General features: G+C 34.2%; 3 protein-coding genes and 1 non-coding gene across 4 annotated transcripts; all 4 read left to right on the forward strand.

The window, feature by feature from the left end:
* Positions 1-6116: 6116 nt before the first annotated feature.
* On the forward strand, positions 6117-6223 carry LOC141688553 (small nucleolar RNA R71). The gene has a single exon (XR_012561988.1). It is a non-coding gene; the product is annotated as a small nucleolar RNA R71 (small nucleolar RNA).
* Positions 6224-14413: 8190 nt separating this feature from the next.
* LOC141686727 (agamous-like MADS-box protein AGL19) lies at positions 14414-21198 on the forward strand. Its single transcript, XM_074491776.1, has 7 exons — positions 14414-15253; positions 18265-18349; positions 19972-20030; positions 20153-20252; positions 20401-20442; positions 20633-20671; positions 20794-21198. Exons 1-7 carry the CDS (start codon positions 15063-15065, stop codon positions 20911-20913), a joined length of 636 nt encoding a protein of 211 aa, XP_074347877.1. The 5' UTR covers positions 14414-15062; the 3' UTR covers positions 20914-21198.
* A 2756-nt stretch (positions 21199-23954) lies between these two features.
* On the forward strand, positions 23955-24890 carry LOC141686329 (uncharacterized). The gene is made up of 2 exons (XM_074491369.1): positions 23955-24564; positions 24637-24890. The coding sequence occupies exons 1-2, from the start codon at positions 23955-23957 to the stop codon at positions 24888-24890; spliced, it is 864 nt and encodes a 287-aa protein (XP_074347470.1).
* Positions 24891-35223: 10333 nt separating this feature from the next.
* LOC141686330 (secreted RxLR effector protein 161-like) lies at positions 35224-35526 on the forward strand. Its single transcript, XM_074491371.1, has one exon. It carries the CDS (start codon positions 35224-35226, stop codon positions 35524-35526), a length of 303 nt encoding a protein of 100 aa, XP_074347472.1.
* The last annotated feature ends 36563 nt before the right edge of the window (positions 35527-72089 follow it).

Genomic DNA, 72089 nt, shown 5'->3' on the forward strand with positions numbered 1-72089 from the left:
TTGGTTTACTTTGTCAATCATAACATCCAATTCAGATGCTCTCAATATTTGGAGATTTTCCAAGGAACCTGAAGACACCTGTCCACCCCAGCATCATTGATATTCATCACAATCCTTTTTTATAGGAAGTTGTTAATCTTTACCACCACTGATCTTACAAAATTGATGTTCTTGCCTAAAGCTTTCTTGCAACTCATATAGTTGTGTTGAAGAGACACTCTTAGTGCTGTAAGAAGGTCATTAAATTCCTGATCTTGATGAGGTCCTTCTGCAGCCCTTAGTAGTCTTTCTTTTCCAACAACAACTTGAGTAGTTGAGCTTTGACCCACCTGAACTGGCTTCTGAGATTATGTCTTAGCATCCCTAGATTGTGCAATCCTAGCCTCAATCTCCCCCTTAGTCTTGGAAACAGGCATGATCAGGGGAGTTGGAAGTTCTGGCCTAATTTGTTCAGGTAAGGCATGCAGTGAAATGTTGAGCTTTCCCATGATGGCTCCCAAAGCAATAAAATTCTGTATTTGAAGATGCCTATGAAAGTCCACTAGGGTTTAGATGTCAGTTTGTTGACTTTTGGCAAGAGAAGTCAAGGCTTGAACTTGTGCAGTGAGAGAAGCATTTGAGTCTTGCAGTGCTGAGACTTGAGTTTGAAGAGATTGGATTTGCAGATTTGTGGAGGTGGAGGCAGGCTGATAAGAGCTAGCAGATGCTGAGGTTCCAAAAGTTTCTTCTACAGCCTGTTTGATGCCTTTCATGAGCAATGCATAAGGCTTATATCTTGTCTGATGAAGCTGATCCAACTTGACTTTTGAGTCATTTGCATTTGTGATTTGTTGTTGGACCACTTCAAGAAGAGCAATGAAGGACTGTTTCAGACTTTTTACTTCCTTTTCCATAGTGGTCAAATCTAATCTTTTTATCTGATCAGCAAAGTTTTGAAACCTTGAGGTGATCTTGACCTGAGAAGGTATAATTTCATCCATCTTCTCATTTACCAGCTTTCTAATTCTGTCTTTATGACCAATCAATCTCAGTTCTAGAGCTTTTCCAAAGAGATGGAAAGCTTTGAGTTGAGGTTTTGAGACTTCATTGACTGCATCATAGACTTCACTAGGTGTTAGTACCTTAGACTTACTGCCCAGAATTGTCAAGTAGTCTTCCCTGAACTTAGCTAGAACAACCTCCATCTCTAGATTATAGTCCTTGTTTAGCCAAGCATCACAGTTGCCATTATGTTCAGCTTCATTAATAATTTTGCTATGTTGCTCTTGGACATCTTATTGATAGGAGAGCATGATTACTTGATAGTCCTGGTTAGACATGTCAGAGGTGAGCAATTGTTGAGATATTTGATCTAGGCCTCCAAGCTGATCTACCCTGAATTCTCCAAGACTTGTCTGAGATGCAGTTTCTTGGAACCAGTTAGAGACAAGGTGTGGTTGAGAACTTGATGGTTCAGAAACACCTGTGACTAAAGTCACAGTTTTACTCACAGATTGCTCTGTGGTTATGGCTAGTTGTTGTTCCACACTGGTTGTGGGAACCTCCAATTGAATTGGAGGGGATTTGACTGGGTTACTGCCATGTGCACCAGTCTCAAACCCTTGTGTGTCTTGCACCACACTATCACCAGAATGTGCTATTCTTGCCTCCCTTATGACAGAGTCACTGGCAATTGTACTCCTAGCATCAACTGCCAAAGCAATTTCTGCTAGGGTTTTGAGGGGAGTTGTTCCTTCATGAGGAACCTCCAATTGAATTGGAGAGGATTTAGATAGCTTCCCCTCAAGAGTACTACCCTCAAACCTAACAGTCTGTGAAGACTGATTTGCACATGAAGGTGCTTTTAGAGTTTCCATGGGGTCTTCAGTAAAAACTGATGAATCCCCCATATTTTTGATGGTGTCATCAAGGTCTATCCCAGCTAGTAGCCTCTCACCATCTAAGTGTAGTGTCTGGGTGGTGAGCAAGGTTTCTTGAACCAAGTCACTTGATTTTTCTTGCACTTGAGAGTTGGATTCAAGTGCAGTTGGAAGAGAAGAAATTTTAGATATGAGAGATTGTTGTTCAGTTGTGAGTGTTGGCAGTTCCCCCTGTATGGATGAGGGAGCTTCAAAAGATGTGCCCTCACAATGTGTGCCATCCTTGTTTCTCCTACCATACAGTTGAATTGCTTCAGGTGCAGGATGTGCAGACTCACTATTAGGTGCTTTTACAACTGCATCCTGTTGGGAGGATACAGAGGTGGCTTGAGTGGTCAGCTCAGTTTTCTTACTTCTTTTGGATCTCTTGACCAAAGGTGACTCAGCTTCAGCTTGATCCTCACCACTCTCAGCTATAATGGCTAAGGTTACCCCCGTTCTCTTCTTTTTACTCACCTCATCCTTTTGATAAGATGAGGTGGTTGGTTGCCTAGTTTCTAAAGGTTTTGAAAGAACAGGCTCAACATTGGTAGGTTCATGTGGGTGTGCCTGTGTTTGTGCTTCCACGGGCTCAGGAACCATTGTTGCACTAGGTTGATTTTCACTACTTCTCATGTCTGGCATAGAATAAGGGTAAATCTTAAATCTTTCAATCATGAAAGGTGTTAACTTAAGACTTACTGGAACCTTATTCTTAGTAAGAAGTGATCCAAATAGGATTTTAGATACTTACTTACAATTTCCAATTAGTGTACAGTTTACACCTTCTATCATATGTATGTCATTGACTTTATAATTTAAAGCTGACATAATAAATCTAGGCAGAAAAATCTCCTAACCTCTTGACCCCAATGGCATTGTTAGCATGGTACTCAGCTCTTCCAATATGTAGTGTCCTACATTGATCTGTTTGTTGTGAGCCTTAGAGTAGACCAGCTTCTGGACAACACTGGATATGTTGTCAAATCCTGACTTCCTGCAAGTGAAAGCCCTTATCACTGAGTCAAACAAGAAAGACCACTCTCTCCTCAAGTTCTTCTTATTCATGCTTACCAGGATGATCTTCTCAAAATAGTTGATAAAATCCATTAATTCATAGAGCTCATCCTGAGTTGGATTCCCCACCTACTTGTCAGTTGGAATGTTCAAGGCCAAGTTCATGTCAGCTTCAGTTATTTCCACCCGTTGTCCTTTGATTTGACAGTTGACAACCAAGCTTGAAGACCGATCTTCATGAATAATTTTCCTAGCCATAGCTGAGTTCCAGAAGTCACCCAATATATCCAGATACAGAAATGGGTTAGCTGTAAGAGCACCTACAAAGTAGGTTTCAGAAAGGAACTTGACAAAGCACTGAAAAGTTTCAGGTGCTTGGTTTACATCCAGAAATGCAAGAAAATTGGTCTCCTTGGGGATGAAGGGTACAAGATTGTTGGACGCCATTGATATGAGTATGAAGTTTAGTGGGTAAAAAAGATTTGTGAGAAAGGAGGAAAAACGAGACAGAAATCGATTTTGGATTGAAAGCTAGGTCACTTGGGATCTCGAAAGTTGTAAGTATGTATATGTATCGAGAAGTCTAAGTATTTATAGTAAAAGCAAATGTCTTGTCGAGAACTCAAAAATAGACGTTGGGAATTTATCTATCGAGAAGTCATTTTAAGAAACGAAAAATATATCGAGAAGTCATTTTTAAATTACTCTTATAGAGAACTAAAAAATGATTTATCGAGATGTCAAATAAATACCCAGTTTGTCCAAAAATGGTGAATTAATTTCAAATTTTATTTGAGTAAATTCAAAATAAAATTAGAATAAATTTGTCAAAAGTATTTTACCAGAATAATTTATCGAGTTAAATTATTTCAGTTCTGAGTTATTGAGAAGTCTAAAAATTATACTTGTAGAGAACTCTGTGAATTAACACTACTAGAGAACTCTACAAGGACTTATCGATAAGTCATATTTAAGTCTATCGAGAAGTCACTCGAGAAGTCAGTAAATTGACTTATCGAGAACTCACTCGAAAAGTCTTAAAATGACTTGTCGAGAAGTCAATTAGACTTATCGAGAACTCAGTTATCTATATACCTTTGATCAACTCAATTCTTCCTTGTGTTAATTTTACATATTAAAAATGTAAATTAATCAACTAAGCAGTTTACTTAGAATTTGAAAAATTCCAAGCTAAAATTTTTGTTTTGAAAAATAAATATGCAGAGATGTCTGAAATATTTATAATTCATATTTCAGTTAATTTTCAATTAAATCAAATTAATTTTGATTTACTGGAAATTAATCTGCTGCAACACATTAACTGAGTTCTTGCCTTAGGATGAAGAATTTAGCATTCCAATTTCACCTAAAAATCTAGTGAAAGTTGCTTCATCCAAAGGTTTAGTAAAAATGTCAGCTAATTATTTTTCTGTTGGAACAAAAACAATCTCAATGGTACCATTTGTAGCATGTTCTCTAATAAAATGGTACCTTACATCAATGTGCTTTGTTCTAGAATGATTAACTGGATTAGCCACTATAGATATAGCACTAGTATTGTCACACATGATAGGAATTTTGTGTAACACTAGGCCATAATCCATTAACTGATTTCTAATCCAAAGCACTTGAGAACAATAACTTCCTGCAGCTATGTATTCAGCCTCTACTGTAGAAGTTGATACAGATTGTTATTTCTTGCTATACCAGGATACAAATCTTTGTCCAAGAAATTGACAGCTTCCACTAGTACTCTTTCTGTCAACCCTGCATCCAGCAAAATCTGCATCTGTGTAGCCAACATCTTCAAAACCAGTTCCCTTAGGATACCATAATCCCAAGTTTGGAGTCCCCATCAAATATCTGAAAATCCCCTTCACAACCATCAAATGTGATTCCTTTGGATTGGCTTGAAATCTTGCATATAGACATGTTGCAAACATGATGTCTGGTCTACTTGTAGTTAAGTAAAGCAATGATCCAATCATTTCTCTATAGCTTGAAATATCTACACTCTTGCCTTTTCTGTCTTCATCTAACTTTGTTGCTGTAGATATAGGTGTAGAAGCAGGTGAACAATCAACCATGCCAAACTTTTTCAATAAATCTTTAACATACTTAGTTTGGATGATGAAGATTCCATCACTTCTTTGACTAACTTGTAGGCAAAGAAAGTAACTTAACTCCCCCATCATATTCATTTCATATTCACTCTGCATAAGCTTATAAAATATTTGACAAAGCTTTTCATTAGTAGAACCAAAGATGATATCATCCACATAGATTTGAACAGGATCATATTTTCCCCATATTTCTTGTAGAATAGAGTCTTGTCAATGGTACCTCTAGTAAAACCATACTTAGTAGGAAATCTGACAATGTATCATATCAAGCTCTAGGTGCCTGTTTCAGTCCATATAGAGCCTTGAGTAACTTGTACACAATTGGAAGTTCTGGATCTTCAAAGCCAAGTGGCTGTTGCACATAAACTTCTTCTTCTTCTAGCTCACCATTTAGGAAGGCATTTTTGACATCCATTTGATACACTTTAAAATTTGAATATGCAGCAAATGCTAGAAAAATCCTTATTGATTCAAGTCTTGCAGCTGGAGCAAAAGTTTCATCATAATCAATTCCTTCTTCTTGTGAGTAGCCTTTTGCAACCAACCTTGCTTTGTTTCTGGTGACTATACTATTTTCATCCATCTTGTTCCTGAACACCCACTTTGTTCCAATAATACTTCTATTCTTTGATGTAGGAACTAACTCCCAAACTTTGTTTCTTTCAAACTGATTCAGCTCTTCCTGCATGGCAGATATCCAATCAGGATCCAGTAGAGCTTCATCAATTTTCTTAGGCTCTACTTGAGACAGAAAACATGCATGTAGACACTCATTAGCAGTTGCACTTCTAGTCCTCACACAAGCAGTAGGATCTCCAATAATTACTTCTCTAGTGTGATTTATATTCCACTTTCTTGTATGAGTTTGTTGACTTGTGCCTTCATCATTTTCTTTATTATTGGTATGACTGCTAGATCCTTCTTCTCTTTCTCCCCCCTGAGTTTGTGCTATCAAATTAAGGTGTTTGGGATGAGCTACCACTCCCATGAGTGTGCTCCACCAGATGTTGCATCAAGCATAGGTCTAGAGTGTGCACCTAGACCATTGTAGAAACAGTTTATAATCATCCAATCAAGCATGTCGTGGTGTGGGCACTTCCTTAACATCTCCTTGTATCGATCCAAAGCCTCACACAAAGATTTACCAGTTTGTTGAGCAAACTGAGTAAGAGCATTCCTGATTGCAGCAGTCTTCGCCATAGGAAAGAATTTAGTGAGAAAATTTTTAGCAAGATCCTCCCAATTGGTGATAGACCCTGGTGGTAGAGAATATAACCAACACTTCGCTTTGTCCTTCAGACAAAATGGGAATAGTCGCAGCTTGATAGCATCTTCAGACACATCGTTGAACTTAAGTGTCACAGATCTTGAGGAAATCCCTGATGTGCATGTTTGGGTCTTCAGTAGGATTACCCCCAAACTGAATGAGAGCTGTATCATCTGGATCGTGCTCGACTTGATCTCAAAAGTGTTAGCCTTGATGGCTGGCCTGATGATGCTTGACTGAATGTCATTGATCTTAGGCTTAGAAAAGTCCATTAAAGCCTTGGGGGACAAATTTTTCATAACAAATTATTCGATGAGTCCTTTTTGCGTATCGTTTCAAGAGAATTTGCTATTTTTTCGATATCACTATATTGCCCTACTTTGATGTTCTGTGTCTACTTTTTATTATTTTCCACTATCAGCAAAAACAACTTCTTCGCCGTCAAATTTGTTACTAATTGTAAATCATGATTTTATTCATTATCAAGATGATGTTTCTTTGTTAAAATGAAATTTCGGTTTGAAAATATAAAACACGCACATGATAAAGTTTGTGAAAATGATTTGAAAAAACTATTTGAGTGGACTGACAAAATTTTTTATGAAATTTATTGAACAAGATAAATTACAATTTATTTTAAAATAAAATATTATCAAAATTAAAATTTAATGTGTACACATTTACACTTAAACTTGATAAAATAATTTAATATATAAAAATATAACCAAAAGAACTTTTTATTAAAAAAATAATTATAATCCCACTAGAGCGCATGAGTACATTTATAAAGTTAGCATATCAAAATCGGTTAATTATCCACGTATCAAATCATTTAGAATTTATATATATATATATATATATATATATATTGCTATTGCACTAGAAATATCCTTATAATGAAAACTAGAAATTTAAATAAAAAAAATCTAAATCACGTCGAAATATAGCACATATGTTATGCAAATTAATCGTTGGGAGATGGAGAAAAATACAATGAAGTCGGATTTAAAAAAAAATCGTTTGACGGGAAAAATTAAATTAAGATCGGAGGGGAAAAACTGAGATTCTGTGTGGGAGGGTGTAGTTTAATTTTGTGTGTTGCCTATAGAGGCATTAGATTAGATTGATCTAAGGGTGTATATTAGTTTCTAGTTTTCATTTTAAGCTTTATTTTCATTTGAACAAAGGCCTATATATATATTAAATATAGGCCGAACTGTAGCATCTATGTATAAAGAAGTTAGTATATTAAGATGGACTAATTATCCATGTCTCAAATCAATTTTTCTTATATAAATATTAAAATAACTAAATAATTAAAATATGAGCCACTTATGAAAACATTTATAAATATACTTGTAATAAATGGGTCTTATAGTTTATTGGATATAAAGGTAACTTCCTCGAACTCTTCCAATAAATCTTATGAGTGTTTTTTGATGTCGAGCCCCACCAATATTTGCACATCAACTTAACAATCCAACTAATAAAATTTCTCAAGATAATACTTATTTAAATCCAAACTCCATTAAAATCCGATAAAACTTTACAACTTCTCAAAAATCCGATAATTACAATTCTTGAAATAAAATATAACTAAATTACAACCACACCAACAAACTCTAAAGAAAATCTAAGAAAATACAAAACTCCTCAAAGTCTTAGAACTCGCACTCTTCTCCTTAAACAACCCACCTAAAAGAGAAAATACCTGCCGGAGGAAAACAAAGAGAACAAAGGACCAGCAGTGAGCGAAAGGCTCATATACGAATATAAAACAAAGCATAACTAAACAAATATTTTAAAGACGGCGAGGCTAAAGTACAACCGAATGTCTGAATGAAGATCAATAGAAATAATGAATGAGACAATTAGAAAATGGATACTCAACTCAAAAATCAAGGCAATTGTCTTTAAAAAATTAATCTTACCACTTACGCAATATATAATCACAATAATAATAAAATTGAAAGAATATTGATAAAATAGAATCATTTCCTTACACATACTCCTACACATATTCTCACACTTACAAAATAATATACAAAATAGCTTACATACGAACATGGGAGGCAATCTTACACTTACAGGATATCCTACATTTTCGGTAATCCAGAAATATGTACTCATTAAAACTTACAAGGGTTTGCACAGCACAAAACAAATGTTACCCAATATCTTATAGGGGCTTGCACGGCAATAAGCACGTGCTACCCAAAAGGCCAAATCATACACATACTATCCATGGCTATACGTGTCCTACAACTTCGGCGACACGCCCATACAATTTAAGTACACCGCATAGGAGGTGTCAAGCACAAGATTATTCACTCGCGACAGATGTCTTACAAACTCCCAAGTCATACAAATAACATAAATAAATCAAAATAAATACTCAAAGATCACACACTCAAATATCTTACATCTCCAAAATCATATATAAATTTATCAAAATAACCTCAAAACACTATAACCCAACATCACGAAATAAAATAACATAACAAACCACTAATTATTGATAAGCTCAAATCTGATCAGTTTCAAATAATGTCAAATTACTACATAAAGATGAATTCAACTAAAAAAAGTACGAAACACGAAAGTCGTAGAAAATTACGAGACCTTTCGAGAATGGTAAGGCTCGTCAAAAATGAACAAGTAACGAATTCGGAAAATAAATAAATGTGGACTGCAGAACAGAATCAGCCCCTGATTATAATAGTATTTTGATGTTTAAGACATCAAAATCACAGAATTTAGAAGCAGAATATAAAAGTAAATTATAAAAATCGAAAAGAGCTTTCCAGAATGGTATTGCTCATAATATTTGAACAAATATTCAATTTACTATGAATTTAAGAAGTTAGAACGTACAAGCACAATTTGACCCACCAGATTTCATAAATTGCAGATTTTAGGATACTTACAAGTAAAATTTCACAAAATGTAAAGAACGAAAGATGAAGATAATCAAATAAGCTTTTCAATGAGTTTATAATCACAACAATCCAATAAACATAGAATTAAATACAAATTTCACAAAATGTAAAGAACGAAAGATGAAGATAATCAAATAAGCTTTTCAATGAGTTTATAATCACAACAATCCAATAAACATAGAATTAAATACAAATTTCACAAGAATTCAGATTACTAGAATATAAGCACAAGAATCCGGTGAAGTATAACAAGATTTTGAATATAACGAAAATATATCTGTACCTCGATATCTTAGTTATCATGGATACTAACAAAGATTTCAGAATCCCAAATCATAAGAACCCCAATTCCAAAAATGTAAAATTCATAATCTCCAAAAAAATCTTGATGTTCATCTCCATCTCCATCTATTTTCTCTTTCTCTCTTTTATCTCTCTCTCTCTCTCCTCTCTTCCCTAATGAAATTAACGTAAACCCTTATTTTTTTCAGTAAACCCTAACTCTTCTCTTCCTTCTTTTTTTATCGAAACCCACACTTTTTTTATAAAAGGCTTACTATTTTTTTAACTAACACTTTTAAAACAATATTTTGAATATAAGAATAAAAATAAACTTACACAGACTAATTTAATTACAGAACATTGACATTAATAAATAATTAAATTAAATAATCCAACTAAAAATAATTATAAAATATCGGGATGTTACATCAACTGCTCTATTTCTTTGCACATCTCAGCCGATAGCAAAAATATGGTCATCGCATAATTGGGTAAAGCTTGTGCAACTGTTTTAATTAACACATCATTCCCCGCTTTTGAAATAAGGGTCGTGCCTGAGGGTGTTCCCAATGTTTGATGGAACATGGCCCTAACATTTTATGGGGAACATTTTCTGAAATATAAGTGTATATACTTTCTAATAAATAAAATTAATTTTTTATTTTTGGAAAAAAATTGTGCAAATAGAAAAACTAATAATTGTTACAGTATAATAAAAGTATAATAAAGTATTACCTTAAGCAAAATTCAAATCTACCGTACTAATCTCAAAATTTAAATAAATCAAAAACGCGTTATAAACAAAATAATAAGCAAAGTATGTTAAGTTTTTTATTAGCCTTATAAATTATTAGTCTTAATAATCTCATTAAAGTTAATTAAATACAATGATACAGATACTGGTACTTTTTTTTGAAACTTTTGCAGTATTGTATGATTTTTTATTTTTACTTTTTTTTATTATAGATAACTTGCAGCCGCTACCCTTCGGGTGCGCACTGGGTAAACCCTATGGGCTCACGCAATAGTCTGCAAATCACGTGAACCAAGGTAAACCACATTTAGGCGACAGACTCTCGCTCAGGAGTCATAAGCATAAATTCTCCTTCTGTGGGATTCGAACATATGAAGCTAAAGGTCCTGGCTCAGTATTGTATGATTTTATTATTATGTGATTAACTTACTTGAAATTATATGTATAATTTTAATATTCACATATCAAGCAGAAGAATTTAATTTAAAATTTAAAATAATATATATATATATATATATTTTACATTTAAATTAGTTTAGGTGATTGTTTTTGTTTAATTCAAAAAGTTATTATAATACATAAAGTTATAGTTAAATTTATATAAAAATTTACATATAAGTTAGTTTTATATGATTGTTTTCAGCTTATAATTATTATATAAATTGCTATTTTATTATGAGTTAAACATGATTTATTAAAATTCATACGTATATTTATATATTTTTAATTTTAATTTTATCTTCTAATAATATTCAAATATATATTAAGTCTTTAAGTTCTTAAAATCATTTTATTTTTAATTATATTTATTATTAGGGACACTTTTTTATTTTACACAGGGCACATCAATTTTCAGGCATTGAAATAAACCTACATTCCCACCTTTGGATTCGTTGTCTTATACGTTGTATTCCTACCCAAAGTACTCGGAAGGTCCAAGTAGGTATTGTCCTCTCATACTTCATTAATCCCCAGCACGGAACACACAATATATCCGTATTAGGACTAAAAAAACACCGATAATTTACTGAGATTAACTTGTTTCCCAGTCTTCCTGAAAGTACCGAAGAACCTCCATTACACTTCTTGCCCCCTCTTCATTAGCTTTGCAATACTGACAAGAATCATCAGCAAATAGCATGTGTGACACCAATTATATCTTTTATTTTTCTAAATCATACTTATTATTTTAATTAAGATATGCATGATTTTCTTTTATGAGCCAATTAAAAGAAAGGAAGTAAGAAATAAAAGTGAGATGAAAATAAATTGAGAGGTTTGAAGGTTTAATTGAAATATGAGAGTTCTAGGATTTACGTTTGAGCGGCCGAGAGAAAAGAGGAAGGGGGAGAGTTTTCCTGAATTCGTTATTTGTTTTATGTTTTTGTGTTTTGATTTATGTTTTATGTTTATTTTATATATTTTAATAAGCTAAAAGGTGTGTTCCGGGAGAAGAAAAAATTAACAAGGGGGGAATTTTTCTATATGGGAACAAAAAATTTGGCAAGGCGGGGATAATAAGGAAGAAGCAACGTGATTTTTTTTGAAAAAATAGGGTTTAGATATAACTTCATGTTTTGACTGATGTACAGGTAGTAGAAATACATCGCTTTTTATTGGACTGATGTACAAATGTCTTTTAACATCGGTGATTTTTCTAACTGATATCTAAAGTGAGATTTCTAGTGATGAAGATATGAATAGCTATATACCTAAATTGGGTTGTTCATGAACCGAGCCGAGCCGAGTTTTGGTATAAATGAACCGAGCTTTCACTTTTTTCTGACGAACCGAGTCGAGCCGGGCTTGCTTATCGAACAAAAAAATATGTCTGAGGTCGAGCTTGTTAACAAATTAAAAAACCAACTATGCTTACCTAAGCTAACCGATTCAAGCCCAAACTAAACAATTCAAGAACAACCCAATAATCCAAAACTCTAACATGAACTTATTACTACTTCGTCTCTCTTTTATCCAACAATTATTCTAACTTCTCTCATCTTTGCTAATCTGATTCCTAAATCCCTAAATTTTCAATTTTCATCACTCACCGGCCAATCTTTATAGCCTGATTCCTGAACACACAAACACAATTAGACATATAATAAATAAAATTGTATCGGTAAATTGCAGCAAGAGTCGAAGAGGATTAAGTATGAAGTTGATGGTGAGAGTTCGGCTCATATACGGATGGTAGCTGTGGGATGGAGTACACGGATGTGATGGAGGCTTTTGGATATATGGATTTGATTGAAGATGAGAATGATAGGTGAAATTGTCATCGATTTTTCAGAAATGGGTGTGGATGAATTTGTACATATGTTCTTTTAGTTGGCTAAAGATAAATAAAGAGCGCATCATTCTTTGTATATCTATTTATCCATCTAATCTAAGTGTTGAAAAATTATCATTTTTTCAAGTTTATTTATGAAGGAGCTCGAGACGAACTAGTTCGAGCCGAATTCGAGCTGAGCTCGAGCTGAACTTGAGCCGAATATATTAAAACTCGGCTCGAGCTTATTTTGCTTAACGAACACATTTATGTGTTCGAGGTCGAGCTCGATATTACGAACGAGCTGAGTCAAACGAGCCATTATTGAGGCGAGATTGATCTTATTCGCGAACAGTTCGGTTCGTGAACAGTTCTGAGATCCAAAAATGTTCATTATTTCAAAATAGCAAAAATTTTATTATGAAAGAAAGCTAATACAAATCATACGTGAATGTGCATAATAGTCATATACCTTTCCTATAAATCTACAGATTATATATGTTTTCAATTCAATATACATTGATTTATTTTTAAAAGATAGAAATTTTTTGCTTTCGGCTTTTAATATTGTTAGGTAAATGGGTCTTTCGATCAAAAAATATATAAACCTTATATTTTCGACCTCAAATTTGATTCATGAAATTTAGTTAATATACCTTACCAACTCAGAAAGATTGAATATGAAAATTTTAGATTACAATTTTTGTAAGAAAAGTATCTTTGTCAAAAAATAATTCACCCTGAGAGTTTTTTTTAAAAACTCCTTACTAAATTATAAATTCACTAAGAACTATAATTCTCCATTTCTATATAAAATTACTTCAAAAGATAATGTAATAATAATTTACGTATACAATAACATAAACAATCAAAAAAACCGAGTCAATTATATGTATGGAGTACATATGCATCTAAATATCTCCAAAATATTCACCGCATTCTATATTTTAATATGATTGAACATGAATTAATTAATGTAAAAAAAAGGTAAAATGGAAATATGATCAAATATTATAGTAGTGTTTACTTATTTATTTAAATACTGAAATGTGCTTTCCTTTCCAGTTTATACTATTCAAATTATTTTCACTTTCAACAAACTACATTCTATTATATCAAGTTATTTGAATGTTCGAATTCATCCTTTAACATAATTCAAGTGAAAAGGGAAAAAATCACAATTATCGTCAATAAACTAATCCTAGAAAGAGAAATAAAGGTCTGTGGTCCCAGAAACTCACAAGCGAAAGTAACATAAAAGATTAAAAAAAAAGAAAGAAATTTTATATAAATATAATTCATAGTGACCTACAGACTACAGGACTTGCACTGCCCATCACTCCGGCCCCCGGGCCACCAGGCATCACCGACGCCCCACGCAAGGATAAGCCACGTGCCACGGTCTCCAACGTGATGAGTCGACAACTTCCTATTGGTTGGTCTTTTTCATCGTCGTACGGATGAAATGTAGGCGACTGATTATTAATATCTTCGTACGTGAAATCCTTTCAATATCAGCCCACTTACCCACTGCCTACTGGCCTTTCAAAATCTGAGACCTGCTGCTGCATTATCTCTATTATTATTGTATTACTACTGTATATAATCTTCTTCTTTGTACATAAAACTTGATCAAAAAAGATCCGATTAATGTTAGGTAATCATAAAACACCATTCCTATTCCACTACTAGTACTATAATATTCTTATATTCCTTTTTATTTCTTATTTTGGGACCCTTTGTTACCTAAAGTGGAAAAGATATAATGACCCTAATACACATCAAAGCATCATACATGTATATGGATATCATATAAGTGTGAATGTTGAGCATATTCCTATATTTATTATTATTTGTTATAGACCAACAAAACTTGCATCCAGAACTCGTCCAAATGAAGTGAAATATACATAAAACTATGCTGCAACATATATGGCAAAAGCATGATGCTATATATAATATGTATACAACAGTAAATTCAATGTACTTATAGTAGCCGTCCCTTTAATAGTAGCTGTCCATGATTTGCAACTTGTCAAAAAAGGAAAGAGGCTGCTGATGCTGTTCTCTAATACAAATTTCATTTTCTTTCAACCCAACTTAACCTAAAGAGAAACAAGAAAGATATATATCTTCACAAAGTCACTTCCATTATAAATATATTTATATGGATTCCTGTAGCTAGGGTTTTGATGCTACTATCATCCCTACTTATATCTATTAATTTCTTGCTTTGATTTCAGATCTACGATCTGCAACTAGCTAGATCAGGAAATCTTTTTGTCTGATTTAGTTTCCCCTTTTAGATCAAGTCAACTTGCATATCCTAGTTCCATTCTATAATTGGAAATGTTCTTGTCTATATGACACCATATATGTGTGGAAATTAGTTTGTCTGCAAATCTAGCTATACTCAAGATAGAAATATCTTTGTTTGGTATTTTCTTATCATTTTGGGGGTTTTCTTGAATTGGGCTTGCTTTTGTATAAGAAGTAGTAATTAGAATATTATGAGAATGGTGAGAGGAAAAACACAGATGAAGAGAATTGAAAACACAACAAGTAGACAAGTGACATTTTCAAAGCGCAGAAGTGGACTCTTGAAGAAGGCCCATGAGTTATCAGTCCTTTGTGATGCACAAGTTGCTCTTATCGTCTTCTCTTCCACCGGAAAGCTTTATGAGTTCTCGAGCTCATCCAGGTACAACTCCCTCCCCATGTGTGTATGATTGTGTGTAATTAGCTAATAGTACCCTTTTCAGATGTTTGATCTGTCCTTTTCATTTTCATAATCTTAATTACAAGTTAATATAATAAGTGACTAAAGGAATTTAAATACTTATATAGTTATATTGTCATAGAATCATTGATTATGTTTCGATGTAATTCACATAACATTCAAGATCAAGTGATCTAGTTAGTGCATCTGCACCGGCTGCAGCATATCATGACTGATTTGTTTCAGTGCTATTTATAATAGCTTGGTTTCATTTTTCTGTAGCTACTTACCGAAAGTAATCTTCCGTATAGGAATCAAATCTTACTCATAGATATGGTTTTGAATCTAGTACAATGTATCAGTTAGTTTCTGTTGTCCTTCCTTCATTGTAAAGCACTCACATGATTCATCAAACAAATATGTTACAAATTTCACAAATTAAATATAGATTCTGAATATTCTGAGTCGAATGTAACAAAGGGAGTATTTCAATTCAGCTTTTGTGCATGTAAAGAAGAGCTATTTTAATTAGCTAGGTAAATATAACCATATCCATCCATCTTTTTTTTTCAGTCGGCCGTAGCAGACTTCCATACTTGATATATATTTTTTCAAGATGATATTCCACGAATTAATTAAAAGGAAAGTAGGCAAAAGTAATTGACTATTATTTCGGAGATTATAATTCCATTGAACAAAAATGGTCCTAGTGAGGAAAATGAGAGTTTAAAATGGCGATGGGAAGAGTTTAATTTCTGTTGTGGAAAGATGTAATTGATACTGCAGGTGTTATGAGAATCTAAAAGATGATTTTATAATAGTATAAAAATTGAGAGCTAATTGCTCAATATATTTGTGATTTTTTGTAAGTACCTACTGGAATTACAAACTATTTACTACCATTTTATACATGTAGCTAGCAGTACTTTCTCATTTCTAAGCACGCTTTCTTAAGACAAACACACACCTTACAATTTATGGATATGATATGCCCATTTTTGTGATGAGTCCTCAAATTACGATATTACAGCTCACTTAATTATGAATTTAGTTGTGATGATAAATATGAGCTCATCTAAGAATCACATGAAACTTCGTAAATAAGCTCTATACACAAAGGGGCACTCCTTAAAAATGATTAACGGTCTCGAGGCTTGTCATCGCCCTCAACAGGGAGCCCTCCGCAGGACGCTATACTCTTTTATTATCAATTTGAAGCTCAATTGTTACGTGAAAATGTGAAGGCTAAACTCCCTTGTGGTCGCCTTGCATATAATGCTAAATTTCCTTCTAAGGGGGTGTATCGCTATCATGCTTTTAATATATATGACGACAAAGGCTCATAGCATAATCTCTTTTAAGTTTGGGTCGCAATATGAGGGCATTCAAGGGGCCGCAACAAGTGCAAAGGTTCTCAGGGATAGCAAAGGTGCCCTCATGCCTACTCGCGAGAAGATTTCACCTCGTTTCGTGACAGTTATATGAAGCCAAACAGCCACAAATTATGGCTACTCAACCATAAATAGAGAACACATGCCTCTTTCTCTAAATATTAAGTGTTGTTCGTACACCTATAAATAAAGTATATAGGCCTCGTTATTTAATTTGAGAAACAGTTTGTTTTGCATAAAATATGCGTATTTCCGAGTAATCAATCAACAAAATCAGTCACACACACGCCTCTTTCTCCCGTCTATTCGCGCGAAGATTTCATCATATTCTTAGCGAAATATTCGTATTTTTCTCCGTGACATCTAAGTAAGCTCCAAAAATATTATTTTAATATATTAAATAGATACACACAAATATTTAAGTCTTTCAACTTAATCAAAAATATATAAATTATGCTGCTTTTAGCTAACTAAATTAGTATATGTCTTTTGTAAGCTAATAGTATACTCTTGTTCTTCTTTGTTCTTTCTGCAAAGCTTAATTACTCTTAGTTTTTTCCAAGCCCTTAAAAGGTGACTTATTATAACACCATTTTCATCCACCATTTCTTTTCCTTCCTGTGATTAACTTGAAATTATATATCTATAAGAAGCCCCATGTGTCGTTTTTGTTATTCAATTTTCTTCTTATGTGGAGATTTTTGGTTGTTTTTGTCTAGATGCATCTTCAACTTACGAAATAATGTGTACTTCGATGTTAAAAACTGATTACTTAAATTTTGTAATCATTTAACTCAAATCGAGTCAAAAAGTTTATCAGTTCAAGGAACCAACTACTATTAAAACCCTAAAACATTATTAATTTAGTAAGTTGCTATTATTTATGAAAGTTATGTAACCTTGACCAAAAAGTGATAATAACAAAATATCAATAATACTAGACTTTTTCTTAAAACTAGAAACAATACTAGACTGATTTCAAACACATATGAGAAGTTCTTTTTATTCAGGTTTCGCTGAATGATCATGTATATAATTGTGCTAACATTCATCTGATTATTTTCTCGAAAATTGATTATGACATTTGTAGGGAGACTTTAGACAAAAAAACAAAAAACTTAATGTAAGTATGAATTCCTAATTTTAATACATAGAGAAAAAGTTGATCATGAGTTGCATGAATACGGTGATATGCAGTCAGAAAATTTTAGTTGTGTGAGCTCACCACCGTGCGTTTGAACATGTTAAGTAGTGTTAAATTGCAGACTTCATACAAATGAACACAAATTAATACTCTTTAGTGCAATGTTAATCAGAAGAGCAGCTGTTAATCCAATTAGTTAATTGCTTCTTTGATCAGAAGACAAGTGCAATGTTTATCCAATTAATATTGAGCCCCTTTAATTGTATGCATGACTGGCAAAGTTTTTCCTAAGCTGATAAAATATTGTATATGTTCTAAATTTATCTATCCATAAATGTGCACACACACATTTTAGATACACATGTGCCCAACACACAATTGAAGCATTGCATATATATATATATATACAAGCATATGCTAGTGTTGTAGATGTATTGATTTTGATGGATTTGCTTCAGTATTAATGGTACTATAGAACGGTATCAGAAGATTGGCAATAACCTGGAAACTGGAAAAGTTTTGGCAGTTGGAGAAAATAAGCAGGTCAGCCTTCTTTCAATAACGACTGTTTAGCTGCAGTTTCTTATTTGGAATTAAACATTTGCTTGATATATATGTAAAATACTTAGTAAATACCTGTAAATTATCTGCATATAATTAATAAAATTTATTAAAAGTATATTTTTTTAAAAATTATTACACTTTTCTCTTGTGATTTATGTTAATATTATAATTTTAACTATTGAGACATGCATTATAGTTTCTAGATTTAGCTAGATATATGTCAAAAAATTTATAACAGAAGTCTTTGTATTTTTTATATTTTGATCTAAAACGAGTCTCTTGAATCGTCTTACATTTAAGTAAATAAGTAAATGCGTAGATATGTGGAGTCCTATATATAGATACAGTCATGTAATATATGTCATTATTTGAAAATTGAACGAACTATTTTTTCAAATATTTGTATGAGCAAAAAAAAATTTGTACTTTTTCTCCAAAAATACTTGAATAAGAATACATATTCTTTTCCAAACGTGTGTGCGGAGTAAAAATCAAATATTCTCCTTCTATTTTCTTCTTCTGCCTAAGTTTGAGTGAGACTTTTTTTTATTAAGTGGCCGTTTGGAAAATTTTAAAATAAGTAACTTATTACTTAAAATGAATAAGTGTTAAATAAGTGATAAGTTGATAAATACTTATAAGTTCTATAAGTGTTTGGATAAACTTACTTATAAGTTAGATTTTTTTTACTTAAATGGATTAAAATAAATAATTATTAAATACAATTATCTTAATTCATGAATTTTAAATTAAAAAATATTTTAAAATTTTATTTTAAACTCAAAATTTTAAAAGAAAGTGAAAAAATATAAATAAGTTAGAAAAAAGTACTCACTCCTAACATTCAACTTATCAGCTTATAAGTTGTAAATTTAACTTATAAGTTGGGTCGACGTCGATAAGTTGTTGCGGACTTATAAGCCAATAAGTTGGCTTATTTGAATCCCCAGACAGGCCCTAAGTAGTATCGGAACTGGAAATTTTAGTTACCTAAACGTATGGGAAATTGAATTATATAATTAACTATATGAAATTCAAAGTTCGCCTTAAAATGAACTGTATGATAATTAAAGTTCGTATAAAAATAAAATTTATGTGACAAGGTTAATGTTTGTTTAGCGATAATCTTTTGATAATGATAAATATAGATACTTTAAAGAAGTCTTGTAAAGAAAGAAAACAAACATTCCCTAGATCCCACAGTTAAAGTTAAGGAGTATATGTGCGCATTTTTCATATTCAAAGTATTGGCCAAGATACATGTAATGTTTAGAAATATCCCTATAATATTATAATATTATAGTGACTTCCTGGAGTCTAGCATTTAAGTAAGTTTGTAAATCATTTTCTATTGATGTCACTTAAAAATTGAGTAATAGAACTATTTTTTCCAAATATTTGTTGTGTGAGTAAAAGTACTCGTGTTTTTCTCCAAAGCATTCGTTTCCAAACTTGTATGAGTACACCAGGATCAAAGATTCTTCTCCTATATCATTCTGTTGTGAGATTGAGAGAATCTTTTCTTCCAGCAATTCATTCTTACAAATAAAATGGTTGATGTCTATTTAAAGTTATGATTAGTAGAATATCTCAAAATGCAGCATGACATGGAGGTTGCCACCATGACAGAAAAGATTGAGCAGCTTGAAAAATGTAAAGAGTAAGTTCACATTTTCGTATTCTGATTCAGCTCTTAATCAAGGAAGATATTTTAATAATTATATTTGTACTATAGCTAGCCGGAATTCATTTCAGAAATGAACAAGTTTTCTGGTGCTGCAGAAAGCTTATGGGAGTTAACTTGGAGACTTACAGTGTTGATGAGCTGCAAGAATTAGAAAAAGATTTAGACCTAAGTTTAAAGAACATTAGGGCAAGAAAGGTATGCATGCATGCTGTTGTTGTAAACTACTAACTTGGTTTTTTTAAATTCGTATTAAAGAGCAATAACTTTCGAAAAAGTTCTATCAGAATTCAGCAATGAAGTAAATTGACAAATTAATTTCAGAATGCTAATTTTCTATTTGCAGCACGAGTTACTCAAGCAGCAGATTGGCCATCTAAAGGAAGAGGTTGTTCTTTATTTATGAGCTAACATTACAATCTCAATTGCTTAAATTTAAATACCCATTTTTAGCATTCTAATCCTTTTTCCCTTATTAACAAGAGGTTGAATATTCGAGCATGTGAATTCAAATTTCTGCAATTGACCATTGCTGCTAAAAGATTAATTAACATTGTGTTTTATGCATGCAATATCAGGAGAAAAGATTGAGCAAACGAAATGCAGAACTAAAGAAGGTAACAAGTCATTTACCTACTGCGTAATTCACCAGTTTCAATTGTTAAATAGCTAGAGTCTGAGTCTACATTGTCTTTATATTACGAGGTCTGATAAATACAACTTTATGGTGTGCTTACAGTTGGAATCGCAAGAATTATCCCTGGAAAATAAGTTGGAAGAAAACTCAAGAAAAGAAGTCGAGGACGTGGAGATCGGATTGTTCTTAGGACCGACGCCTGAGAGACGAAAATACCATTAAGCAGGCAGCGCTGGGTCACGTTTCTGTTCTATTCGTGTACAAGTAAATTACCAAGTTTGAGTTTAATTTCCCTAATTATGTGCAGAGCCAAGAGTGTACTCATTTTCTTTATATTAAAAACAATATAAAAGAGAGAGCTTTACAAAAGGACTATGAGAAAGAGAAGGGCCTTCCCCAGAAACGTCCATTAATCAGCTTTTATAATGGATTGTATATACACATTTGATTTTGTTTAAACCATATTCTATGGGCTTCCGAGTTCTGGCCCAATAAGGTTTTTGACTAGCTAATGAAATTTTTTTTGTTTGATAATTAATTACATTCACGCAAGTAGCAGTCGAATTCGTGACCTCTCTCTTAACCTCCCACAAGAAGCATATGAGTTCAATCAATATGTAACTTATAATTAGTCCCTCTGTTTAATCATTCATTTTTAATGAAAATTGTTTGGTAAATATTATTTTAATTCTATAGTCTATTTTATCTCAAATATTTTAATAAAAAACGTACCGAACAAGCACGGTGAGATATCTCAAATTGTTAAGGGTTTATCTCTTGTTGTTACAAATTCTAGGTTCGATTTTTACTCACTCCCGGGATTCGTTAGAATATATACTCATGATAAGGCAAATAAGTCTAATTAGTCAAAAAATAATGTTCCAAATAAAATTATTAATATGCCTGTAATGCTTAAATATTATCTCGCACTTCTTATATAGGAATGTGACAAATGATATGAATGATTGAAGTAAAAAAGTATGACGAATGACATGAATGATTAAAGAACAAAAGAAATGGTTGCTTATTAAAAATGTGACCAATGAAATGAATGATTAAAAAATAAAAAAAGGTATACTACAGATTATGCTGCTTACTAGGAATGTGACGAATAACATGAATGATTAAGAACAAAAAAGGATATACTACTGATAATACTACTACTTATTAAGAATGTGACGAATGACATGAATAATTGAAAAAGAAAATAATGGGTATACTACGGATAATACTGCTGCTTATTAGGAATGTGACGAATGACATGAGTGATTGAAGAACAAAAAAAGGGTATTATTGTGGATAATATTGCATTATGAAATAAATGTTAGACTTGAACAATTGAAGAAATCAAAGAACACATGTTTGAATTTGAGAGAGAGAAAACTAAAAATTTTATTAACAGTAGAAGTTCTAATTACAAGTTGTTGAAGAGACGGAGAGAGAGATTTACAAGATGCCATATACTATCATATTTGTCTAAATTACAATGAGCAAGAAAAACAGTTATACCAACAGCTGGCGTAATATTGAGCTGGAAATACTTTTTGTTTCTAATATAAATAATTAGGTTTGGTTATGCCAACACCCCCCTCAAGTTGGAGGGTAGAGAAGATACACCCAACTTGTAGAAATTTGTATTGTTCTGGTGATCATTTAAGGGCTTTTATCAAAGCATCGGCAAGTGAAAATGTAGGCACATAAGCGCGGGTAAGGAGAACACAGCATAACTTTTCCCGAATAAAATGACAATCTAATTTTATGTATTTTGTACATTCATGATAGACAGGATTCTTAGCAATGTATATAACTGTCTGACTATTACATTTTACTGGAATAGAAGTAATGTGGGAAACGGTAAGGACATCAAGCAAACAAGACAGCCAAGCAATTCAAAAGTCAATCTTTTGAGAGATCTATATTCTGCCTCAACAGAAGAGAGAGAAACAGTTTGTTGTTTCTTATATTTTCAAGAAATTACACTATCTCCTAACATGACAATAAACCCACTGACTGATTTTCTATTGTGAAGGCATGCAACACAGTCAGCATCATAGTAGGCAAGAAGTTCCAAGTGATGTTCAGAATTAAAGAACAGGCCATGTGATGGATTGCCTTTGAGATACTTTAAAACATGAATGGTGGCATTTTAATGTGGTATGCTAGGAGAAGCCATGAACTGACTCAAATGTTGAACACTAAAAGATATATATGTCCTTGTGTGAGTCAGGAAATTCGACTTGCCAACAATTTTTCTGTATAAAAATGCCTCAGAATGAAGAACACCGTGATCTGGATAAAGTTTCTATGTGAGATCTAAATGACTAACAACAGAGTTGTAATTCATATAATCAAATTCTTGTAATAAGTCAAGGGTAAATTTCCTCTAAGAAACAGCCATACCATCAGAAGTTCTTTGAAATTCAAGGCCTAGAAAATAATTTAAAGCACCCAAATCCTTAATTTTGAAAGTAGAATTAAAAAACTATTTTCCTGAAATTTTTTCATCCACATAATCTCCAGTGATCAAGATATTATCCACATAAACGGTAAGAACACAACTATTGAACCAATCTTCTTGTAAGATAGACAATAATCATCCTTAGAAGATTTATAACTTTTTGAAATGAAAGCAACACTTAATTTAGAATGTCACTTCCTGGAAGCTTATTCAAGACATATAAAAATTTCTCTAACTTGGTAACATAACTAGGAGGGACAATCAAACCAAGTAGAGGTATCAGGTATATATCCTCATGCAAATCTCCATGGAGAAATGCATCATTAACATCTAGTTGAGTTAAGTCTCAACCCTTTTTTATCAGCCACACCCATTAAACTCCTAACTGAAGTCATCTTGACAATATGTGAGAAGGTTTCAGTGTAATATATCCCTTCTTTCTGTTGGTTTAATCTTAAACTTGTTTTAAGTATGTTAAATAAAGATGATAACAGTAGTTGTTTTATTTTGTTTTAGTCGACCATGATGCAGTAGTAGTAGCTGATTTGTAGGAGTTTGAATAAGCCAGGTGTCTGTTATGAACATGTCCTAGTTTGTAGCTAGTTTTTCAGTTTCTTATTTCTGATGTATTTCATATATATTGAATAGTTATTAGCAATAAAACAGCAAGCCTTTTGGCAAGCAAAGATCAGAGCTTTTCTCAGTTTATATATCATACAGTTAATACATATTAACTAGCTAATATTATTAACAAGAATTGGTATCAGAGCTTGGAATTTCTAAGTGAAGGCCAGAGGCATCCACGATGGACAACAACAAAGCTAAAGGGGGAGGATCAATAGGTTTGAGCTACCCAACACTGACAAAGAATAATTACACTTCTTGGGCACTAAAGATGAAAGTGTATCTACAAGCTCGGGGTGTCTGGATCGCAATAGAGCCAAATGATCCTAAAGCAGCGGTTGAGGAGAAGACATATAAAGTTGCATTGGCCATGATGTATCAAGGACTGCCTGAAGACATGTTGCTCTCAATAACAGAAAAGGAAACCGCAAAACAAGCCTGGGACGCATTGAAAACCATGTGCCAAGGAGCGGAACGTGTGAAGAAGGCAAAAGTGCAAACTCTAAGAACTGAGTTTGAGTCCATGAGCATGAAGGACAACGAGCAGCTAGACGATTTGTATCTGAAATTGAATGGGCTTGTATCGAATATTAGAGCCCTGGGAGAATCTATTAATAATTCCTATGTGGTCAAGAAATTGCTACGTGCTGTGCCATCAAAATTCCTCCATATTGTCTCGACTTTGGAGCAGTTTGGTGACTTGGAGACTATGACACTAGAAGAGGCAGTTGGGTCCTTAAAAGCCCACAAAGAAAAGTTAAAGGGAAGCGGAAAAACTGAGTCAAATGAAGGTCAGCTGATGCTCACATAAGAGTGGGAAAAGCGTGAGATCAGTGAAGGAAAATTGCTTCTTACACGTGAAGATTGGTTGAGGCGGTCAAACCGGAGAAACACAGACGGCTCATCATTCAATCCTAAGGGTCGAGGACGTGACAAGAGTAATTTAAAGTGCTACAATTGCTCTGCATATGGGCATTTTGCTGCGGACTGTCGAAAACCAAGACGTATCAGAGAACAAAAGGAGGAGGTAAATATGACAAGGTTGGATGATAATGAACCAGCACTGTTACTGGCAAAAAGTGACAAAAAGGAACAAGAGGTGGCATACTTGAGTTAGAAGGAGGTGGTGTAGGATTTTATCTATCACGGAAGCATGGTAAAATAATTTTACACATATAAAATCCATATAATATGCATACAGATCGTAAATAAAATCGAGGGATCGATTTCTAACCTTTAAAAGCGATCCAAGAACAACGAGCGGAGATCCTTAGCAGCTGCTCCTCAAGTGTGAAGCACTCCACCGGTATCCACCAAGAAAACGATGTAATGAAGGAGAAAGAGGTGGAGAGAATTAGGGTTTTGTAAATCTTTGAGTTGAGGCAAAAATAGGGTTTATAATAGTATATTTATAGGCAAAATTCTCAGCTGAAAATTTCCCCATAAAATATTATTATTATTAACCCTTTATTATTCTCACTAATAATTAAAACACCTTTTAATTATTAATTCTTTTTATAAACACTTTAGAAATAATTCTCTCTCTTGATTTAATTTCCAAAAATTAAATTCTTAATTAATAATATTAAGAACTTTTCTTAATTAATTTATAATCAATTAAATCTCATTTAATTAATTATTAAATTTTCCAATTAATTAATTCATAAATAAATAATTATCAGCCATTATTAATTAATCCCTTCACCATTAAATCATTCTCTTTTATGGTGTGACCCTGTAGGTTCAATATTAAGCCGGTAGTAGAAATAAATAATAATAAAACTATTTTATCATTATTTATATAAATTCTCTAATTTATTAAATATGATTAATTAATTAATCATATTTATTCTACATCAAGAGGGATACTTCTCAGCATATCGCGACTATCCGGATAATACGAATTCACTGCTTAGAATACCAAGAACATATTCAGTCTGTAGTTACCGTACAATCAATTCCTTCTACCCTGCAATGTCACGATTAAATACAAGGCATGGAACTTGTGTCAAGCCTATCTTATTTAATCACTTGCTTTCTTATTCACTATGTTTAGTTCTATTTAATGTAAATTAGAAACTCCTTTCTAATTTCATTCACTCTGGCCAGAGATTCCTGAACTAGCATAAGTGGATCAGCATTGAACATACTCTTCCTTCACTGGAAGGGATAGATCCTCTATTGATCATACACTATCTTCGTGTACAAATTCCTATACCCAGTAGAGCCCTTATAATTGTCCATGAAGACTAAGAACTAAACCAAAGCATATTTCAGTGTACACAAGATGACTATGATGACCTCAAGTCTAAGGATACTTGTACAACTATCACTATGTGAACAACTGCTGACACGTGAGTGAACTTCATCAATTGTTCAGTTGTGTGAGTCATGTTCAGTGAACTTATTCTATAATAAGCACCTACATACTAGCTATAGTGTCACCACACAAATGTCTATGAGAACAGACATCCTTCATAATGAAGCAAGCATAGTATGTACCAATCTTTGCGGATTATTAATTACCAGTTAGTAATCCTACGACCAGGAACTATTTAAGTTTAGAGTTATCATCTTTTAGGTCTCATTATTATGATCTCATCACAATCCATAAAAATCTTTACTCTAAATTGTGGTATATCTTATTTAAATACTTAAAATAGATAGAGCCCGCAATAAAAACAAAACAAGTCTTTTATTAATATCAATGAAATCAAAACAGATTACATAAAAGTTATTCCTAAATCCTCATACATGATTGGACTTAGGACATATCTCTTTTAATCTCCCACTTGTACTAAAGCCAATCACTCTAGTTTTCAATACCCATCTTATCTTTATGACGATCAAAGTGACTTTGAGAAAGTGGCTTTGTTAAAGGGTCTGCTATGTTGTTATGTGTGTCAACTCTCTCGACGTTGACATCTCCTCTTTCAACAATCTCCCTAATCAGATGAAAGCGCCGCAGGACATGTTTGGAACTTTTATGAGACCTAGGTTCCTTGGCTTGTGCTATTGCTGCGTTGTTATCACAATACAACACAATAGGCTCTTCAACGCTAGGAACAACTCCCAACTCAGAAACAAATTTCCTCATCCAAACGGCTTCTTTTGCAGCCTCACTTGCAGCTATATATTCTGCTTCCGCTGTGGAGTCAGCCGTTGTAGACTGTTTGAAACTCTTCCAACTTATCGCACCACCATTCAAAGTAAACACGTACCCTGACATGGATTTGCTATCACTCTCTGATTGAAAACTAGAGTCAATATAACCCTCTATTTTCAACTCAGATTCACCACCAAAAACAAGAAAAATGTCCTGAGTCCTTCGCAAGTACTTAAGGATGCTTTTCACTGCTTTCCAGTGGTCTTCACCTGGATTGGACTGATATCTGCTCGTCACACTAATTGAATAAGCAACATCAGGCCTAGTACACAACATCGCATACATGATAGATCCTATTGCTGAAGCATAAGGAATCTTACTCATACGCTCTCTTTCCTCATGTGTCTTAGGAGACATTTTTTCGGAAAGGGACACTCCATGGCTTATCGGTATGAGACCTCTTTTGGAGTTTTCCATGCTTAACCTTTTAAGCACTTTCTGGATGTATGTACCCTGGGTAAGACCTATCATTCTTCTAGATCTATCTCTATAGATCTTCATACCGAGAATGTAGGATGCTTCACCCAAGTCCTTCATGGTGAAGTTCTTTGATAGCCATACTTTGACTGATTGTAGCATCGGTATATCATTTCCTATAAGAAGTATGTCATCCACATACAATACAAGAAATGTTATCGCGCTCCCACTAACCTTCTTGTAGACACATGGTTCATCTATGTTTTTGATAAAACCAAACTCTTTGATTGTCTCATCAAAACGGATGTTCCATCTACGAGAAGCTTGCCTTAAACCATATATGGTTCGCAGCAGCTTACACACTAGGTGTTCATTTTCCTTGGAAAGAAAACCCTCTGGTTGTGTCATATACACTTCCTCCTCAAGTTCCCCATTGAGGAAGTCCGTTTTCACGTCCATTTGCCAGATCTCATAGTCGTAGTAAGCAGCAATCGCAAGCAAAATCCGAATTGATTTTAACATGGCTACATGCGAAAAAGTTTCATCAAAGTCAATCCCTTGCCTTTGTTTGAATCCTTTTGCCACGAGTCTGGCCTTATAGGTCTCCACCTGGCCATCTGCTCCAATCTTTCTCTTGTATACCCACTTGCACCCAATAGGCTTAACACCTTCAGGCGCCTCAACTAGAGTCCATACTTGGTTGGTATACATAGATTCCATTTCGGATTTCATGGCACTATGCTATTTCTCTGAGTCAACACTACTCATAGCCTCATTATAGGTCACAGGGTCGTCATCATCAATGATTGACAACTCATTGCCATTCTCAATGACAAGGCCATAATACCTCTCAGGTTGACGAGACACTCTCCCTGTCCTACGAATAGGCTGTTCCACAGAAGGTTGTTCAGTCTGAACAGGTGTTTCCACTTGATCTGTAGTAGTTTGTGCTTCTTCAACTTCATCAAGTTCAATGTTGCTCCCACTGTTTCCTTCAAGGATAAACTCCTTTTCCAAGAAGGTAGCATGTCTGGAGACAAACACCCGATGATCGGTGTAAAAGTAATACCCCAAAGTCTCTTTAGGATATCCCACAAAATTACATTTTACGGATCGAGATTCCAGCTTATCTGGGTCAACTTTCTTGACATAAGTTGGACATCCCCAAATCTTAACGTGTTTAAGACTCGGTTTCCTTTCTTTCCATATCTCATATGGAGTTTGAGGGACAGATTTTGAAGGCACCTGTAAATATGCTGAGGTTTCCAATGCATAACCCCATAAGAATACTGGAAGATTCACATAGCTCATCATGGATCGAACCATGTCTAATAAAGTTCGATTTCTCCTTTCAAATACCCCATTTAACTGTGGAGTATATGGAGGAGTCCACTGGGAGACTATACCATTTTCTTTGAGATAATCTAGAAACTCTCCATTCAAGTATTCACCACCTCGATTTGATCGAAGAGTTATAATACTGTGTTTGGTTTGTTTCTTCACTTCATGTTTATATTCTTTGAACTTTTCAAAGGCTTCAGACTTGTGTTTCATCAAATACACAATTCTGAATCTAGATCTATCATCTATGAAAGTAATGAAGTACGAAAATCCACCCATGGCTTGTGTAGACATTGGTCCACATATATCTGTGTGTACCAATCCTAGCAAATCTGCAGCCCTCTCTCCATGTCCACTAAATGGAGATTTGGTCATTTTACCCAATAGACAAGACTCGCATGTAGGATATGATTCAAAATCAAAGGGGTCAAGTAACCCTTCCTTATGCAATGTCCGCAGTCTATTTTCACTAATATGACCTAGCCTATAATGCCATAAATAGGTCAGATTTTCATCATCTCATTTTCTTTTGTGAGTTTGTTCAATCTGAAGTAAATCATGCTCTACGTCACATACATACAGACCATTATTTAAAATACCACGTCCATAAAGAACATTATCTCTAAGGATAAAACATTCATTATTCTTAATAATAAATGAAAAACCATCAAAATCCAATATAGGAATAGAAACAATATTCCTCACAATAGAGGGAACGTAATAACAATTATTCAAAATAATAGTCTTGCTCGTAGGCATATGTAAACTAAATGATCCTATAGATATGGCCGCAACCCTTGCTTCATTGCCCATACGTAGAATCACCTCATCTTTTTCAAGAGTCATACTTCCCTTTAGTCCTTGCAAAGAATTGCAAATATGAGAACCACAGGCGGTATCTAATACCCAAGTAGAAATTTGACCTAGTGACATATTAACTTCGATCATGAACATGCCTGAATCAGAAGCGGTAGTCTTACTACCCTTCTTCTTCTTCAATTTTGTAAGGTAAACCTTGCAGTTCCTCTTCCAGTGCCCCAACTTGTTACAGTGAAAACAAACAGCTAAATTAGGACCGATCAACTTGTGAGCATGTAGTATGCTCCGGAGTGATAGTGCAGAAGACATGACGAATATAGTAAATCTGTAAACACATAACAACACTTAGCAAATATTCAATTTCATTTCAAAATACTATATGAATCGGGTCTTTATTCATAAGTGGCTCCCACTAGTTTATCTAATTTATACAACCCCTAAGTGAAAATTAAGCATTCATAATGCTAGTGGGAATAGGGATCCTACATTCCATCACACAACCTCGGCTGTAGCACGAAACGTCATGTGATGTTCAATAGGCAGACAACTCTTGTCAATTACATCTTATGTTATTCCCTAATATAACTTTAGCCTCTTGAATAATTGAGTCACGGCTGTGGCACGACAAACTCAATATTCTAAGTCAAGTCTAACCCAACATTTCGTACAATTGAATCAGTCTCCAATGGCCCACGACTGTGGCACGTAACGACCTTTAGATTCTAATTCAATGTACACATCTCTATGTAATAGACAAGTATTTCTTATTTCGAAATCAAAGCCCTCGGCTGTGGCACGAAACGACAATGATTTAAAAATAAGAACCACTTTCTATCATGTTGGAAGGTTATGACCGACACAAGCCTGTTGTGTCATTGGCCAATTACTACTTGATATTATTTAATTTTAGAGGGATTATATTACGTTACAATCATAATCATATTATAAAGAGATTCTTCCTTTTAAATTAAATATTTCAAATCAATAATCGATAATCAGATGATTCCCAGATCGGGTGGAGCATTGTCAAGAGGCGTCACTTAATAACCCTTTCTTACAGATAGAAATCTGTTGTTGACAGAATCATCCTTTCTCTCAATATTGAAAATTCATATTCAATTACTCATAAATACAAGAATCTCATGATCGTATTCATAATATTTATTGTTAAGGCAAGAAACGATTCATATTCTAGATTTTCTAGAGCACGCCTTATATTGATTTAAGTTCACCTAAATCTATCATCGCATGGTAAACATAGGCATCTATCTCATATATAAAAATAAATAAACAAGTAAGCATGCAAGCAATTATCATGTCACACATTGATATAATGATGTACTAATTTATTATAGCATTTAAAAGCAATTAAAACAATTAAAACATGCTTTAAAACACTATCGGGAATATAAACAGTTTAAAACTATTATATAAAAAATATTTGACAATTCCATTAGATCCGTCTCGGAAAAACGAATCCAATGATATATTGTACTCCCAAAACGGAGTTACGAAACTCCTAGAAAATCAAATATAATGTGTACAATGGTATCAGATCGTAAATAAAATCGAGGGATCGATTTCTAACCTTTAAAAGCGATCCAAGAACAATGAGCGGAGATCCTTAGCAACTGCTCCTCAAGTGTGAAGCACTCCACCGGTATCCACCAAGAAAACGATATAATGAAGGAGGAGGAGGTGGAGAGAATTAGGGTTTTGTAAATCTTTGGGTTGAGGCAAAAATAGGGTTTATAATAGTATATTTATAGGAAAAATTCTCAGCTGAAAATTTTCCCATAAAATATTATTATTATTAACCCTTTATTATTCTCACTAATAATTAAAACACATTTTAATTATTAATTCTTTTTCTAAACACTTTATAAATAATTCTCTCTCTTGATTTAATTTCCAAAAATTAAATTCTTAATTAATAATATTAAGAACTTTTCTTAATTAATTTATAATCAATTAAATCTCATTTAATCAATTATTAAATTTGCCAATTAATTATTTATTTCATAAATAAATAATTATCAGCCATTATTAATTAATTCCTCCACCATTAAATCATTCTCTTTTATGGTATGACCTTATAGGTTCAATATTAAGCCGGTAGTAGAAATAAATAATAATAAAACTATTTTATCATTATTTTTATAAATTCTCTAATTCATTAAATATGATTAATTAATTAATCATATTTATTCTACATCGTGAGGGATACTTCTCAGCATATCGAGACTATCCGGATAATACGAATTCAATGCTTAAAATACCAAGAACATATTCAGTGTGTAGTTACCGTACAATCAATTCCTTCTACCCTGCAATGTCATGATTAAATACAAGGCATGAAACTTGTGTCAAACCTATCTTATTTAATCACTTGCTTTCTCATTCACTATGCTTAGTTCTATTTAATGTAAATTAGAAACTCATTTCTAATTTCATTCACTCTGGCCAGAGATTCCTGAACTAGCATAAGTGGATCAGCATTGAACATTCTCTTCCTTCACTGGAAGGGGTAGATTCTCTATTGATCATACACTATCTTCGTGTACAAATTCCTATACCCAGTAGAGCCCTTATAATTGTCCCTGGAGACTAAGAACTAAACCAAAGCATAGTTCAGTGTACACAAGATGACTATGATGACCTCAAATCTAAGGATACTTGTACAACTATCACTATGTGAACAACTGCTGACACGTGAGTGAACTCCATCAGTTGTTCAGCTGTGTGAGTCATGTTCAGTGAACTTATTCTATAATAAGCACCTACATACCATCTATAGTGTCACCACACAAATGTCTATGAGAACAGACATCCTTCATAATGAAGCAAGCATAGTATGTACCGATCTTTGCGGATTATTAATTACCAGTTAGTAATTCTACGACCAGGAACTATTTAAGTTTAGAGTTATCATCTTTTAGGTCTCATTATTATGATCTCATCACAATCCATAAAAAGCTTTACTCTAAATTGTGGTATATCTTATTTAAACACTTAAAATAGATAGAGCCCGCAATAAAAATAAAATAAATCTTTTATTAATATCAATGAAATCAAAACAGATTACATAAAAGTTATTCCTAAATCCTCATACATGATTGGACTTAAGACATATCTCTTTCAGGTGGTACCATCACAAATGTCGAAGGTGCAGGGTGAATCAAATATTTGGTATCTGGACAATGGTGCTAGCAGTCATATGACTGGATTCAAATCGAAATTCTCAGAGTTAAATGAGAAAATATTCAAGTCAGTTTTGGAGACGGCTCTAAAGTGAGAATTGAAGGGAGGGGATCTTTGACTTTTGTGTGCAAGAACGGTGAAACTCGTATACTCAAAGATGTTTATTATATTCCAACACTTCGGAATAATATAATCAGCATAGGGCAGTTAACAAGGTCGTCATTAAAGGATAACTTCTTTGGGTATATGATACTCACGACAAGTTACTTATGAAGGTGAAATGGTCACAAAATAGACTATACAAACTCATTATTGACACTGAAGGTTCTAAGTGCTTACTGACTAAACAAGAAGAGGTATCGAAGCTCTGGCATAAGCGACTGGGACACGTCAACTATCATGCTTTGTCCTTGATGCTCAAAGATAGAATGGTAAATGGACTACCAAGATTAACACAACTAAAGGAGGTGTGCACTGACTATTTGATGTTGAAGCAAACCAGAAAACAATTCCCTTCCAAGACAAGTTACAATGCGACCAAGGTGCTGGAATTGATTCATGGAGACATGTGTGGTCCAATTCTTCCGGAGACGGCATTAGGCAAAAGGTATTTTTTCTTGCTAGTAGATGATTATAGCCGTTATATGTGGGTCTATTTTTTGAAGAGCAAAGATGAAGCTTTGGATGCTTTCAAACAATTTTGTGCTTTGGTGGAAAGAAATCCAGAGATAGAAAATGAGAGTATTCCGTACTGATCGAGGTGGTGAATTTGGATCAAATGATTTCAAATCTTTCTGTGAGATGGCTGGAATAAAGCGACACTACACTGCACCTTATACCCCACAACAGAACGGGGTGGTGGAACGCCGTAATAGGACGGTTGTTGAGATGGCTAGAAGTTGTTTAAAACAAATGAAACTACCATTATTTTTATGGGGGGAAGTAGTTAGACACTCAATATACCTTCTGAACAGACTACCTACGAGGGTTTTGTCAAGCATTACTCCATATGAAGCGTGGAATATAAAAAAAACACATGTTGGGCATATAAGGGTATTTGGCTGCATTGCACATATGAAGGTGCCCAGTCAACATACGAGAAAGTTAGACGATCGAAGTAAGCAAGCAATCAACTTGGGAAAAGAACTGGGGACAAAAGCTTATCGACTCTATGATCCAAATGACAACAAAGTGTATGTTAGCAGGGATGTAACGTTTGAAGAAGAGAAGTCGTGGTCCTGGAATTAAACTGATGGTGGTGAAAACAGTCATATGGGTGCATTCGTGGTAGCAGGTGACTCAGTGGCAGAAAATGGGGAATTTCGAGGTGATGACGGTTCAAATGTTATTGAAAACAGCAGCCCGGAAAATAGCAGCTCACAAAGTGCATATTCTGAGAGTACAGAAACACCAAGGACGCGGTCACCTGTGCCAAGACTGAATATGAAGACTATGATGACAGTGTCGAGCCAAGAAGAGTCAGAAAACTCAGTGAAATCTATGAAGAAACAGAGGAAATGCAGTTAGTGGAGGAATTATATTTAATGGGTATCGAAGAACCCATGAATTTTGCACAGGCTGCCAAGGACCGTAATTGGAAGATGGCTATGGAAAGGGAGTTATAATCAATAGAAGAAAATAGAACTTGGAAGCTAACTGAACTTCCTCGATGTCAAAAGGCTATAGGCTTAAAATGGATTTTTAAGCTAAAGAAGGATGCACAAGGCAATATCGTGAAGCATAAGGCGAGACTTGTCGCCAAAGGTTATGTGCAGGAGCGTGGAGTTGACTTCGATGAAATATTTGCACCAGTGACTAGACTTGAAACAGTTCGTTTACTTCTGGCTTTGGCGGCGAAAGAAGATTGGGAGGTGCATCATCTGGACGTAAAAACAGCATTTCTCAATAAAGAAATAAATGAGAATGTTTATGTAACTCAACCTGAAGGTTTCGTGAAGTTGGGAAAAGAAAATTTGGTATACAAACTGTCAAAAGCTTTGTATGGTCTTCGACAAGCACCACGTGCTTGGTATGCGAAGTTAAATGCTTGTCTTGAGCATGTGGGATTTAGGAGATGTCCATCGGAACATGCTGTTTTCACAAGGAAGAATGGAGGAGAAAATTTGATTGTAGCAGTCTATGTAAATGATCTTTTGGTGACAGGAAGTAGTGTAGCTATGATCAAAGACTTCAAGTGCCAGATGAATCAAAATTTTGAAATGACTAACATGGGTTTGTTGAGTTACTATCTAGAGATTCAGGTGGAGCAAGGAAAAGGGCATATCAGACTCAAGCAAACCGGATACGCACGGAAGATTATCGAGAAGGCAGGCTTAAAGGGTTGTAATCCAACTAAATTCCCTATGGATCTGAAAGAGTGTATTGACAAGGATGAGGGGGCAAAGTTGTGGATGTTACACAGTACAAGAGCATGATTGGGGGTTTGAGGGACTTAGTACATACCAGACCGGACATCGTATTTTCTATTGGGATTGCAAGTAGATATATGGAGCGTCCAACTACTGTTCATCTCAATGCCGTTAAACGAATTCTCCGATATGTTCAAGGTACTCTGCATTTTGGTTTGGAGTACATCAAAACCAGTGGCAACAATATATTGGCTGGTTTTAGTGACAGTGATTTGGGCGATGATCTGGATGATAGAAGAAGTACAGGAGGGATGTGTTTTTATTTGAATGAGAGTCTTATTACGTGGGTTTCAGAGAAGCAAAGATGTGTTGCATTATCTTCATGTGAAGCTGAATTTATGGCTACTACTGCCGCAGCTTGCCAAGCAATTTGGCTTTGAAATGTGCTAAATCAGATAACTGCAGATTGTAGTGGTCCAGTGGTGTTGTACGTTGATAACAAGTCAGCAATAGACTTGGCTAAAAATCCTGTTTTCCACGGGAGAAGCAAACACATTGACACGTGATATCACTTTATAAGGGAATGTGTTGACAGAGGGGAAATCATTTTGAGACACATCAGTAGTGAGAGGCAAAGAGCAGATGTTTTGACAAAAGCATTGACAACAGCAAAATTTGAGAAAATACGGGCTTTACTGGGAACTAAGGAGTTGTCTGGACAAGTTAAATATTAAGGGGGGATATGTTGGTTTAATCTTAAACTTGTTTTAAGTATGTTAAATAAAGCTGATAACAGTAGTTGTTTTATTTTGTTTTAGTCGACCATGATACAGTAGTAGTAGCTGATTTGTAGGAGTTTGAATAAGTCAGGTGTCTGTTATGAACGTGTCCTAGTTTGTAGCTAGTTTTTCAGTTTCTTGTTTCTGATGTATTTCATATATATTGAATAGTTATCATCAATAAAACAGCAAGCCTTTTGGAAAGCAAAGATCAAAGCTTTTCTCAGTTTCTATATCATACAGTTAATACATATTAAGTAGCTAATATTATTAACAAGACATTCTATGTAAAACCTTTTACTACTAATCTCTCAATTAAACCATTTGAATAAAATTTGGTTTTAAAAATCCATTTACAAGAAATGGGTTTCTTTCCTTTGGGTAGAGAAACCAAAGACCATGTGTTAATACAATCTAAAGTTGGAAACTCTTTGGCAATGGCATCCTGCCACTCTGGATAAACGATAGCCTCATTATATGTCTGAGTTTCAAGAATTGGTTGAAGTGAAGTAGGAACACAAGAGACATTACAACAAAGTGAGGAAGTAACATGAGAAAACTCATTTGAGTGACAAAGAGAAGTCAAAGTACAACCACCGAAAGATTCACTATAACTGGAAGTAAAGGGATGAACATATTGATGTAGGTAGCTTGAAACTTTAGAAGACCTTATGAATTTTCTAATGATAGGTGGAACAGAATTAGAAATGTCAGGATTTATAGTATGAGGAGAAGGAGGATAATTTATATCAATAGGTATTAAAGGATGTTGATTATCAAAAGATGAACCAACTGTAAACTCTGAAACAACTGGAAATTCTGAGAGCGGTAATGGTAGAAATTGAGATGGTGAAATAGAAACAAAAGGAAATATGTGTTCATGAAATATTGCATCTCTAGAAAAAACATATATGCTTATTATTAAGATCAAGAAACTTATATGTTTTTTTAAGAAAAGGATATCCTATGAAAAGAGAAAGGATAGCTCTGGGTGAAAACTTATCTCTATGTGGTCTGGGAGTAATGACATGGCTTAAGCATCCAAAGGCCCTTAGATGTGTATAATCAGGTAATTTGTCAAACAACATCTCATAAAGAGATTTATTAAAAAAAGATTTTTGAGGGGAACCTGTTGATCAAGTATGTGGCAGTAAGGACACAATCACCCCTGAATTTCTTAGGTAAATTGGACTGAAATAATATAACCCCTAGAGGTTTCTAACAGGTGTTTATGCTTTCTCTCCACAACACCATTTTGCTGTGAAGTACAAGCACAAAAAGTCTGGTGAATAATCCCTTTAGACTGAAAGAAAGTTGAGACAGCATTGCTTAGACCAAGTTTACGAGCATTGTATGTACTTATTATTTGAACAATGCATTTGAATTGATTCTCAACCATGAAAATAAAGGATTGAGAAAAGTAAAAGCATCACCTTTATGACTTAAAAGATGAGTCTAAGTGGCTCTTGTAAAGTCATCTACTATAGTCAAAAAGTACTTGTATTTACTATATATAGAGACAGAATAGGGACCCCATGCATCCTCAAGTAAAAGTTGAAATTTATATTGACTATGTATAGTACGATGAGAAAATGGTAATATGTGTTGTCTTGTCTTAGCACAAACAGAACAAGATACATCTTGTAAAGAAGAGCTACAGAGTTGTAATGTTCTAAGCTTATTAAAAGGTAAATGACCTAATATGTGATGCCAAGATAAAACAGAAGCATTCTAAAGATTATCAGCAGAAGCTACAAATGAGTTTACATAATCAAAAGCTACAAGGGAGTCGAATGGAAGGAGTTTATCATGAGTAAGATAGAAGCCCTTGTAAGATTTACCAAGAAGTAGTGGCCTATTCAGAGAAGAACCCTGCAAAGTGTTGGATTTTAATCGCAGCGGGGCATGGCAAAACACTTTGACACATATAAAATCCAAATAAAAGCATATAAATCGTGGTAAAAATATAGGGATCGTATCTAACCTTTAAAATAATTCAGAGACAACGATTAGAGATCCTTAGCAGTTGCTCCTCAAGTGTGAAGCACTCCACCGGTATCCACCAAGAAAATGATGTTAAGGAGGAGGAAGGAGGTGGAGAGAATTGGGTTTTCCAAACTTTTTGGGTTTTTTGGGGTTAGAATTAAAATAGGGTCTATAATAGTATATTTATAGACAAAATTTTCAGCTGAAATTTTCCCATAAATAATATTATTATTATCCCATTTATTATTCTCATTAATAATTAAAACACCTTTTAATTATTAATCATTTTTCTAAACACTTTAGAAATAATTCTCTCTCTTGATTTAATTTCCAAAAATTAAATCCTTAATTAATAATATTAAGAACTTTTCTTAATTAATTTATAATCAATTAAATCTTATTTAATCAATTATTAAATTTGCCAATTATTTATTTATTTCACAAATAAATAATTATTAGCCATTATTAATTAATTCCTCCACCATAAAATCATTCTCTTTTTATGGTGTGACCCTGTAGGTTCAATATTAAGCCGGTAGTAGAAATAAATAATAATAAAACTATTTTATCATTATTTATATAAATTCTCTAATTTATTAAATATGATTAATTAATTAATCACATTTATTCTACATCGTGAGGGATACTTCTCAGCATATCGCGACTATCCGAATAATATGAATTCACTGCTTAGAATACCAAGAACCTATTCAGTGAATAGTTACCGTACAATAAACTCCTTCTACCCTATAATGTCCCGATTAAATACAAGGCATGGATCTCGTGTTAAGCCTATCTAATTCAATCACTTGCTTACCATTCACTATGCTTAGTTCTATGCAAATTAGAAACTACTTTCTAATTTCATTCACTCTGGCCAGAGATTCCTGAACTAGCATAAGTGGATCAGCCTTGAACATTCGCTTCCTTCACTGGAAGGGGTAGATCCTTTATTGATCATACACTATCTTCGTGTACAAATTCCTATACCCAGTAGAGCCCTAATAATTGTCCCTGGAGACTAAGAACTGAACCAAAGCATAGTTCAGTGTACACAAGATGACTATGATGACCTCAAGTCTAAGGATACCTATACAACTATCACTATGTGAACAACTGCTGACACGTGAGTGAACTCCATCAGTTGTTCAGCTGGGCGAGTCATGTTCAGTGAACTTATTCTATAATAAGCACCTACATACTAGCTATAGTGTCACCACACAAATGTCTATGAGAACAGACATCCTTCATAATGAAGCAAGCATAGTATGTACCGATCTTTGCGGATTATTAATTACCAGTTAGTAATCCTACGACCAGGAACTATTTAAGTTTAGAGTTATCATCTTTTAGGTCTCACTATTATGATCTCATCATAATCCATAAAAAGCTGTACTCTAAACTATGGTATATCTTATTTAAACACTTAAATAGATAAAGCCCGTAATAAAAACAAAACAAGTCTTTTATTAATATCAATGAAATCAAAACAGATTACATAAAAGTTATTCCTAAATCCTCATACATGATTGGACTTAGGACATATTCCTTTCAATCTCCCACTTGTACTAAAGCCAATCACTCTGGTATCTAATACCCATCTTGTCTTTATGACAATCAAAGTGACTTTCATAAAGTAGCTTTGTGAGTGGGTCTGCTATGTTGTTATGTGTGTCAACTCTAATTCAATACAATACAAGCAATGTTACCACGCTCCCACTAACCCTATTGTAGACGCATGGTTCATCTTCGTTTTTGATAAAATCAAACTCTTTGATTGTCTCATCAAAATGAATGTTCCATCTTTCGAGAAGCTTGCTTTAAACCACATATGGTTCGCAGCAGCTTACACACTAGGTTTTCATTTCTCTTGGAAAGAAAACCATCTGGCTATTTGCCAGATCTCATAGTCGTAGTAAGCAGCAATCGCAAGCAAAATCTGAACTGATTATAACAGGGCTACAGGTAAAAGATTTCATCAAAGTCAATCCATTGCCTTTGTTTGAATTCTTTTGCCACAAGCCTGGCCTAAAGGTCTCCACCTGGCCATCTGCTCTAATCATTCTTTTGTATCCCGTATACATAGATTTCATTCCGGATTTCATGGCACTATGCCATTTCTCTGAGTCAACACTACTCATAGCCTCATTATAGGTTACAGGGTCGTCATCATCAATGATCGACAACTCATTGTCATTCTCAATGACAAGGCCATAATACCTCTCAGGTTGGCGAGACACTCTCCCTGATCTATGAATGGGTTGTTCCACAAAAGGTTGTTCAGTCAGAACAGGTGTTTCCACTCGATCTGTAGTAGTTTGTGCTTCTTGAACTTCATCAAGTTCAATTTTGCTCCCACTGTTTCCTTCAAGGATAAACTCCTTTTCCAAGAAGGTAGCATGTCTGGAGACAAACACCCGATGATCGGTGTAAAAGTAATACCCTAAAGTCTCTTTAGAATATCCCACAAAACTACATTTTACGGATCGATATTCCAGCTTATCTGGGTCAACTTTCTTGACATAAGCTGGACATCCCCAAATCTTAACGTGTTTAAGACTCGGTTTCCTTTCTTTCCATATCTCATACGAAGTTTGAGGAACAGATTTTGGAAGGCACCATATTCAGTAAATATGTTGAGGTTTCCAATGCATAACCCCATAGGAATACTGGAAGATTTGCATAGCTCATCATGGACCGAACTATGTCTAACAAAGTTCGATTTCTCCTTTCAGATACCAATCTGGAGGAGTCCACTGGGAGACTATACCATTTACTTTGAGATAATCTAGAAACACTCCATTAAAGTATTCACCACCTCGATCTGATCGAAAAGTTATAATACTATGTTTGGTTGTTTCTCCACTTCATACTTATATTCTTTGAACTTTTCAAAGGCCTCAGACTTGTGTTTCATCAAACACATATCCGAATCCAGATCTATCATCTATGAAAGTAATGAAGTATGAAAATCCACCCATGGCTTGCGTAGACATTGGTCCACATACATCTGTGTGTACCATTCCTAGCCAATTTGCAGCCCTCTCTCCATGTCTACTAAATGGAGACTGCAGTGCCACTATAAAGTGAGATTTTCATCATCCCTTTTCTTTTATTAGTTTGTTCAATCTGAAGTAAATTATGTCACATATATACAGACCATTATTTAAAGTACCACGTCCATAAAGAATATTATCTCTAAGAATAGAACATTCATTATTCTTAATAATAAATGAAAATCCAGCCAAGTCTAACATGGGAATAATATTCCTCACAATCGAGGGAACAAAATAACAATTATTTAAAACAATAGTCTTGTCCATAGGCATATGTAAATGAAATGATTCTACATCTTCAGCAGCAACTCTTGCTCCATTTCCCATCAGTAGAATCACCTCCTCTTCCTCAAGAGTCCTACTTCTCCTTGGTCCCTGCAACAAATTGCAGATATGAGAACCACAGGTATCTAATACCCAAGTAGAAATTTGATTTAATGACATATTCACTTCTATCATGAACATACCTGAATCAGAAGCGGTAGTCTCACTACCCTTCTTCTTCTTCTTCAATTCTGCAAGGTAAACCTTGCAGTTCCTCTTCCAGTGCCCCACCTTGTTACAGTGAAAGCAAACAACTTTGCTCTCGGGGTCTTCAGCTTTTGGTGGAACCGGCTTTTCTTCACCTACTTTCTTCTTCTTGGAAGAGTTCCTCTTCCTTTTCTTAGGATTAGAACCTTCACCAATTAGAAGAACAGAACTCTTCTTAGGGGGAAAATTCGATTCCGCAGTCTTCAACTTGTTGTGAAGTTCAGGTAGGCTGACATCCAACTTATTCATATGAAAGTTCACAACAAACTGCGAGAACAAACTCGGAAGCGATTGCAAGACCAGGTCTTGGCTCAGCTCCCCATCCATGACAAAACCAAGTTGTCCAAGACGTTCAATCAAATTGATCATCTTAAGTACATGGTCATTCACAGATGATCCCTCAGACATCCTACAACCGAACAGCTCCTTCGATATCTCATATCGAGCTGTCCTCCCCACCACATCATACAACTCTTGTAGATGCATGAGGATAGTGTGAGCATCCATATGCTCATGTTGCTTCTGTAGCTCAATGTTCATGGAAGCTAGCATGATGTATTGAGCAACATTTGTATCATCTATCCACTTACGATACACAACATGTTCATCATTATGTGCATCACTAGCAGGTTCAGTAGGCTTAGGTGAGTCAATCACGTATTCCAGCTTCTCAATCCTGAGAACAATTCTCAAGTTTCGAAGCCAGTCAGCATAATTAGGACCAGTCAATTTGTGAGCATCCAGTATGCTCCTGAGTGATAGTACAGAAGACATAAGGTACAAAGTAAATCTGTAAATGATAAACACATAACAACACTTAGCAAATATTCGATTTCATTTTAAAAACACTATATGAATTGGGTCTTTATTCATAAGTGGCTCCCACTAGTTTACCTAATTTATTCAACCCCCTACGTGAAAAATTAAGCATTCATAATGCTAGTGGGAATAGGGATCCTACATTCCATTACACAACCCCGGCTGTAGCACGAACCGCCATGTAATGTTCAATAGGCAGACAACTCTTGTCAATTACATCTTATGTTATTCCCTAATCAAACTTTAGCCTCTTGAATAATTGAGTCTCGGCTGTGGCACGACAAACTCAATATTCTAAGTCAAGTCTAACCCAACATTCCGTACAGTTGAATCAGTCCCCAAAGGCCCACGGCTGTAGCACGTACCGACCTTTAGATTCTTATTCAATGTACACATCTCTATGTAATAGACAAGTATTTCTTATTTCGAAATCAAAGCCCTCGGCTGTAGCACGAACTGACAATGATTCAAAAATAAGAACTACTTTCTATCATGTTGGAAGGCTATGACCGACACAAGCCCGTTGTATCATTGGTCAATTACTACTTGATATTATTTAATTTTAGAGGGATTATATTACGTTACAATCAAAATCATATTATAAAGAAATTCTTCCTTTTAAATTAAATATTTCAAATCAATAATCAATAATCAATAATCAGATGATTCCCAGATCGGGTGGAGCATTGTCAAGAGGCGTCACTTAATAACCCTTTCTTACAGATAGAAATCTGTTGTTGACAGAATCATCCTTTCTCTCATATCGAAAATTCATATTCAATTACGTGTTTCATAAACACAAGAATCTCATGATTGTATTCATAATATTATTCTAAAGGTTATGAAACAATTTCACTATACTAGGTTGTCTAACAAACGCCTTATGTTCATTTAAGTTCACCTAAATCTATCATCGCATGATAAACTAAGCATATATTACATATATCAACATGAATAAACATCAAGGTAGGCATGTTATATCATCTAGCACATTAGTCTAATCATTATACATCTCTATGTATCACATGAAGTATTTAAAAGCAATTAAAAACAGTTAAAAATAGCTTTAAAACACTTTCGGAAATATAAACAGTTCAAAACTTTTATATAAACTAAAATTGATCACTCCATTAGATCCGTCTCGGAAAAACGAATCCAACGGTATATTGCACGCCCAAAACGGAGTTACGAAACTCCCAGAAAATCAATTTTAATCTGGACAGTCGGGCTGTAACGCATTACAGGAACGCGTTACAAGCCCTGTAACGCATTTCGGTAATGCGTTACAACCCTTTTAACCAATTAAAAGGTGTAACGCATTCCGTGAATGCGCCACAGGGTGTAACGCATTCCCGGAATGCGCGACACCCTTTTTTTTCTTTTGCAGCAGCCGCCGTTGCCTCGAATTCCGCGCCTGACAGCCGTACCTTTTCTTTCTTTCTGTGCAGCAGCATCAGCAGACAACACAGACATTACAGCAGATGCAATATATATATATATATATATATACTTACAATTTATATATATATGAATATTTAATTACGAATTTAATTCTAAGAACTTCAAAAATTCATAATAAAAAATCTATACATCCTAAAATTATGAAAAAAATACCCAGACGATCGACAACACTTGTAGAACCCAGATCAACATTCAAAATAATTCTGAGAAACGATTTCTTATCAGACAAAATTAATCCATGATATAACTTGTAAAAATCATAATTAATTCATACAAGCACATAAAATTCTGAAATTTTTACCACAGATCTATATGCATACAACCTAAGCTCTGATACCATTGTTGGATTTTAATCGCAGCGGGGCATGGCAAAACACTTTGACACATATAAAATCCAAATAAAAGCATATAAATCGTGGTAAAAACATAGGGATCGTATCTAACCTTTAAAATAATTCGGAGACAACGATCAGAGATCCTTAGCAGTTGCTCCTCAAGTGTGAAGCACTCCGCCGGTATCCACCAAGAAAACGATGTTAAGGAGGAGGAAGGAGGTGGAGAGAATTGGGTTTTCCAAACTTTTTGGGTTTTTTGGGGTTAGAATTAAAATAGGGTCTATAATAGTATATTTATAGGCAAAATTTTCAGCTGAAATTTTCCCATAAATAATATTATTATTATCCCATTTATTATTCTCATTAATAATTAAAACACCTTTTAATTATTAATCATTTTTCTAAACACTTTAGAAATAATTCTCTCTCTTGATTTAATTTCCAAAAATTAAATCCTTAATTAATAATATTAAGAACTTTTCTTAATTAATTTATAATCAATTAAATCTCATTTAATCAATTATTAAATTTGCCAATTAATTATTTATTTCACAAATAAATAATTATTAGACATTATTAATTAATTCCTCCACCATAAAATCATTCTCTTTTTATGGTGTGACCCTGTAGGTTCAATATTAAGCCGATAGTAGAAATAAATAATAATAAAACTATTTTATCATTATTTATATAAATTCTCTAATTTAATAAATATGATTAATTAATTAATCACATTTATTCTACATCGTGAGGGATACTTCTCAGCATATCGCGACTATCCGAATAATATGAATTCACTGCTTAGAATACCAAGAACCTATTCAGTGAATAGTTACCGTACAATAAACTCCTTCTACCCTACAATGTCCCGATTAAATACAAGGCATGGATCTCGTGTCAAGCCTATCTAATTCAATCACTTGCTTACCATTCACTATGCTTAGTTCTATGCAAATTAGAAACTCCTTTCTAATTTCATTCACTCTGGCCAGAGATTCCTGAACTAACATAAGTGGATCAGCCTTGAACATTCACTTCCTTCACTGGAAGGGGTAGATCCTTTATTGATCATACATTATCTTCGTGTACAAATTCCTATACCCAGTAGAGCCCTTATAATTGTCCCTGGAGACTAAGAACTAAACCAAAGCATAGTTCAGTGTACACAAGATGACTATGATGACCTCTAGTCTAAGGATACTTGTACAACTATCACTATGTGAACAACTACTGACACGTGAGTGAACTCCATCAGTTGTTCAGCTGGGCGAGTCATGTTCAGTGAACTTATTCTATAATAAGCACCTACATACTAGCTATAGTGTCACCACACAAATGTCTATGAGAACAGACATCCTTCATAATGAAGCAAGCATAGTATGTACCGATCTTTGCGGATTATTAATTACCAGTTAGTAATTCTACGACCAGGAACTATTTAAGTTTAGAGTTATCATCTTTTAGGTCTCACTATTATGATCTCATCATAATCCATAAAAAGCTTTACTCTAAACTATGGTATATCTTATTTAAACACTTAAATAGATAAAGCCCGTAATAAAAACAAAACAAGTCTTTTATTAATATCAATGAAATCAAAACAGATTACATAAAAGTTATTCCTAAATCCTCATACATGATTGGACTTAGGACATATTCCTTTCACAAAGAACATGTGCCATGAGTAAATTGAATGACACATTTTAGTTGAGTAACCAGTTTACTGACAGATAGTAAATTGTATGTGAAATTTGGTACATAAAAGACATTTTTTAAATAAATGTGATATGTGATTGGAACTGTGCCTACAACTGTGACAGGTGTAGTGTTTACATTGGGAAGGGAGATATATAAAGGCTTAGGCAATTTGTCACGCCCCCAAATCCGGGGTCAGGGGATTTGGTCGTCACTATAAAATCTCAATCCAAATTGACCTGTTAAATCAATAAATAAATGCCAGCGGAAGATATTTATCATAAATGACCCCAAACTAATCCAAGATCTTTTAAGGTTACAGTTCTAGAAACAAGATATCCAAATTCCACAAATAAATTTTTCACACTTTCTTTTAAAACTTTTTTTTTTCAATAAATTCCAACTCACAATTAAACCCACTAGTATAACTTCGAAATGAAGTATACTAGGCCCAAATAAAATACACAACTATAATATAATATAATATAAACAACTTTACACAATAAAACTTACACTAGTCCACAAACCCTGGACAAACCACCTTCCAAGAGCTTCTTCTTTGCTTCCTTGAATTTCGCAGCTAAGTAGCGCAAGCTAATCCTCACTGGAGGTTAAATTTAAAAACAGGCAAGTATGAGCGAAAGAAATGCTCAGCAAGTTAATTATAACATATATAGGGTCTTTTTGATATAAAACCGACATCTGCATCAGCACAGAACATTTAAAAATCATAATTGCTGAATCATAAAATTATAGTAGTGGAACCCCAGAATTGATTCCTTAATTGTATTCAAAACCATTTTGATATTCTTGAGCGACATGCTTCAGCAATACTTTGAATCTTGACGAGAATAAAACTCGTAAAACAGTGTTTACGGAAATATCGTAAACCACAATAACATGAAACAATGATCATGGAATGAATCATAAACTTTATTCAAAACCGAACTCTTCAAATTAATACTTATTTTGTTATCATATCAAATTAGATATTACTACGAACTTTGATGCTCACAACATTCCATACTGAAGTCAACACCAATCATCTGTACTAATACCATCTTTGATATTTAACAACAAACTAAGTATCCTCAAAATAAGAAACTGAATCAAAACCACATTTCATCTTTTATCCGAAAATAAAATACTTAATATCATTCCTTGTAAGATGTCAAAATCAATATAATAATTTCGATTGGAACCAAATTATGCACTATGCTGTTCTGATGATCAGTCATGAAACAGCACCGGTATCCCGCAGTATACCGTAAATATAGGTACTACCCGTATCCCGCAGCCATACGGTACCTATAGGGCGCCAAGAAAAGGCATAACAAGCCTTGTAAGATATTACACTTCCGTATTGCACTTCTGTATAATAGCTCACGCTGGACCGGTGCCTCGGCCTCTTACGCTACCAGTAACCATCAAATCTCAAAACCTTTTATTGAAAAGGGGTCATAATACTCGACACCCGAAATAATTTTATTCCCCCAATTCTTGGGTAGGAATATTCGCAACCAAATCACTTTTCTCAAAATCCAAAATATTTGTAAATCCGATAATTGGATAAGTAAAATCACTTAGCTACTTTGAATATAGAATAGCGGAAGAATACTTGCATAAACAGAATCATTTAATTCAGCAATATGTAAAACATTTATCTATCTTGAACTGAAGAGGGAAAGTAATACTTGCATAATAAGCTTCAAAATAAATATCACTTGAACAATAAGTGAAGTCAGGGGTACTTGCCTTTGGGTTTTTAGCAGTTAGTCACACTCGCAAATACGCATCTATTCTGAAATTCTGTCTTAAAGTATCACCGTCTTTCTTTTCAACACTTCACCGATATGCTGCTCCTGCGATTGCTAGAAGCCAGATACCCAATACCATTCCACCTCATTCTTTATCCAACGTCTTGTCCCGATCAACTCGAAAGATCCGCATCTATAATTAAAAGATATAGTTTTAATTGTCTAATCGATAATCACTCGACGAACTGCGCGTCAAAATCCTATCGTCTACCCATACGATAGCCCACACATAATTATGACAGACAAATACAGGAATCTTGACCCACGTACGCACATAATTCACATAGCACGTAATCACATAATCCACGTATCACATAATTCACATCACATATAACTCAGTTCGTCTAAAGGTTCGACTCGATACGTTTAAAACTGAAATCAGATCAAAAATATGATTTTTCGATCAATAATCGACTCAGAATAACTTGTAAAACAAACGACCTTTCGAAACAAAAAGGATTTGGGTCTCGAAAGTATTTTTAATAAAAGCGGAATATTTTTCTGAGTCTGTACGCGTTCGTTTCATATTAAACAGACGAACGGTTGATTTATTATGAATTTTTGAACATTTTTCGGAATTAAAACGATCTCCGAATCATTTAATAATTAAATAATAGGGCTCAAACACCCTAAAATAATTTTATAAGATTTATCGAGCCTGGAAAATAATTTAAAATAATATCTTAAAGCTCGAAACTATTTTTCGGAATTTTTAAATTAAGAATAAATAATTAAATCTAATTATTAAATCAATTAAAATTAATTAATAACTAATTAAATTAATTAATTAATTAATATTTAAATTAATTGACTAATTAAGTAATTAATTATCAACTAAAATTAAATAACTAAATAATTTGGATTTATTTTTGAATTAAAATAAATTTTCAGAATTTACAATAATAAGAAAATGATATTTGAAAATAAAATAAATGATTTTTAAAACTAAAAACTGAATTTTGATTTATTTTTAAAACAAAATTCTGGGAAACATAATTGAAAATGGGAGTTGGGGTTTCAGAAGATCAAACGCGTTCTTGGCTTGAATGCTTGCCAAGAACACAACAATGGTGCCCAGATTCCGGTCACCTTCTACGGCGACTTGATCGGAATCCGGCGACCATCTGGAAAGCTTTAAGGTAGCCAAAACAACACGATTTTAAGCGGGTTTTTATTGCTTTATGTACCAAATTCACTCCACAATTCGATTATATCAACAACAGCATCAACATATCATCAACTACGATTTCCGATCAAACCACCAAGAATCCGATGAACACTCCGGCCAAAACTCGAAATCGGGCAAATCCCCAACCAAACTCGACGTTCTATATCACAAAACGATGCCAGAAACACGTACAATCTAATTATATCATCACAATCAACAACCAATTAACGTATAAACCAAAATATTGAAAAATACAAACTAACAAAACCTTTAACTCGACCTAATCATTCCGGCAATAGAACGAACTCAAAAATAGTGTGAATCGACTCTAAATAACATGTTAAAGCTAATCCTAACATCAAAAACAACCAAAAACTCCTGAAAATCAAGAACCCAATTCGGGTCTAGAACCCTAAAATACGAATTTGAAATTTACCAGTCGTTTAAACGATTTGATAGTTGAAATAGGTAGAACAGATCAAGGGCTTCACAACGGTTACAAATACTTGTGATTTGGTGTTCAATAACACCTTCAAAATTGACTTTGATTTTCAGAACTCTTCAAGAACACCAAGAACACATATTCAAGTAATTTTCAGAAAATTAAAACTCAATTTCTATATGATATTGAACTCAGTTTTTGACGTATAATATATCAAATTGACCAGAAAAACATGCTCTACAACATGAAAGCATCAAATCACATCAACAACATCAAGAACAAAAATTCGTAATTTAATTATCAAATAATTCGAATATAAATAATTAAATAAGAAAATTACTGTGATTTCTGGAAAGAAACTGATGATTGATTCAGAAAGAGGATTCCGAGAGCTTCGTTTTGATATGCTGCACGCCCGAATCGGAGTTCGATAACGCCTTCGTTCGTGTGTTTGATTCTCGGGAACGTATCGGTTTTCTCGGGTTTTTCTCTGTATTTACGGTGTTTTAACTGGTTGCAAATGAATAAACGGAATAAACGAAATAAAAAAATAGGCTATTTATATTTATAGAATATTGGATCGTTCTGGATCGTTTTGGATCATTTTGGATCATTTTGGATCATTAAATTAGTTGCTTAGCCGCTAAGTAACTGCAATAACGATCCGATTTAATACCAAAATTGGATAATTATCAAACCGAGCTTTTTATAAAATATTATATACGAGAATAATATAAAAATATCCCGTCTCTCGAAAATACGGGTTTTATTGATTACCGAACTAACTATCGTATCGAAAATATTGCGCCGGGCCGCGCACGGGTTAAACCGTAATCCGGATCGAAAAAGTCAAAACACGGAAAATGTCCGGAATTACCAGATTAGGTTAGGAAGGAGTTTTCGGAAGAGTTTCGGGTTGTAAAAACGCAAAAACGGTTGAAGTCGGATGATTCCCGGCTTTATAAAATAATTTTGGTAATTATTCAGAAAATAATTAATAATTCATAAATTAATATAAAATTATCTAACAGTCCAAAATTACCAGAAAAATATCACAATTATCTATATTTTATTCTGGACATATAATAATTCAAATACTCAAATAATATCACATATAAACACCCAAACATCAATTCCACTTATCAGATAATTCACCAAAATTCACCTAAAATCACATAAATAATTCCAATTAATAGTAATAATAATATTTGAAAATATTGGATATTACAATCTACCCACCTTATAAGGATTCCGTCCTCGGAATCAGCAGAAGAAAACACTAAGGGTTTTCTAACCAACTTTCCATTACACCGCCTTACTTTGACTTTACCAGGATACTCAACTTAACTTGATTGGTATACCTTCGAATATTTGGAATGATAAAATCACGGAGTTTCAAAAAGAAATGAATTTGATACCATAACGGAACCAAAATCTGAATTTGAGAAAAAGTATTGTTGAAATAAAAGAATAACTGAGAGATCAATATGATCAAACGAACTTGGTATTGCGTGTCCAAATTAAGACACTACTAAAGGTTGTTAACCTTCATGTATTCACAATACACATAAGTGATGGCGTCCCATCCAACTCCTATCACACAGACAGGTATACCTTGTGTCCCTTATAGTTAAGGTTGTTCATCTCAGTCAGAATAAAAGAATATCAAAGGAATTCAAAATCAAATGAATAAACTGAAAAGATTTCAAAGCTGATATTTCTGAAGAAAATGAAATCCAGAGAACAAAAATTTTGACACCAAATGAGCAAGTGGTGTCACATCACCAAGAAACTATCCACCAGATAAGAAAAGTGGAAGTTCAATATCACAACTTGACAGAGCTATCAAAACCTGAACAATAGGCTTCATGACAACCTCTGGCACATTTAAAACACAGTTATGATTGAAAATGAGTGTTAGGGAATATATCCTCTAACAGATATCCCTTTCTGAGAGAAGCCAAAAGAAATTATAGAAAGAGAAGGTATTGCCAAAGTCTTAATATTTATCTTCAATTTGAACTATCCTGTTGACTCGTCGTCCGATTCTAGACACTTCTTCATGTTTTAAGGATATCGATAATCTTCATCGTCGTCAAATCGTAGTCTCGAAAGATTCCACAATAGAAGTTTTGCAACTGCCAGGAGTTCCATCCAGCTCAGCACAACCATCTCAAACGAATACGCCTTATCTTAACTTACTCGTTGGTACTATATCCAATAGTCCAACAGGAACTCGATATGAGCTCAAACGTCCTCACATAGCTATACACACTCCTACACACTCTCGTTTCTAGTTTACTATAACCTCAGCTCTGATACCAACCTGTCACGCCCCCAAATCCGGGGTCAGGGGATTTGGTCGTCACTATAAAATCTCAATCCAAATTGACCTGTTAAATCAATAAATAAATGCCAGCGGAAGATATTTATCATAAATGACCCCAAACTAATCCAAGATCTTTTAAGGTTACAGTTCTAGAAACAAGATATCCAAATTCCACAAATAAATTTTTCACACTTTCTTTTAAAACTTTTTTTTTTCAATAAATTCCAACTCACAATTAAACCCACTAGTATAACTTCGAAATGAAGTATACTAGGCCCAAATAAAATACACAACTATAATATAATATAATATAAACAACTTTACACAATAAAACTTACACTAGTCCACAAACCCTGGACAAACCACCTTCCAAGAGCTTCTTCTTTGCTTCCTTGAATTTCGCAGCTAAGTAGCGCAAGCTAATCCTCACTGGAGGTTAAATTTAAAAACAGGCAAGTATGAGCGAAAGAAATGCTCAGCAAGTTAATTATAACATATATAGGGTCTTTTTGATATAAAACCGACATCTGCATCAGCACAGAACATTTAAAAATCATAATTGCTGAATCATAAAATTATAGTAGTGGAACCCCAGAATTGATTCCTTAATTGTATTCAAAACCATTTTGATATTCTTGAGCGACATGCTTCAGCAATACTTTGAATCTTGACGAGAATAAAACTCGTAAAACAGTGTTTACGGAAATATCGTAAACCACAATAACATGAAACAATGATCATGGAATGAATCATAAACTTTATTCAAAACCGAACTCTTCAAATTAATACTTATTTTGTTATCATATCAAATTAGATATTACTACGAACTTTGATGCTCACAACATTCCATACTGAAGTCAACACCAATCATCTGTACTAATACCATCTTTGATATTTAACAACAAACTAAGTATCCTCAAAATAAGAAACTGAATCAAAACCACATTTCATCTTTTATCCGAAAATAAAATACTTAATATCATTCCTTGTAAGATGTCAAAATCAATATAATAATTTCGATTGGAACCAAATTATGCACTATGCTGTTCTGATGATCAGTCATGAAACAGCACCGGTATCCCGCAGTATACCGTAAATATAGGTACTACCCGTATCCCGCAGCCATACGGTACCTATAGGGCGCCAAGAAAAGGCATAACAAGCCTTGTAAGATATTACACTTCCGTATTGCACTTCTGTATAATAGCTCACGCTGGACCGGTGCCTCGGCCTCTTACGCTACCAGTAACCATCAAATCTCAAAACCTTTTATTGAAAAGGGGTCATAATACTCGACACCCGAAATAATTTTATTCCCCCAATTCTTGGGTAGGAATATTCGCAACCAAATCACTTTTCTCAAAATCCAAAATATTTGTAAATCCGATAATTGGATAAGTAAAATCACTTAGCTACTTTGAATATAGAATAGCGGAAGAATACTTGCATAAACAGAATCATTTAATTCAGCAATATGTAAAACATTTATCTATCTTGAACTGAAGAGGGAAAGCAATACTTGCATAATAAGCTTCAAAATAAATATCACTTGAACAATAAGTGAAGTCAGGGGTACTTGCCTTTGGGTTTTTAGCAGTTAGTCACACTCGCAAATACGCATCTATTCTGAAATTCTGTCTTAAAGTATCACCGTCTTTCTTTTCAACACTTCACCGATATGCTGCTCCTGCGATTGCTAGAAGCCAGATACCCAATACCATTCCACCTCATTCTTTATCCAACGTCTTGTCCCGATCAACTCGAAAGATCCGCATCTATAATTAAAAGATATAGTTTTAATTGTCTAATCGATAATCACTCGACGAACTGCGCGTCAAAATCCTATCGTCTACCCATACGATAGCCCACACATAATTATGACAGACAAATACAGGAATCTTGACCCACGTACGCACATAATTCACATAGCACGTAATCACATAATCCACGTATCACATAATTCACATCACATATAACTCAGTTCGTCTAAAGGTTCGACTCGATACGTTTAAAACTGAAATCAGATCAAAAATATGATTTTTCGATCAATAATCGACTCAGAATAACTTGTAAAACAAACGACCTTTCGAAACAAAAAGGATTTGGGTCTCGAAAGTATTTTTAATAAAAGCGGAATATTTTTCTGAGTCTGTACGCGTTCGTTTCATATTAAACAGACGAACGGTTGATTTATTATGAATTTTTGAACATTTTTCGGAATTAAAACGATCTCCGAATCATTTAATAATTAAATAATAGGGCTCAAACACCCTAAAATAATTTTATAAGATTTATCGAGCCTGGAAAATAATTTAAAATAATATCTTAAAGCTCGAAACTATTTTTCGGAATTTTTAAATTAAGAATAAATAATTAAATCTAATTATTAAATCAATTAAAATTAATTAATAACTAATTAAATTAATTAATTAATTAATATTTAAATTAATTGACTAATTAAGTAATTAATTATCAACTAAAATTAAATAACTAAATAATTTGGATTTATTTTTGAATTAAAATAAATTTTCAGAATTTACAATAATAAGAAAATGATATTTGAAAATAAAATAAATGATTTTTAAAACTAAAAACTGAATTTTGATTTATTTTTAAAACAAAATTCTGGGAAACATAATTGAAAATGGGAGTTGGGGTTTCAGAAGATCAAACGCGTTCTTGGCTTGAATGCTTGCCAAGAACACAACAATGGTGCCCAGATTCCGGTCACCTTCTACGGCGACTTGATCGGAATCCGGCGACCATCTGGAAAGCTTTAAGGTAGCCAAAACAACACGATTTTAAGCGGGTTTTTATTGCTTTATGTACCAAATTCACTCCACAATTCGATTATATCAACAACAGCATCAACATATCATCAACTACGATTTCCGATCAAACCACCAAGAATCCGATGAACACTCCGGCCAAAACTCGAAATCGGGCAAATCCCCAACCAAACTCGACGTTCTATATCACAAAACGATGCCAGAAACACGTACAATCTAATTATATCATCACAATCAACAACCAATTAACGTATAAACCAAAATATTGAAAAATACAAACTAACAAAACCTTTAACTCGACCTAATCATTCCGGCAATAGAACGAACTCAAAAATAGTGTGAATCGACTCTAAATAACATGTTAAAGCTAATCCTAACATCAAAAACAACCAAAAACTCCTGAAAATCAAGAACCCAATTCGGGTCTAGAACCCTAAAATACGAATTTGAAATTTACCAGTCGTTTAAACGATTTGATAGTTGAAATAGGTAGAACAGATCAAGGGCTTCACAACGGTTACAAATACTTGTGATTTGGTGTTCAATAACACCTTCAAAATTGACTTTGATTTTCAGAACTCTTCAAGAACACCAAGAACACATATTCAAGTAATTTTCAGAAAATTAAAACTCAATTTCTATATGATATTGAACTCAGTTTTTGACGTATAATATATCAAATTGACCAGAAAAACATGCTCTACAACATGAAAGCATCAAATCACATCAACAACATCAAGAACAAAAATTCGTAATTTAATTATCAAATAATTCGAATATAAATAATTAAATAAGAAAATTACTGTGATTTCTGGAAAGAAACTGATGATTGATTCAGAAAGAGGATTCCGAGAGCTTCGTTTTGATATGCTGCACGCCCGAATCGGAGTTCGATAACGCCTTCGTTCGTGTGTTTGATTCTCGGGAACGTATCGGTTTTCTCGGGTTTTTCTCTGTATTTACGGTGTTTTAACTGGTTGCAAATGAATAAACGGAATAAACGAAATAAAAAAATAGGCTATTTATATTTATAGAATATTGGATCGTTCTGGATCGTTTTGGATCATTTTGGATCATTTTGGATCATTAAATTAGTTGCTTAGCCGCTAAGTAACTGCAATAACGATCCGATTTAATACCAAAATTGGATAATTATCAAACCGAGCTTTTTATAAAATATTATATACGAGAATAATATAAAAATATCCCGTCTCTCGAAAATACGGGTTTTATTGATTACCGAACTAACTATCGTATCGAAAATATTGCGCCGGGCCGCGCACGGGTTAAACCGTAATCCGGATCGAAAAAGTCAAAACACGGAAAATGTCCGGAATTACCAGATTAGGTTAGGAAGGAGTTTTCGGAAGAGTTTCGGGTTGTAAAAACGCAAAAACGGTTGAAGTCGGATGATTCCCGGCTTTATAAAATAATTTTGGTAATTATTCAGAAAATAATTAATAATTCATAAATTAATATAAAATTATCTAACAGTCCAAAATTACCAGAAAAATATCACAATTATCTATATTTTATTCTGGACATATAATAATTCAAATACTCAAATAATATCACATATAAACACCCAAACATCAATTCCACTTATCAGATAATTCACCAAAATTCACCTAAAATCACATAAATAATTCCAATTAATAGTAATAATAATATTTGAAAATATTGGATATTACACAATTGATTAATATTAATGAACAAATGTTTGTTAAAACACATGTGATCATTAGCCCCACTATTTATGATCCAAACAGCTTAACTAATAGTTGATAAGCATGCAGCAGAATAAGCCATAATAGAAGAAAATTACCAGTAAAATTAGCTGATGATGTAGATGGTTCTTTAGGTTGAGCAGTTTTGAGTAAATCCACCAGTTTAGAATACATTTCTGGAGTGAGGGTTTGTGAATGAGCATTACTCTGAGAGAGAGCAGCAGTATCAATGTGAGAAGAAGAATCTTGTTGTAAGGAATTATGTGATAACTCTACAGGTGTTGCAAATTTCTTGCCCTTAGTGAACTTAAAATCACTAGGATAATCATAAAGATAACATTTATCAATCAAATGGCCCAGTTTCTTACAGTAAGTGCATTGAATAGCAGACGTTACTCGAGCATCATTAGATGTTTTTGACATGAAACCTATTTGAGAATATTGATGTAAAGGTCTATTAATATGAACATTGAGAGAAGCCGCATATGCCATAAAATATGAAGGAGATGAATGAATCTTTCTATGAGTTTCCTTCTGAAGTAACAAACTATTTGGATGATGAATGTTAGTTGATAATTCATAGGGATTGAACCCCTAGTGACACCATATGAATCATTCAACCCCATGAGAAATTGCAGAATTCGTTGATTATGTTAAAAAGTAGAAAAAAAAATTGCAGCACCACAAGTACAAGCACAAGAATAAACTGGAATAATGTTGTGATCCAGAGATTTTTTAGGAGATAAGAGAAGAGAAGATTTGGGAGGAGAAGAGAAGATAAATAGTAGAAGAAAACAAATTGTTGTACAAGACATGCCTATATCATAACAAGACTAAGTCAAACTGACAACCCTGAGAATTATTTGTTTGATAATCTAAATTTATATTTTTATTGTATTATTTGAGTCTGTAAAAATGTGAAACATTAGAGTGGAGTATTTTTCTGTAAACAGTCTCAAGACTAAAAATAAACTCTGGAAGAAGATCAAGAAGATCATACCTCGGAGAAATTGTGAAGAAGTTTGGAGTTGACTAAATCTGTTTTTGGAAAATATTGTAAGTCAAGATATCTACAAGTCACAGATCAAGTCATATAGAGTAGGCATTCATAAACTCTAGAATGACTTATCGAGAAGTCAAAGATAGCTTATAGAGAAATCTCAGAGATATCGACAAGCCAAATAAAGATGTGAAGATTGGAGATATCTGTTAGATATATTTGATAATGTCATGTCTAATATGATTTGTGTTTAGTTTTCAGATCTTACTTAAACAGGACAAATCAGTACTTAACTAAAATCAGCACTTATACTGAAGAACTTAAGTTATCATTACTTAAGGTTCAGGAGATATTTATCAGGAGATAATATCAGGACTTAAAGGAAACGTTCAGATAAGGAAGGCGGTTGATTGAAAGGAAAGAAGATCAAGACAAACGTAAGAAGAGATATGCATGAAGAAGGAATTCTATGAAGAATGGAATACTTGGAAGAAAAAGATAACTGATTGATATATTTTAGGAAGCAGAATTATATTCCATATCAATTAGCGATTATCTTGTAACTGTGTAGTATATAAACACGGACATAGGGTTTACACTGTAAGTGTTATCATTATCGAGAATATTATTTATTGTAACCCTAGCAGCTCTCATGATATTTGTTCATCACTGAGAGAGGACAGTTCCATATTATAACAGAGTTTATTGCTTTGAATAAAGTCTATTTTCTGTTACTTGTGTTATTTGAATTCGATTTAATTATGCTATACACTGTATTCAACCCCCTTCTACAGTGTGTGTGACCTAACAAGTGGTATCAGAGCCTATCTGTTAACACACAAACAGTTTAAGATCCAAAAATAATCATGTCTGAAGTAGAAACTCCAACTAAGCCCACCAAAATTGAAGAACCTCCAAAGACACAAATCCATAGTCGATATGAGGCTATTAGAGTTCCCATATTAAAACCATCTGAATATCCCATATGGAAGGTGAGGATGACTATGTTTCTGGAAGCTACAGATCCAGAATATCTTGATAGAATCAAGGAAGGACCTCACAATACAACAAAACTCGTTGTTGCAGTTGCAGGTGAAGCAACAAAGTATGTACCAAAAGAGAAGAGTGATTACACTGCTGAAGATATCGCATCAATTGCTAAGGATGCTAAGTTACGACACTTACTGCATAGTTCCATTGATAATGTAATGTCAAACAAGGTAATAAACTGTAAAACTACAAAGGAGATATGGGATGCCTTGGAAACATGATGTCAAGGAACTGATTCGATTAAGAAGAACAGGAAGACAATACTCACTCAAGAGTATGGACACTTTGACTCAAAGGCTAATGAGTCATTGACTGATTTATATGATAGATTTGTCAAACTCTTGAATGATTTGTCACTGGTTGATAAGGAGTATGATCTTGAAGATTCAAACCTTAAATTCCTGTTAGCTCTTCCTGAAAACTGGGATTTGAAGGCCACAATCATAAGAGACAACTATAGTCTTGAAGAAAAAACTCTTGATTAAATCTATGGGATGCTCAAGACTCATGAACTTGAGATGGAACAAAGAAGCAAGAGGAAAGGAGGAAAGTCAAGGAGAATTGCTCTTAAGGCTGAAGAAGAATCTCCCAAGGCAGCTACCTCAAGGAAAGGCAAGGGTAAAGCGCTCTTCACAAAGTCTGATACTGAGTCATCAAGTTCTGATAGTGATGGTGACTCAGAAACTGAAAGCTCGCCTGAGATGGATGCTGATGAAGAGATGATGAAGCTGTGTGCTCTTATGGTGAAAGGAATCACAAGGATTGTATACAGGAAGTTCAGGAAGGGAAAGAAGTTTTCCAGGAAAGGTGCAAGTTCTGATAAGAAGAATTTCAAAAAATCTAAAAGCAAAGGAGGAAAGTCTGACAGAGGAGATTACACAAATGTCAAATGCTACAATTGTGGTGAGAAAGGCCACATATCTCCTGATTGCAAGAAAGTGAAGAGTGACAAAGGCAAGGCTCTTGTCACAAAGAAGAAAAGCTGGACAGACACTTCAGATTCTGAAAGTGAGGAAAACTATGCCTTGATGGTAAATGCTAATATGGCAAATGCTGATAGTAGTCCTGAAGCTGTTGAGTTAAAGGTACCTCAAACTACTTATGCATTTCATACTGATGATATTAATGAGTTGAGAAGATATCTTAAAACCATGTTCATTAGCTATAGAGATCAAACTTTAACATGTGAAATATTAACTTCTGAAAATCTTGCTTGTAAAAAGAGGAATGATTATTTAGAAAAAGAGTTAGTCAAGTTTCATCCAACTCAGAAAGATAGAGATGATGCGTTCTATGTTAGGGATGAAGTACTTAAAATGAATGAATCTCTAAAAGCTGAGTTAGAAAAGGAAAGAGAGATTATCAGGACTTGGACTAACTCTGGCAAAACAACTCAGAATTTGTTAAGTAGTGGAAACTGGAAAGAGGGCTTAGGTTATGGAGATGATAAGAATGATAAAGGAATTGTAGATATTAAGCCTATAGTTGTTAAACAAAAGCCAAAGTTAAAACCTGTTAAGTTTGTAGATGTAAAGTCTAATACTGAGAAATCAGAAGTTAAAAAGGAATTAACTTCTGACAAACTAAAACAGGAAAAGACAAATGAAGTAAATGTAGGCTTAATGACTAAGAAGCAGCTTAAGCATAAGCTGAAAGATGTTAAGAATGCAAACAAGGTAAAATCACCTAGGAAAAATAGGAATGGAAAGGAAGGTATGAATAAAAGCAATGATTATAAGCCTGTTCCTGATGCTCCTAGAAAAACGTGTCATAACTGTGGAAGTTCTAACCATCTGGCTTCTTTTTGCAGGAAGAATAAGAACATAAACTCCTTACCTTCAAAGTCAGGAGTTAAGAGTCAGCCTGTTAGATATAAGCCACAAAATCCTTGTTTTCATTATGGTAGTTTATGGCATTCCATTTATACTTGTAAGGAATATCATAGTTTGTACTATGATTATTATCAAATAAAACCTTCTTTAAAGAAAGTTAGCATTGTTCCTTCTAGTGTAAGTTCTGATTCAAAGTCTGATAGCGTAAATTCTGATAAGAAACATAAACTCTGATGCTAAATCCGTTGCAAATGTTAACAAACTTAATAAGGCCAAAGGATCCAAGCAAGTCTGGGTCCTTAAAACTAATCATTAGTGGTCTTTGTGATTGCAGGGCAACAGGAAAAACATCATAGTTCTGGACAGTGGATGTTCAGGACATATGACTGGAAATAAAGCTCTGCTATCAGACTTTGTGGAGAAGGTTGGCCCAAGTGCTTCTTATGGAGATGACAACATTGGAAAAACATTGGGATATGGCAATATCAATCTTGGGAATGTCATCATTAAAGAAGTAGCTCTAGTCTCAGGACTTAAACACAATCTGCTAAGTGTTAGTCAAATCTGTGACAGAGGTTATCATGTGGATTTCTTTGAAGAACACTGTAAAGTTGTAAGTAAATCTACAGGCAAAGTTGTTCTGAAAGGATACAGTCATGGTAACATTCATGAAGCCAAGCTTTCAACAAGTACTGATGGTTCTGCAATCTGTCTGATGAGTAGAGTATCAATTGAAGAAAGCTAGAACTGGCACAAGAAACTCTCTCATTTAAATTTCAACAATATAAATGAATTAGTCAAGAAAGATCTTGTGAGAGGACTGCCAAAGTCAGTATTTTCTCCTGATGGCCTTTGTGATTCATGTCAGAAGGCTAAACAAAGAAAATCTTCTTTCAAGAGCAAGACTGAATCATCAATTCTTGAGCCTTATCACCTACTACATGTTGATCTATTTGGTCCAGTAAATGTCATGTCTATTGCAAAGAAGAAATATGATATGGTCATAGTGGATAAGTTCACCAGATACACATGGGTGTATTTCTTGCACACAAAAGTGAAACTCCATCTATCTTGATTGATCATGTCAAACAAATGGATAAATTGGACAAAAATTATGTGAAAAAAATAAGAAGTGATAATGGCACTGAGTTCAAGAATTTGATAATGGAAGAGTTCTGCAAAAACCATGGAATCAAGCAGGAATTTTCTGCTCCTGGAACTCCACAGCAAAATAGAGTTGTTGAAAGAAAGAATAGAACTCTTATTGAAGCTGCACGAACTATACTTGATGAAGCAAAGCTTCCAACCTATTTTTGGGCTGAAGCTGTGCAGACTGCTTGTTTTACTCAGAATGCAACACTCATTAACAAGCATGGAAAGATACCATATGAGATGGTGAAGAAAAAGAAGCCAAATATGAAGTATTTTCATGTATTTGGATGCAAGTGTTTTGTTCTTAAGACTCATCCTGAACAGCTGTCCAAATTTGATCTAAAAGCTGATGAAGGAATCTTTGTTGGATATCCACTTTTCATAAAAGCCTTCAAAGTCTACAACTTGAGAACAAGGGTGGTCATAGAATCTATCAATGTCTCTTTTGATGATAAGAAGATTACTGGACTTGAAGATTTCAATGATCATGATCAGCTGAGATTCGAAAATGAAGACTTAAATTCTAATACTGAAAACCCTGACAGTCTAAGTCCTGAAATTGCAAACTCTGATGGATTAAACTCTGATATCATTGAAACTGTGGTGACTACGTCAAAGGAGGATACACCTGTGCAGGGGGAGCATACTGAAGATACAACCACATCTCAAGAAGCATCAGAACATACAACTGGCTCTTCAAGTTCTGATAAGCCAAGTTCTGATAGTTCTGAAAACTTAAATTCTGAAGGATCCAACTCAGAGAGCATAGTTTCAGGGGGAGCATCAGAAAATGTTGATGAAGATAGCATGGATCATGGGGGAGCATCCAGTTCTAGAGAAAACCTTCCATCTGCAAGGAAGTGGACTAAATCACATACACCTGATTTAATAATTGGAAATCCTGATGCAGGTGTCAGAACTAGAACAGCTACTTCAAGTGAATGTCTTTATAATTCTTTTCTTTCTCAGACTGAACCAAAGAAAGTGGAAGAAACTCTTCAAGATGCTGATTGGGTGCAAGCAATGCAGGAAGAGTTAAATGAATTTGAAAGAAACAAAGTCTGGACCCTAGTGCCAAGACCAAAGAACAGATCTGTTATTGGTACAAAGTGGGTGTTCAGAAACAAAACTGATAGTGATGGCATAATTACAAGGAATAAAGCAAGGTTGGTTGCAAAAGGATATTCTCAACAGGAGGGAATTGACTATGATGAAACTTTTGCACCAGTTGCAAGATTGGAAGCCATATGAATATTTTAGCTTATGCTGCTCACAAAAGGTTTACTGTCTTTCAAATGGATGTGAAAAGTGCTTTTCTCAATGGAGAATTGGAGGAGGATGTATATATTGAACAACCTTTAGGCTTTGTAGATCCCAAATATCCAAATCATGTCTACAGCCTTGATAAAGCACTTTATGGCCTTAAGCAAGCTCCAAGAGCATGGTATGAGACTTTAGCTCAGTTTCTTCTGGAAAGTGGATTTAACAGAGGAACTATAGACAAAACACTGTTCTACCTCAACCATGGAAAGGACTTACTTTTGGTTCAGATATATGTTGATGATATCATCTTTGGTTCTACAAATGACAGACTTTGCAAGAAGTTTGCCAAACTGATGCAGTCAAGATATCAAATGAGTATGATGGGAGAACTTAGCTATTTTCTGGTTCTTCAAGTCAAACAGAATGAAGAAGGCACTTTTATTTGTCAAACCAAGTACACCAGAAATTTGCTGAAGAAATTTGGATTGCAAGATTGTTCAAGTGCATCCACTCCCATGGCCACTGCAACAAAAATGGATAAGGATACTGGTAAATCAGTAGATATTACTGATTACAGAGGTATGATTGGCTCTTTACTCTATCTAACTGCTAGTAGACCTGATATCATGTATGCTACATGTCTTTGTGCAAGATTTCAATCAGATCCAAGAGAACCTCACTTAATAGCTGTGAAAAGAATATTCAAGTATCTTAAGGGAACAGCTGATCTGGGATTGTGGTATCCCAGAGAATCAGATTTTAAACTAATAGGTTACTCAGATGCAGATTTTGCAGGTTGCAAAATTGACAGGAAGAGCACAAGTGGAAGCTACCAATTTCTTGGAGGCAGATTGGTTTCTTGGTTTAGCAAGAAACAAATGCCAATCTCCACATCAACTGCAGAAGCAGAGTACATTGCTGCAGGAAGCTGTTGTGCACAGATTCTTTGGATGAAGAATCAGTTTCTGGATTATGGGTTAACATATTTTAAAATCCCTATTTACTGTGATAATCAAAGTGCTATTGCTATGACAGGTAATCCGGTTCAACATTCAATGACAAAGCACATCAGCATAAGGTACCACTTCATAATGGAACATGTGGATGAAGGTACAGTGGAATTACACTTTGTTCCAACAGATCAACAACTAGCAGATATCTTCACAAAACCACTATGTAAAGCTACTTTTACAAGATTGGTAAATGAACTTGGAATGGTTTCAGGTTCTTTTTCTAAATCTGCTTAGCTTTTGTTCTGATGCATCAGACTTTATGAATCAGTATTTACAGATATTACTATCTTTGTATGTTCTGTGCTTAATTGAAAATTGCTTAAGTATTGATTGTTGTCTGATGTGTACTTCTAAACTCTAATAGTGATATGAATGTTTCTGTGATTAGTCAATCCAATGAGGATAACAGTGCTAGATGCTGACCCAGTAGTCTTTAATATACTAAAGATCCCATGTTTGAAGTAATTGTTCATGTGGAAATCTCTTAACACAAGCAAATTCTGATATTGAGCTTAGTTCAATTTACTTTGTGTATCTTATTACTAAGACAAAAACTAGAATAATGTTTCTTAACTGTTAAGTTCTGATGTTAGTAAATCTGATGGATGTACTAAGTGCTGATAAACCTCTCTTATCACAAGAAAAAGGAAAAGAAAAAGGAATAAAAATCGGGTACTCCTTTGAGATCTAGAGTAAAGAATGTGAAAGGGACGACCCAAGTGCATTGCTGGTATTAAGTAATATGCATCAGAAAAGCAAATAAAAATTTTCTTGGTGACTTTTCACACTCTATGATTACTGAAGAAATACTCTGATAATAGCATAAATTATGATAAGCAGTCGTGACTCACTTACACTGAGAAGCCACTGTAAAATGGAATTTCAAAAGATGCATAAAATGAGCACAAAACAGTTGAGGTGGACTCATGCATGAACTCATTCTAAAGTAGACTTCAGAATCATGACAGACTTTGAGCAAAGTTCTTAGTTATGCCTTATCTCTAAGATGTACTGAAGTGAATCAGACTTTAATCTTTATCTGAAATTTAGCTGACTGCACACACATAAACACTCCATACGAATGATGAAAATTACTGTGGTGATAAATGATGTTTTAGATGAAAAGTTTATATGTCAAGATTGCATACATTCTGAGGACAGGTTCTGATGAAAGTTCTGATGATTAAGTTCTGAAGAACCGAAATCAGAATTTGTGTGAAGAATTACAGAAATAGGCATTCACTTTTCGAGTCAAGAATTCATATTCTGATGACTGTTATGTTCTGATATAAGTCTAAGTTCTGATATTAAAACCTGATTCTTTACTTGACTTATTTGTGGTTAAAATCTGAAACAGTCGTATTTGAAATCATAATATGTTTAGGTGAGAAATTAACAGTCAATATACTTTGGGTTAGTGGTACACGTCTATGACAGTAAGTTTTACTTGTTTAGTGTGCGCATTAAATCCTGTTTTAAACTTCCAATGGCTGTTTTTTTTTCTTATTCTCCTCAGTCTAGGGAGACGAGGTAGAATTAATTCTACCTATAATCATTAAATTTTACTTGCATCTCCTGACATTCCATTTCCTATATAAACCAATACCTTAGTCCAGTCAATACATATCTCATTTTTTCTCAAACTCTCAAACTCATTTCTTTTTCTCTCATCACCACCATGGTTCATTTCGACTTAGCTCTGAACTATGATACCTTCACTTTCACCATGAGATGTACAGAATGGCCACAGGAATGGCATGTTACTGCCATTCCTGATGAGGTTTGGGACTCAGTTCCCCAAGAGGTTATGACAGACCTCTTATTCTTCTATATGGATTACAATCGCCATGTTGAGCGACTGGAAGAAGAACGGATGGAAGCTCTCCGACAGCGGGAGCGAATCATTCGTCTCGCTGTTCTTTTTGTTGAGAGTAGGAAGAAGAAATAATTTTTCTTTTTCCTGTTTCTCTTCACCGTCAGCTTTGTCTGGCTTCTTAGCTTAGGACAAAAGCTGTTGATGTTAAGAGTTGTAGCTTAGGACAATCTTGTAATTTTGTGATGTAATTTAAATTTCATGAAATGTATTTACTCAATATATTAATGAAATTTTATATTTATGCAAGATGTTGTCTCTGAGTTGTTTGGTGTTTTGATGTAATTGTTAAATCCTGATTTACCCATATTCTGATGACCATTTTATCTCTGATACAAATCAAGTTCTGATTCTGACGTGGCAGTACCTGTTTACTTGATTTATTTTTTTGGTCATTCTCTCACTTAGTGTATTTTTACAGAATATTGGTCTCGCAGTGAAAATGATTTACTCAGTGGGAACAGTTTTAAATTTTAAAATAAAACTGAACTACCTTAATTAATGGGATTACTTGATAAAAGAAACGGTTTTTCCTTGAAAAACTGCATGTGATAAGTAATGATTACTGTTTTCCCATGCCCATTAATTATCCTTTACTGCTGCATGTTTGACAGGTGTCCAACGGTTACTTTTTTACCGTGTATAAGTAAAAGAGAGAACCTATTTTAAAATCTTTTATTTACTTTCACATTTTATCTCTCTCTTTCTACTACTATTCTCTCTCATCTCCTGACGCTTTTTCGTACAGATATTTTATCAAACACCTAACAGGCAACAAAATTTCTCAATTTTTCTCATGGCGCCTAAGGATTTGGTTATAGATGGAGCCAAGTTTGTACCCAATAACTATGCTGTAATCTTAAACCATGATGAAGCTCCATCTGATTTGCACTTTGTGCAAGATCTTCTAGCACACAGTGAGATTGGGTATGCATTGACCCAGCCTCAAGTCATTTCCAACCAACAAGTTCTGACGTTCTGGCGGACTGGGCATTTTGATAATGGTGGTTCTACTAGTACTCCAAGCATTATTTTTGAAGTAAATGATGTTGAGCATGTGGTAACTCCTGGAGCAGTTCGTAAAGCTCTACATTTACCAGAAGGCTGCATTTTCTCAACAGCGGAGGAACCTGTTCTTCAGCAGCTCATGGCCAATTTGGGGTATGAAAAGAGTTTGGCCAAGCTTGGACAGTTGAAAAGAGCACATATCAGAAAGGAATGGAGCTTTTTCTTCGATTGCATCACTAAAGCATTCGGCAATAAGTGTTCCAACTTTGATGTCATTCCTATTATGAGTCACCACATCGGGTATGCTATTATTCACCAAACTCATTTTGATTTTGCAAGTGTTGTGCTAGGCTTTATAGGGGATAGGATGACAGAGGATAGGAATGTAGTATACTTTGCTAGATTCTGTCAGCTTATATATACTTTTTGCTGTACTGATGAACCTCAACTAGCCAGTTCTTTATTTCCACCCTTTCAACTTGCAAAACGGGCTTTTAATGACTTGGTAAATGCTGACCTTAAGAAAAAGGTAATTAGACCCTTACAGATTCCTCAGTCTGTAAAACAGATCCTGGTAAATACTGATCCTCACACTTACATATCTGTTTAGCCTGATATTTAACCCACCAGCACATCCCAGACACCACAACAACCATCAGAACATACCACCAATACACCTCAAACTACTCAACCCTCTATCCGAACACATCTCAAACCTTCACAGATAACTCAACCTTCATCATCAGCACATACTGTGAAGCCTTCATCTTCCAAGCCCAAGAGGACAAAGACTGTACCTCAGACACCACAGAAGAGAAGGAGGATTGTTCTGAGAGATGAGTCAGACAGTGAGGAACAAGTTTCTGTATCAGAACCTGTTATTAATGAAGCTGAGAAGGTTTCTTCTCAGAAGGATACTGGAATTGGGGGATCTAAGCTTCTCAAAAGGCTTAGAAGGATGTATTCTGATAAAATACCCAAGGTATCTACATCTTCACAAAAAAGAAAGAAACAGAGAGCTCACAGGCCAGTTTTAGAGGATGAGGATGAAGCAGCTAGGGAAGGAGATCAGGAATCTCTGATCTCAAAAGAGCCAGAATTTGCTGAAGCTACTGCATCTCCACCTCCATTGTCTCCAACTCAGGAAGCTGCTACAGATAAAGCATCTACACCACCTGTGTCTCTTGTACATGAACCAGTATCTACTGCAGACCCAGGCATAAGTGCTGAGATTGATATTCACAACCTAATTATGCCTGAGGTTCTCTACTTAGAAGCTCCAACAGCTCCAATTAATCCATCAACAACACCAATTACTGATGCTAATGAAACTCTAGAATTGTCTACAACACCTTCTCTGCATATAGACATTGAAGATCAGACTATAGGTGAGCATCAGAATATGGCTGTTGATCAGACCTTGGAAGCAGATTAGTACTTAGAGGATGATGTTGAAGCCTCCATAGCCTCTCATACTGTACAATTATCAGAGGATGCTAAATCTGTAAGTTCTGATGCTGCAAATGCTGATGATACTGGTGATGTTGCTACAAATGCAGATGCTGATGAAGCTGGTCCTTCAGGACATGTACCTCAACAAACTGTTCCTAAATCTGAACTAGTCAAGAAGTTTGTTACAGGGGAAACACCAGTACCTTGGAGTGAAACTCCTAGAGGACAGGAGTGGACTAAGGAGTGGAACACAGTCACCTTTGTTCCATCTGAGAAAATTCTTGCTGAGCACTTGGAAAAAGCTGATGAGATGCTAATTAATGATGATTTCAAGACACAACTATGAGTTACTGCATTGAGTACTAGACATCTTCAAGGTCTACATTCAACAACTCATGCCGAGGTGTATAAAATTTAGGAAGAATTACTCAAGCAAGAAATGACTAAGAAAATTGAAAAGAAAAGTTTTTTCCGGCCTACCTTTGACAGAGTTGCTTACATTGAGAAAACCCAGGAGAAGCAACAATCTCAAATTGATGAAATTTTGAAAAATCAAGCTTCTCAAGAATCTCAACTTGATGAAATCCAATCCTCAGTGGAATTGCTTGTCTCTCTTCTTTTACCTGCTGATGCCAAAAAGGGGGAGAAAGAAATTAAGTCCAAATGCAAAACTGTTAAGACACTGAAGGGGAAGGATGATGAAAAAGATGACCAGGGAAACTCTGGAATGGGTGGAGGTCATGGTCAAGGTAGAAATCTCTCATCAAGAAGAGCTGAAACTACAAGTCATAGAACAAGTTCTGATACTGGAAAAAGAATTACTTCTGATACTGGTAAAAGGATAAGTTCTGATGAACTTTTGGATCTTGATGAAGAAATTTCAAGACAGTTATTTCTGAAAGAAAATCCAGGAATGGACTTTGAAAGTCTGATGGAAGAAGAAGCTAGACTTAAGTCAGAGAAAGTCAATTTTAAATCTGAAGCTTCTGTTGGTAAAAAGAAACTTCCTAAGGCCAAAGGCATTGTGATAAGAGAAAGGACAAATCTTGAGGCAATCAAGGCTAAATCACAATTGCAGATAGATCCAAGGTCCAAGGGCAAAGAAAAAGTTGGTGAACCTATAAAGGTTTATGTGCCTCCTGTGGATAAAGAAATTTCTGTTGAAGATGCTGATCTTACTCTAACTTCAATAAAGATTTCTAAGACAACCTCTGACATGGCTCAAGTTGTTCAGAGTCAAGATATAGTTAGTTCTGATATAACCTTGAAGCAAGCAACCTCTAACATGGCTCAAGTTGACTTGATATCAGAAGATAAAGAAAAGGAAACCTCTGACATTGCTCATGTTAAACCTTCAAAGATACTCCTACCAGGTTTCACCAAAGCCAAACAGACTCAACCTTTGAAGACTGCAACAAGTGGTTTTGAAGCAAGAGTGGTTACTGGAAAGGAAGCAAGAGATAAATCTGGATTGGGTAGTGCTGATGAAAGAAGAGTACAGAACACAACCAATGATCCAACTTCCTTAAGTGAACCAGATGTTGGAGCAACTCCTGAAAGATTGAATCAACTAGAATCTGTACAAATGGTTTATCATACCTACTTGAAAGAACACATCTTGTTATATTTCATGACAAATGGTAGGGTTTACCATATAAGGGAAAATGCTATTCCACTGAAGTATTTTGAAGAACTGGAACATGTTTTATTCTTACTTCAAGTGAATGACAGAATAACAGAAAGTGCTGCAAACTATTTGAAGACTCAAATTCAGAGACAGAAAAGACTTTATTATGTAAAGTCTGACAGCACATATCTTCCAAAGTACAGAGATCACAAGGGTGATATTGTTGAGATGAAGCCTAACTCTGCTAAGATTATAACTACCTTTCTGGGTTATAAGGCTGTAGAATTCAATCTTGAGTCTGACAAGGCATATTTGATCAGACTGGATCAGGACATAAGGAAAGCTAGAATAAATGATCTCAGGGCTGTTATCTTCCAAACTGGTGAAGATTTTGCAGAACTCAAAGATGCTAAAAGGAGGATGATTGATGAACTCAGATATGCTGAGAGATGTTTGTTAAAGAACTATCTCAGAACAACTCCTGACATCAGAGAGATCAGAAAGTGAAGCCAAGTCAAGATCTACAACTGCTCAAATTCTGATATGTATACAGACTGAAGTTGTTATCAGAAGTTAAAGTTGGTAAAGCTTTAAGGACTGTAAGTTGTAGTTATCTAGTCAATTTCTCATGCATTTATACTTAATGTTTTTGACATCATCAAATATATGTTAAACTTGTATATTATGCTAATTTATAAGTTGGGGGAGATTGTTAGATATATTTGATAATATCATGTCTAATATGATTTGTGTTTAGTTTTCAGATCTTACTTAAACAGGACAAATCAGTACTTAACTGAAATCAGCACTTATACTGAAGTCAGAACTTAAGTTATCAGTACTTAAGGTTCAGGAGATATTTATCAGGAGATAATATCAGGACTAAAAGGAAACGTTCAGATAAGGAAGGCGGCTGATTGAAAGGAAAAAAGATCAAGACAAACGTGAGAAGAGATATGCATGAAGAGGGAATTATATGAAGAATGGAATACTTGGAAGAAAAGATAACTGATTGATATATTTTAGGAAGCAGAATTATATTCCATATCAATTAGCGATTATCTTGTAACTGTGTAGTATATAAACACAGACATAGGGTTTACACTATTAGTGTTATCCTTATCGAGAATATTATTTATTGTAACCCTAGCAGCTCTCGTGATATTTATTCATCACTGAGAGAGGACAGTTCCATATTGTAACAGAGTTTATTGCTTTGAATAAAGTCTGTTTTCTGTTACTTGTGTTATTTGAATTCAATTTGATTGTGCTATACACTGTATTCAACCCCCTTCTACAGTGTGTGTGACCTAATAGTATCGACAAGTCAAAGTATCACTAGAGATCTCAGAGATATCTACAAGTCAAAATTCATATAGAGATCTCTGAGATATCGAAAAGTCATTTCTGCACTAGGGAATTTAGAGATATCGACAAGTCAAAATGAAGACATGAAGATTGGAGATATCGACAAATCAAAGTATCACTAGAGATCTCAGAGATATCTACAAGTCAAAATTCATATAGAGATCTCTGAGATATCGATAAATCAATTCTACATGCAGAAATTTGGAGACCTCGACAAGCCAAGTTCACTTATGAAGATTCAAGAGACCTTGATAAGTCAAAGACACTTATAAAGAACTAAGAGATCTCGATAAGCCATTATACTTATCGAGATGTCAGTTCTCTATACAACAAACTGGAGATCTCGAATGAAGCTCAAGTACAGAATGCAGAAAAGTTAAAGATCCAAGATTATCAATCAACAAACAATCTAATCAGTTAGATTGACAAGTCTACAAAAGCAGCTTGAAGAGTGCAAGATCAAAGGCCAAGATTAACTGACAGAGGAGCGTCACAATTCAACAGGATATGCAGAGATTTTTTAGGCCAGAAATGGAAAGCTTTAGAGATAACTTAAAGTAGGGTTCAGTACATTTCTTTCCATGTCGTGTAAACCAGTGTTTTACTAATTTGTAAAGTAAACACTGGTCATTTGCTTTTAAATGTATCAAACATATATAGTTTTTCTTGTAACTCTCTCAAGGAAGAAGCTGAGTTTTTAACATACAAAGAACCCAGAATTTGTAGCAAAACACTAGATTGATTTTTAAATAAAATTAAGTGATTTTTGAAATATTGTATGTAATGTCTTTATTTTAGTTAGCATAATTTTGTTACATTTATTATCTGTTTTGATCACCAAGTTAAAGAAAATCAAAAAGCCTTTAAAATTGTATAAACACATCCTCTCCCCCTCTGTGTTGTATTCATTACCTAACAAGTGGTATCAAAGCAAAATTTGAAAGTAAACGGATTAAAGATCTTGGAAGAATGAATACACAGAAGATTAGCAGTATTAAAATCCGAGCCTTTGATAAAACTAAATATACACTTTGAAAGAAAAAAATGATGTTGTTTCATGGTAAATCCTATATACATCCAGATTCTGAAGAATGGCCCTTTCATTCCTATGGAAAGGGTTGAATAATCCACATATGGTGACATGATTATTCCAGCACATTATAATCTTAAAGATCCTTCAAAATACACAGAGATTGAGAAGGAAAAAGTCTCTCTTAACAGTGGGCTGCAATTAATCTTGATAGAGTCACTTGACAATGTCATGTACAATAACATTGTCAACTTCGACATATCTAAGTAAATCTGGGATAAAATTGAGATTTTATGTGAAGGAACAGAGGAGGTTAGATCAAACCAAAGGAGGATACTGGTTTCTCAATAAAAGGGTTTTATGGCTAAACCAAAAGAAAGCATAACTCATGTCTTTGAAAG

The sequence above is a fragment of the Apium graveolens genome, chromosome 9 (assembly GCF_009905375.1).
Source record: "Apium graveolens cultivar Ventura chromosome 9, ASM990537v1, whole genome shotgun sequence".
Lineage (NCBI taxonomy): Eukaryota > Viridiplantae > Streptophyta > Magnoliopsida > Apiales > Apiaceae > Apium > Apium graveolens.

Coding starts and splice junctions, on each gene's coding strand:
- LOC141686727 (XM_074491776.1), top strand. CDS start 15,063: ATGAGAATGGTGAGAGGAAAAACACAGATGAAGAGAATTGAAAACACA. Junction 20,443..20,632: donor TTGGCCATCTAAAGGAAGAG/GTTGTTCTTTAT, acceptor ATGCAATATCAG/GAGAAAAGATTGAGCAAACG. Junction 20,672..20,793: donor GAAATGCAGAACTAAAGAAG/GTAACAAGTCAT, acceptor GTGTGCTTACAG/TTGGAATCGCAAGAATTATC.
- LOC141686329 (XM_074491369.1), top strand. CDS start 23,955: ATGGACAACAACAAAGCTAAAGGGGGAGGATCAATAGGTTTGAGCTAC. Junction 24,565..24,636: donor AAAAACTGAGTCAAATGAAG/GTCAGCTGATGC, acceptor TTACACGTGAAG/ATTGGTTGAGGCGGTCAAAC.
- LOC141686330 (XM_074491371.1), top strand. CDS start 35,224: ATGGAGCGTCCAACTACTGTTCATCTCAATGCCGTTAAACGAATTCTC.